This window comes from Musca vetustissima, unplaced genomic scaffold (genome assembly GCF_032173495.1).
Source record: "Musca vetustissima isolate MV318-11 ecotype Yass unplaced genomic scaffold, APGP_CSIRO_Mvet_v1 utg23446, whole genome shotgun sequence".
In the NCBI taxonomy this organism is placed as follows: Eukaryota; Metazoa; Arthropoda; class Insecta; order Diptera; family Muscidae; genus Musca; species Musca vetustissima.
Window position 1 is genome coordinate 32,797 of NW_026872546.1, and position 72,089 is coordinate 104,885.

Sequence of the window (72,089 nt, forward strand, 5' to 3'; positions counted from 1 at the left end):
CCTCGTCTATAACGTTCTTTTAAGACTTAGTCTTCACAGACTCTCCGATCGTCAGATTGTCAATAAGTATTACCTTTAGTTCGCCTATAGATATTCTCATTCTAAAACGATCTCAGGCCTTCTGATCGTGTAAATTTGTCTATAAAGACCCCTGACCCTCAGCTCGTTTATTGAGACTCCTATCTAATCCTCTCTAGAATAGCCCCTGCCTCCAGTTTGAGTATGTGTCTTCAGACTTGTGTAGTCTATAATGATCCCTGGCCTTCAGCACGTTTATTAAGAAGTTATCCTTCAATACATCTATAAAGACTTTTAATTCATCTATACCGGACTCCATTCTGCTCATCCATTGAGAGTACCTTCAACTGTTCTATATAAGATATCTTGCCTTCTGTTTACCCACAAAAACTTCTATTAATAATTAAGCGCTATATAAGACTAATTTCAGCTCGTCCCTAAAGAATACCAACCTAAACCTCGTCTATAACGTCCTCTTAGTCACTACAGACCCTCTGATCGTCAGTTTGTCAATAAGGTCTATCTTTATTTCGGCTATAGATATTCTAATTCTATCTATATACCCCTGGCCTTCGGATCGTGTAAATTTGTCTAAAAAAAACCCCTGACCCTTGGCCCGTTAATTGAAACTCCCTTCAACTCAATAATACTAAGTACTACCTCTGGCCTTCGGATCGTGTAAATTTGTCTATAAAGACCTGACCATTGGCTCGTTTATTGAGACTCCCTTCAACTCCTCTCTAGAATACTCCCTGCCCACAAAGAGTATGTGTCGGCATTCACCACGACTTTCAATTGAGACTGCCTTCAACTGTTTTATATAAAACACCTTGCCTTCTGTTTACCCACAAAAACTCTGTGCCATCAGATCGTCTATAAAAAATCCCTTCAGTTCGTCCATTCAATTCATCTATAGGGTCTCCCCTCAAAGCATACGCTTTTCTATAAAAAAATCCTTTAACTAATCTATATAGACTCCCCTAAGCTCGACCATAGACATACTCTACTCAAATCATCTGCAAATATCCACTTCAACAATTTCACAATGACTACCTTCAGCTCCTACATTAATTCTTTCCTCAGTCTTTATATAATTCCTCCTACTTCAATTCGTCTAAAAGAATCCTGCGGAGACTCCCTGACATTCAGCTTATCTATATAGGCTCCCTGATATGTAGCTATAAATATTCCTTTAGCTGGTCTATCTCCTGTTCTTCTACCTGTATTCAACGTGTCTATAAAGGCTCTATGTATTTAGTTACTCTAGAAAGTCCTAAATTAAATACGATGGTAGTTCGGAAAGTTTTTAGTTACCACAAAAAGTTCGGTATAAAAAAAAAGAAACATTTTAAGTGTTTTGGAAGCTTCCATATATGTTACTAACACATCCGCAATTTTTACAATGGAAAAATAGGAATGTGTGCTTTCATTGTAAAAAAATTGCGGATGCGTTTTTCGGAACACCTATTTCTATATGAAGGAGTTGCCAAATCGAAACAAAATTTAACATGTGTTCATAGCATAGATGGAAGTTTCCAAAATACTAAATTTATTTCTGTTTATTTTTTCTGTTTTCGATTTTTTTCAGAATCTAAAATCTTCATTTATCTTCGGGAAAAATCAAAAATTCAATTATTTAAAATAATTTCCCATAAAAGTTGTTAATTTTTCCGAACAACAATAACAAATGGTTTTTATGCTTTAATTAAAAATTGTACACATAAATAATATTATCAATACATAGAATAGAAGATTAATCATCATGTGGAGCTCATGGGTGGGCGTATCTGCCACTTGGCATCTGAATAGATCATTTGTAATGGAGCTAAGCATTCATTGATCATGTCACAAGAATTACAGAATAAAAATGTCAACATTGTTGTAAATATATCGAAATTGTACAAAATTGAAAATTATTTCGAAAAATAGAGAGAAGATCGGAATTAAAAAATTCGATTCTTGAGCCCTTTTTTGGTAGTGTATTCAAGGGAAATAGTTTTGACCTTTTATTCAGCCTGCAGACTAGCATTCAAAATTATGAAATTAAAATTCTATATTCGGAAATTTTGTAAAAACTTCTCGTCTATAAGGACTCCCTTTATTTCGCTTATAAAGATCCCTAAAGAATTATCTTTATCCTTACATGTGTAGGTCTACTTAATTTTTTTGTTGAGAAATAATCCTTTACATTATAAAATGTTCAATGTAAACACAACCCTCCATATGTTTCTAAGAATGTCTTCCTTTTTTGTTTGGGCATCTCACATCCCTACGACCAGATGTCATAACCCCTTGTGTGTGTGTCTGTTTACACAGCTTCAAACATATGAACTCCAGTGTATCGCATTCTCATAGGCCACCCTAACAGAAAAACTCATAAAAATATTTTTGTCTCCTCTCCACTCCTCATCTCCTCTTCAGAACAACAATAACACCATTCATCCAGACACTTAACATTGAAATTAATTGAGATTTTAATGTTTCAAAAGATATTCAATTTTTCACTTCATTGACGGAGGATTTTAAAGTCAGTCTTGAACATCGTTCCTCAATATGTTTGTTTGTTCGTTGTAATGTCAACATAATTCCCGATTTTAATTATTCTTTATTATTACTACACACAAGAGAAGACTCCATTGGGCGCCGTGACTTGTAGGAAATGGTTGGTGGCTGTGAAATCTTTGAGGAGTCCTTCCTTGTTTGACATTGGATCAATGTCATGTTCAATTTGAATAAATAGGACATTAAACATGCATAAATATTGAGATAAATTGTATTGAGATTTTTTTTAAATGTTTTTCATGTAGCGATTGACATTTATTTTCATAATAAATTTGAGTTATGTGAGAGTTGTTTTCGGTTTCATATTTCTGTAAAAATCTGAAAATTTTCTAATGGAATAACAAAATATATTTTATAGATGATCTGAAGGATCTATAATATATCTTATAGATCCTTCAGTTCATCTATAAAAATTCTATACGATCTGAAGTATATAACGAATCCCTGACCATAATGATTGTATTGCCTTGAACTCATCTATAAAGACTCATTGGACTTCAGCTCGTCATAAGAAACAGGCCTTTAGCTAATATAAAAATGTGTCCTTTTACAAAAACATATACAACTCCCATCTGCTCGTCGTCTGCTGCCACTACCTTACTCTTCAGTATGACTATAACTACTTTTTCACTCTTCAGGGAGATAACAAAATAAAACAAATTGTTACAGGCCCTTCAGCCCATCTATTAAAATTCCATATCTATATCGAATACCTGGCTCATGTGTTCGAAAGACACATTGACTTCAGCTCGTCATAAAGAGTTGGGGTTTGTATTTTTTGACTCCTTCAGCTAATTTAAAAATATATGCTTCACCTAACCTATAAAAACTCCCTTCAGCTCGATTATAAAATAATCACGTCTGCTGCCACACACTTACTCTTCTACATGACTATAACGACTTCCTGACTCTTCGAAGATGTAGACTTCCTGACTCTTCCGGGAGATAAAAAATGTCAGCCATTCTACTAGAATTCCATATCACATCAGTTCGACCATGACGATTATACTGTCTTCAGTGCATCTATAATAACTCATTGGATTTCAGCTCGTCATAAAGGTCGGAGGTTTGCATTTTTAGACTCCTTAAGGTATTTCAAAAATATTCCCTTATATAATCTGTAAAAACTCTCTTTTGCTTGCTTGTAAGATCATCCAGGGCTGCTGACCCCCAGTAGACGCACTGGCCCTTAAAGTGGACTATATAGGCTCCCTTTATCATCAATTCGATTATGAAGACTTTCGGACAATTCACATCGACTATGTGATTTACTGACTGTTTAGGGTGTATACAGTATCTTTGGCAGCCTGCCCAACATATACTGGTCCTGGCTCATCAGTTAGCATTCTCAGGTTTTCAGTTCTGGTATTCAATTTCTTGACCTACAGATCGGCTATACGCAATGGCTCTTCAGCATGTCTAAAATGGTGTCTTACCCTTCCTGCCATCCTGGCCTTCTACCAACATGGACACCAGATCTTCTATAAATAGTCTTGAGCCTTCAGCTCACCTATAAAGACCTTCAGCTATTCTATAAATTTAACCAGTTTCAGCTCGACTTCGGTTCGCCTTCATATATACCTGACTCGTCTATAAACACCTCCTTTTGAGACTTTCTTCAGTTTGTTTTATAGGGTTTCTTCATATCGTTTTAAAAACTCATAGGTCTGCCTTCTTATCAGCTCTATAGCTGATATCAGATTAAAGGTCAACCTTCCCTTTTTCAGACACTGTCCCTTCAACACTTCCAAAAAGGCTCAGTGGGCCATCAGCCTTGTCCCTACCCTCTGATTAGCCATAGAAGACTCCTTGTCCTTCTAATCGGCTAATAAGATTTCTCGGTATTCTTCTCGTTCCTTCAGCTCTATAAAGAATCCCAGGCCTTTATATCGGCTTTAGTGATCGTTCAGCACGACGAAGACTCCCTTTCACTCATCACATCCCTCAGGTCCTGTATAGAAGACATTCTTTACAAGATGCCCTCTCTCCCTTCAGTTCGTCTACAGAGACTCCTTTCAGCTCGAATATTTCCTACAGACCGTCTATAGATGACTCTCTGCTTCATTTCATCTATAAAGATGACTTCATTAACCCCATCAATTGATGGGATAGAAGTCTCTCTGTTTCATCTTGTCTATAAAGACGACTCCCTACAGATCGTCTATTATCATCCCGTAAATAGAAGACTTCTTTCAGATCGTTTATATAAAACTCACTGCTTCAGATTGTGAACTGAAGCACGGATTATTCTATCGATGATCTGAATGGAGCCTTCTTTAGACTATTTCATAGATGATCTGAAGGGAGTCTTTCAAAGACGAGCTGAAGGAAATCTTCTATAGATGAGCTGAAGCAGGGACTCTTCATAAGAAGATTTCCTTCAGCTCTTTGAAAAGACTCCCTTCAGATCATTTATGAAATAGTCTAAAGAAGGCTCCATTCAGATCATCGATAGAATAATCCGTGCTTCAGTTCGTTAATAGAGGGCTCCCTGCATCATCTCGTCTATAAAGACGACTCCTTTAGGAGATCGTCTCCCCTCATCTCGCCAATAGAAGACTTGCTTCAGATCGTCTATAGAAGACTCACTGATTTAGATTGCCTATGAAGAGTCTCTGTTTCAGCTCATCTATAGAAAAAGACTCCTTCCAGACTGCCTGCTTCAGTTCGTCTATAGAGACTCTTTACTACAGCTCTTCTATATAGTCTCCCTTCACCTCTTCTATGAAAAACTCCCTTCAGATATTCTATTAAAGCCTCGATTCAGCTCATCTACAAGGACACATCAGGTTGCCTATAGAGAATCCCCTCAGATACTCTATAGAGATTCCCATCAGTTTTCATATGGACGTCTAAAGAGACTAATACAGCTCTTCTTTTTGGTCTAAATGCAGTTCCAAAAAGTGATCCCCTCAATCTACGTTATTTTTGTAAATATTTGTTCTTCTGTGACGAGAAAATGTCATGGCAAGCTCATAAATATGTAAAAGAACAGTTGTGTCGCCAATGCATACGGGAAAACGCTAGCGGTAAAATAGGCACACAAGTTGTTTTTCACGCCTAAATGACGCCACAGAGTCCAACTAGCGGAATTTATGTTACTCTACTAAATACTGCAGCCGCAACTATGCGAAAATATCGAATATACTACAACAAAATATTCTTCTCACCTATGCACAAGTGATCAACATTTGGGGAGAGATTTAGGTGAGGGTGATTTTTGTTGTTATTATTTTTGTTCAGTTCGTTTATTTTATGATGGACAAATGTCAGATTTTTACACGAGTCCATGGAAAGCGAGAGGGGAAAATGTTCTTCTTAAAGCATCAATGGAACGTATGAGTGTTCGGTGATTGGACATCAAAAATAATCGTTTCATTTGTTGGAAATGCACAATGGGATATTGAGTTCTCCAAATGAACTTGGGAAAAATTTTAAGATTGAAAATTAATTAATTTACTTAATTCATTAATTATTATTAGCCTCAAGGGTATGGAACCAGCCTATGATGTTTTTAGATTTGTGAACAACTCTTTGTCTTTGTAGCGGCAAAGAATATAAACAAATTAGGTAAACCTTTTAATCCTTGTGTTTTTTGTGTAGATTTTGAACGGATAGGGTTTTCTATGGTCACGTGCTCAATATGTTTTTTTTTTAATATTTTATTTATCAATGGAAAAAATTATAGCATTGATTTTAACCCCAAAGAAATATCCAATGTCCAGTAAACAAAAATTGGAAAATAAACAAAAAATCGTCTGTTTCTTTCTGCCTTAGAAAGGTGATAGCCTCTACGCCCACAAAGCGGAAGGACAATATCAATGAAGGCTAAACAAAGTAAAATGTCTATATTTTCTGAATTTGTTTGTTAAAAACAAAAATGAAAACAAAACAAACAGCAACAACAACAATCGACAGCTGTCACTCTGTTAGGCGGATATAAAACAAATGACTCGTAAATCAATTAAGAATGCTCTCGCGCTAATGAGTGGGAGTATTAATGGGGAGAGATTGGGGAAGGTAATAATCAACATTTTTACTACTGCTGTAGGAAGAATATTTTTTGCTGGAATATATCAGGTGTTTTCCAATTCCATAGAATAATTTAATATTGAAATAATTCGCAAATGCTCTCGGGAATTTGGTAATTGTTGTCGAAAACAATTAATTCAATTAAATTAATGTTGCAAATTTTGAAACGTTCAATTAGATTAGAATTAGCAATTAAAGTCTTGAATAGTAATCCGATTCATTGTGTGAATAAAATGACCAATGATTTCAATCACTGCATTCATTTAAATAGCTTTTCATTTACTTTCATTACTAATTAAATCGTATTTGCTTTCAACTGTAAATTAAGGGAACCCCACCCATTCTCGATTTTAATTTTTCACGATTTTAAATGGGCTGGTAAATCAATACCAATGCTTGTTAAGGTTTGTAACTTTGCACATATATATTTGAAGATTTAAAAGAGAAGAAAAATAATTTACAAAAATTGTTGTTGTTGTTGTTTTTTGTGATCAAAGAAAAGTCCTAATTTTTGATGGCGGGCATGATAACTCCTCACTAAAACATCGGAATCCGAAAATTCCAACGGTGTTAGAAAGAGTACATGTCTGGCTCTCGTATGGACTAGGATTATTGACTTCGCTCTAAAATTAACCAAATGGCGGACCATTGAAAAAATATTTTTGGAAAATCTCAGATTTTTGACCAAAAACCAAGCTAAAAAATAAGGAAGATCTTCACCGATTGGCTTTATCCTAGTTCATACGATAGCTATACACTCACAGAGAAACGTGTAAAAATTTGGAATCGATTGGGTCATTAGTTTTTGAGTTATCGTGCCCGCCATTCACAAAAGAGAAAAATGCGTTTACAGTTTGAGAAGCCCTTTAGCCGTCACTTGATGCTGACACAAAAAATCGGCTATATCTTCAAGAGTTCTTAAGATTTTCTCTTGAAATTTTGTAGGGACATTCTTGAATTAGTGTAGATTCGAATTAAATCAAAAAATTTTTGACCCCGAGTATGGGGGGCCCCTTAAGTCATCTTTACCGACACTGTCTGAATCCTTAATTACAGAACTAGTAAGGAAAGGTCAAAAGTCGGACGGGGCCGACTATATGATACCCTTCAACACTTCGGGTACATACAGGAGATGCTCATTTGTAAAATATCCTATGCAATATTTCATGTAAATTGAACAGACATAGGCTCCTTTATTTGCACCAAAATATCGCGCAAATAGTACAGGATCTATGGTGCACCATTTATATAATGGAACTAATGTATATATGTGAGCTTTATTAAAATTTGAACCTATTGGCAAACATTGGCAGTATGGTGTTCCATTTGCGTAAAATCGGAAGAAACTATATATGGGAGCTATATCTAAATCTCAACCGATACCAACAAAACTACACATACATCAATTAGGATATAATTCAGTACTCTATACAAAATTTTATCTCCATCGGACAAATATTGGCTGTGTGGTGTTCCATTTATAAAAAATCGGACGAAACTATATATGGGAGATATATGTAAATCTGAACCGATTCCAACAACACTTCACGGACGTCAACCTGTAGTAATTTCAATACGGTATGCAAAATTTTGTTCTAATCGGACAAACGTTGACAGTATGGTGCTCTATTTTCATAAAATCGGACGAAACTATATATGGGAGCTATATCTAAATGTGAACCGATTCCAACAAAACTTCGTGTACATCAATCTGGACCTAATTCAGTACGCTGTGCAAAATTTTGTCTTAATCGGACAAACATTGGCAGTATGTTCCTCCGGACAAACATTGGCAGTATGGTCCTCCGGACAAACATTGGCAGTATGGTCCTCCATTTGTTAACACTCCCTGTGTCAGATTGACTAAAAATATGTCCTGCCTTCAGTCTGTTTAAACACTAGATCTTCTATAAGATTATGTGCTTCAGTGCACCTATAAAGGCTGTTTCAGCTCGTCAATACAGACACCCTGCCATTAGCAACTTTATAAAAACACCTCCTTCACCGACTTTCTTCATTCGGTTTTATAAGACCCTTCATATCGTCTAAAAAGAGCAGCTCCTCTATAACGACTCACTGATATCAGTTTAAAGGTCAAGCATCGCTTTTTTCAGACAGAAATGTGAAATTATATTTAGTTCAGCTATAGATACCCACTGTCCCTTCAATTCTTCTGAAAATACTCTCTACAATATTAACTCTTCTCCGCCTTCCTTCTGCTTGGATGTAAATATTTTCTAACATTCAGATCATTCCTTTAGCTCTAAAAATAATACCTGGACTTAAGGTACTCCCTTTGGCTCTTCGACGAAGATTCACAGGCCGTTGAGCTTGTCTATAAAGAAGATTAAAATCAGTTTGTCTTTGGAAGACCCTTCCAGTTCGACTATGAAAAATACTCACTTTAGCTTGTCTACATGGTCCTAAGAATCAAATATTCAGTCTGTTCGGTTCGTAGGGAAAATCTACGCAGAAACATCCAAACTCTACACCTAGTTTTACGACATACGTTAGTCCTGCACGGACCAGAGGTATCTTCAACTAAATCATTTCTCCAAATCTTATTCCCTCAGCTTGTATCACTGATAGAGATTTCCCAGAAGCATTCGTACTTTCAGCCAGCTCACAACATGGTGACCTGATTTTCATATCTAGATTCTAGCATTAACATTGGATCACTTTTTTCAATTAATTCCGAATAATTTTAACTCGCCTGCAAAAATGCTCTTGCTTCCAGGCAAAGGCTCTCTAGCTGTCGGTGTATCTATAAAGATCCCCTGGCTCATTGATATTCTACATAGACTCCTATAAAGTTATGCGGACTTCTTAGCTATTAGTATAAACTTCAGTTTTCTAAAAAAAGGATCCTGGACATAAGCTCCTTGTAAAGAGATTCGCCATCACCATAAGCTTCCTGTAAATAAATTTCAGTAGAGGCATCTGCAGGTCATGGGGAAATACGAGTACTTTAGTTTTTAAATAAATAAAAACAGTAAAACGAGTAGAATCGTCGGCGGGGACGACCATATGATGCCCTACACAACTATCGCTGAACACTAACGTTCTCTGGAGTAAAATTCCATGGCTGGTAAAGTTTGCATTCTCTCATGATTGTGGCCTTTATGGCGACCAGAAAAACAGACAAAAAATAAGTTTTTGGTCTATTTGATCTTCAAAATTCATACGAATCATCACCAAAAACTTTTGCCAGAAAGCATTAATATTCGGACATCTGATTCATCAAATCTTGTGTCTCTTTAGCATTGTTGGTCTTCTAAAATTAAATTAACTTTTTAAATATTCTAAAATACCTTTTATCGGTTTTCTATGGATAAGAGACCGTCTATAAATAAAGGACCATATAGAGAAAAAATAATAATTCCTATATTTCATATAGTATAGGAATTATTTTTTTTTCAGTGCGGATTTCTGCATTTTATTAATGCAATTCATAACACATTAAGTATTGGTTTCTTATCAGAAAGAGAGATTGTTCATTAGAACAATCATACACTAATTTAAATATTCGGTTACATTTGACATTTATATCGGAATAATTTGGAAAATGCATATGCGAATTGTACAACACCAACGAAGAGGTCGGTCGCTGTGTTTAAAAAAAGGAAATAGTTGAATGCATAACTAACCACAATTGAGTGAGTGGAGAGACTTCGGTTCTTAGCAAGAGAATCAGTCGTCAAACGGTTAGAAAACTAACAACTACCAAGTGAGGGGAGAGACGGAGGACGATACCGAAACAAACCACAGCCTTATTTTCTTCGGATGAATACATTTGTGTTCCTCAAAAGAGAGAGAAATTTCCCCAATTAAGGGTAAAGTATATCGAAGTAGGAAAATAGTTTTGATATTAATGAAAAGTTTACATTTTTGGAACAAGTAGGGACTTTCACATAATTATTAGAATTTTACTTGTATTCTAAGCGAGGTACATGTACCGCATGGAAAAAAATAAATTACTATGGATAAAATTATGAAAGTATTCATATATTTTTTTTATTTTTTTGTGTAGGATTCATTCATTATTGAACTTTAATATATCGCAGATATTTAAAAATACTTTCCTATAAAGATGGAAAATATTGTAATACACCTTCTGTAAGTAGATTGGAGATCATATACAATGTATGTACGATATTCGATAGAACGTATATTTTAAGGATTTTAAATAAGCCTCATGTGGATCACATTTTTTGAAAATCTAAAGTTACTATTAAGAAGAGATACTGTGGGGGTCTTCAGGGAAAAATTAGTAGGTTTTGACCTGGTCCATTTCTGGAGGTCTCAGATTTATACATAATAGTGTTTTTATGGCTTTTCTGCAGATGCTCATATATGTGCATTTCATCTCATGTTAAAAATATCTATAAACACCTTACAATTTATATTTCCTATGAAATCTTCCTGACCACCAAGAAGCACACGTTCTCTACAAAATGCCGTATTGTTTTCTAAGAACTCATACTACAAACCTTTTTTGCATTTTTGAAATCTATCAAAGACTTGTTAATTTGCCATGGTTATTTCAAAAATTAACCGTGTAACGAAACATTCAACATAATTGTATTTTATTTATTTAATTTATTCAACACCCTCTTAACTCTTTTAATGAAATTGAAAATAAAATGTGAAACAAATAAAATGGCAGTCGCACAAATCTCCAAACATCAAAGCGAAAATTCAGCCAGCCTGCATTCACGCATATCCAACCGAACCATGCTGTGGAGGATGGATGGTATGGACATAACGTGCATGGCATTTGTACGACATAGTTCGGTTCGTTTCATTCCGTTTTTCGCCAATTTGCATGGCGTATTGTTTTCATTAAAAATAATAAAAGCAAAAGTGTATGCACCTTTTATGTCCATTCGTTGAATTCTGTTTGGTGTTTCTTTTTGTTCCGTCCGTCCTCCTTCAACTCGTTACAACAGCAGCGGCTAATACCAATTCCATACACAATGCATGTCGAATTTCAGTTGGCTGGCATAATTTGTAAAGAAGATCTTTTGAAGATAGCCAAATATAAGCGACGACCACTAGTATTCGCGAATGACCGAATAGTCTCACCATAAGCCATCAGGCCACCAGTCAGTAGAATGCCACCACCACCACCATCATCATCAGATGTAGTATTTTTGCTGAATGGAATATTCATTGAAAAATAATGAGATTGCCTGCTTGCTAGCCAGCCTGGACCTGAACGTATGCAACGTTCGTTAGGCACGCAACACGGGTGGGCATTCGTCAACACTTCATTTCAGAATGACAACAAAAAAATACAATTGCAATTAAAGTGTGCCGAGTGCCATGAGAATATTCATAGATTGGGGGAGATGTCATAAATGTGTCACTTAAAATTTCGATGCAGGATAGGACAGGGTTTGAGAGAAGATAAAATAGAATCGGAGCACAAATTTCGGACTTTTTAAAATAGAATTTTTTCAAATATCCCTAGAGCAATAGGCGTGGATTTTTAAAATTGATTTTTTCAACGATCTGAAGAGCAATAGGCGTAGATTTTTTAAATAGATTTTTTTCAAAGATCCCTAGAGCAATAGGCGTGGATTTTTTAAATAGATTTTTTCAAAGATCCCTAGAACAATAGGCGTGGATTTTTTAAATAGATTTTTTCAACGACTATCAGAGCAATAGGCGTGGATTTTTTAAATAGATTTTTTCAACGACTATCAGAGCAATAGGCGTGGATTTTTTAAATAGATTTTTTCAAATATCCTTAGAGCAATAGGTGTGGATTTTTAAATAGATTTTTTTCAAATATCCCTGGAGCAATAGGCGTGGATTTTTTAAATAGATTTTTTCAAATATCCCTAGAGCAATAGGCGTGGATTTTTTAAATAGATTTTTTCAAATATCCCTAGAGCAATAGGCGTGGATTTTTTAAATAGATTTTTTCAAATATCCCTAGAGCAATAGGCGTGGATTTTTTAAATACATTTTTTCAAGGACTGTCTAGAGCAATAGGCGTGGATTTTTTAAATAGATTTTTTTTCAAATATCCCTAGAGCAATAGGCGTGGATTTTTTAAATAGATTTTTTCAAATATCCCTAGAGCAATAGGCGTGGATTTTTTAAATAGATTTTTTCAAATATCCCTAGAGCAATAGGCGTGGATTTTTTAAATAGATTTTTTCAAATATCCCTAGAGCAATAGGCGTGGATTTTTTAAATAGATTTTTTCAAATATCCCTAGAGCAATAGGCGTGGATTTTTTAAATAGATTTTTTCAAATATCCCTAGAGCAATAGGCGTGGATTTTTTAAATAGATTTTTTCAAATATCCCTAGAGCAATAGGCGTGGATTTTTTAAATAGATTTTTTCAAATATCCCTAGAGCAATAGGCGTGGATTTTTTAAATAGATTTTTTCAAATATCCCTAGAGCAATAGGCGTGGATTTTTTAAATAGATTTTTTTCAAATATCCCTAGAGCAATCAACGGGCGTGGATTTTTTAAATAGTTTTTTTTTCAAGAAACCGTAGAGCAATGGGCGTGGATTTTTTAAATAGTTTTTTTTTCAAAAAACCGTAGAGCAATGGGCGTGGATTTTTTAAATAGATTTTTTCAAATATCCCTAGAGCAATAGGCGTGGATTTTTTAAATAGATTTTTTTCAAGAAACCGTAGAGCAACGGGCGTGGATTTTTTAAATATTTTTTTTCAAGAAACGGTAGAGCAATGGGCGTCGATTTTTTAAATAGTTTTTTTTTTCAAAAAACCGTAGAGCACTAGGCGTGGATTTTTTAAATAGATTTTTTAAAGGATCCGTACAGCAATAGGCGTGGATTTTTTTAATAGATTTTTAAAGCATCCGTACAGCAATAGGCGTGGATTTTTTAATAGATTTTTTAAAGGATCCGTACAGCAATAGGCGTGGACTTTTTTAATAGATTTTTTAAAGGATCCGTACAGCAATAGGCGTGGATTTTTTTAATAGATTTTTAAAGCATCCGTACAGCAATAGGCGTGGATGTTTTTAATAGATTTTTTAAAGGATCCGTACAGCAAAAGGCGTGGTTTTTTTAAATAGATTTTTTAAAGGCGTGGATTTTTTAATAGATTTTTAAAAGGATCCGTACAGCAATAGGCGTGGATTTTTTAATAGATTTTTTAAAGGCGTGGATTTTTTAATAGATTTTTAAAAGGATCCGTACAGCAATAGGCGTGGATTTTTTAATAGATTTTTTAAAGGATCCGTACAGCAATAGGCGTGGATTTTTTAATAGATTTTTTAAAGGATCCGTACAGCAATAGGCGTGGATTTTTTAATAGATTTTTTAAAGGATCCGTACAGCAATAGGCGTGGATTTTTTAATAGATTTTTTAAAGGATCCATACAGCAATAGACGTGGAGTTCTTTAATAGATTTTTTAAAGGATCCGTACAGCAATAGGCGTGGATTTTTTTAATAGATTTTTAAAGCATTTTTAAATAGATTTTTTCAAGGATCCCTAGAACAATAGGCGTGGATTTTTTAAATAGATTTTTTCAACGATCTGAAGAGCAATAGGCGTGGATTTTTTAAATAGATTTTTTCAAATATCCCTAGAGCAATAGGCGTGGATTTTTTAAATAGATTTTTTCAAATATCCCTAGAGCAATAGGCGTGGGTTTTTTAAATAGATTTTTTCAAATATCCCTAGAGCAATAGGCGTGGATTTTTTAAATAGATTTTTTAAAAATATCCCTAGAGCAATAGGCGTGGATTTTTTAAATAGATTTTTTCAAATATCCCTAGAGCAATAGGTGTGGATTTTTAAATAGATTTTTTTCAAATATCCCTGGAGCAATAGGCGTGGATTTTTTAAATAGATTTTTTCAAATATCCCTAGAGCACTAGGCGTGGATTTTTTAAATAGATTTTTTCAAATATCCCTAGAGAAATAGGCGTGGATTTTTTAAATAGATTTTTTCAAATATCCCTAGAGCACTAGGCGTGGATTTTTTAAATAGATTTTTTCAAATATCCCTAGAGAAATAGGCGTGGATTTTTTAAATAGATTTTTTCAAATATCCCTAGAGCACTAGGCGTGGATTTTTTAAATAGATTTTTTCAAATATCCCTAGAGAAATAGGCGTGGATTTTTTAAATAGATTTTTTAAAGGATTTTTCACGGATTTTTCAAGGACCAACCGAGCCCTAGGCGTGGATTTTTTAAATAGATTTTTTAAAGGATCCGTACAGCAATAGGCGTGGATTTTTTAATAGATTTTTTAAAGGATCCGTACAGCAATAGGCGTGGATTTTTTTAATAGATTTTTAAAGCATCCGTACAGCAATAGGCGTGGATTTTTTAATAGATTTTTTAAAGGATCCGTACAGCAATAGGCGTGGATTTTTTAATAGATTTTTTAAAGGATCCGTACAGCAATAGGCGTGGATTTTTTAATAGATTTTTTAAAGGATCCGTACAGCAATAGGCGTGGATTTTTTAATAGATTTTTTTACAGCAATAGGCGTGGATTTTTTTTAAAAGGATCCGTACAGCAATAGGCGTGGATTTTTTAATAGATTTTTTAAAGGATCCGTACAGCAATAGGCGTGGATTTTTTAATAGATTTTTTAAAGGATCCGTACAGCAATAGGCGTGGATTTTTTAATAGATTTTTTAAAGGATCCGTACAGCAATAGGCGTGGATTTTTTTAATAGATTTTTTAAAGGATCCGTACAGCAATAGGCGTGGATTTTTTTAATAGATTTTTTAAAGGATCCGTACAGCAATAGGCGTGGATTTTTTAATAGATTTTTTAAAGGATCCGTACAGCAATAGGCGTGGATTTTTTTAATAGATTTTTTAAAGGATCCGTACAGCAATAGGCGTGGATTTTTTAATAGATTTTTTAAAGGATCCGTACAGCAATAGGCGTGGATTTTTTTAATAGATTTTTTAAAGATTTTTTAAAGGATCCGTACAGCAATAGGCGTGGATTTTTTAATAGATTTTTTAAAGGATCCGTACAGCAATAGGCAGCAATAGGCGTGGATTTTTTAATAGATTTTTTAAAGGATCCGTACAGCAATAGGCGTGGAGTTCTTTAATAGATTTTTTAAAGGATCCGTACAGCAATAGGCGTGGATTTTTTAATAGATTTTTTAAAGGATCCGTACAGCAATAGGCGTGGATTTTTTTAATAGATTTTTTAAAGGATCCGTACAGCAATAGGCGTGGATTTTTTAATAGATTTTTTAAAGGATCCGTACAGCAATAGGCGTGGAGTTCTTTAATAGATTTTTTAAAGGATCCGTACAGCAATAGGCGTGGGTTTTTTAATAGATTTTTTAAAGGATCCGTACAGCAATAGGCGTGTTCTTTAATAGATTGTGGAGTTCTTTAATAGATTTTTTAAAGGATCCGTACAGCAATAGGCGTGGATTTTTTAATAGATTTTTTAAAGGATCCGTACAGCAATAGGCGTGGATTTTTTAATAGATTTTTTAAAGGATCCGTACAGCAATAGGCGTGGATTTTTTTTACAGCAATAGAGATTTTTTTTTAATAGATTTTTTAAAGGATCCGTACAGCAATAGGCGTGGATTTTTTAATAGATTTTTTAAAGGATCCGTACAGCAATAGGCGTGGATTTTTTAATAGATTTTTTAAAGGATCCGTACAGCAATAGGCGTGGATTTTTTTAATAGATTTTTTAAAGGATCCGTACAGCAATAGGCGTGGATTTTTTTAATAGATTTTTTAAAGGATCCGTACAGCAATAGGCGTGGATTTTTTTAATAGATTTTTTAAAGGATCCGTACAGCAATAGGCGTGGATTTTTTTAATAGATTTTTTAAAGGATCCGTACAGCAATAGGCGTGGATTTTTTTAATAGATTTTTTAAAGGATCCGTACAGCAATAGGCGTGGATTTTTTTAATAGATTTTTAAAGCATCCGTACAGCAATAGGCGTGGATTTTTTAATAGATTTTTCAAATGATCCGTACAGCAATAGGCGTGGATTTTTTAAAGGATCCGTACAGCAATAGGCGTGGATTTTTTTAATAGATTTTTAAAGCATCCGTACAGCAATAGGCGTGGATTTTTTTAATAGATTTTTTAAAGGATCCGTACAGCAATAGGCGTGGATTTTTTTAATAGATTTTTAAAAGGATCCGTACAGCAATAGGCGTGGATTTTTTAATAGATTTTTTAAAGGATCCGTACAGCAATAGGCGTGGATTTTTTTAATAGATTTTTAAAAGGATCCGTACAGCAATAGGCGTGGATTTTTTAATAGATTTTTTAAAGGATTCGTACAGCAATAGGCGTGGATTTTTTTAATAGATTTTTAAAAGGATCCGTACAGCAATAGGCGTGGATTTTTTAATAGAATTTTTAAAGGATCCGTACAGCAATAGGCGTGGATTTTTTAATAGATTTTTTAAAGGATCCGTACAGCAATAGGCGTGGATTTTTTAATAGATTTTTTAAAGGATCCGTACAGCAATAGGCGTGGAGTTCTTTAATAGATTTTTTAAAGGATCCGTACAGCAATAGGCGTGGAGTTCTTTAAAAGATTTTTTAAAGGATCCGTACAGCAATAGGCGTGGATTTTTTTAATAGATTTTTTAAAGGATCCGTACAGCAATAGGCGTGGATTTTTTAAATAGATTTTTTAAAGGATCCGTACAGCAATAGGCGTGGATTTTTTAATAGATTTTTTAAAGGATCCGTACAGCAATAGGCGTGGATTTTTTTAATAGATTTTTTAAAGGATCCGTACAGCAATAGGCGTGGAGTTTTTTAATAAATTTTTAAAAGGATCCGTACAGCAATAGGCGTGGATTTTTTTAATAGATTTTTAAAAGGATCCGTGCAGCAATAGGCGTGGAGTTTTTTAATAGATTTTTTAAAGGATCCGTACAGCAATAGGCGTGGATTTTTTTTAATAGATTTTTAAAAGTATCCGTACAGCAATAGGCGTGGATTTTTTAATAGATTTTTTAAAGGATCCGTACAGCAATAGGCGTGGATTTTTTTAATAGATTTTTAAAAGAATCCGTACAGCAATAGGCGTGGATTTTTTAATAGATTTTTTAAAGGATCCGTACAGCAATAGGCGTGGAGTTCTTTAATAGATTTTTTAAAGGATCCGTACAGCAATAGGCGTGGATTTTTTAATAGATTTTTTAAAGGATCCGTACAGCAATAGGCGTGGATTGTTTTAATCGATTTTTTAAAGGATCCGTACAGCAATAGGCGTGGATGTTTTTAATAGATTTTTTAAAGGATCCGTACAGCAAAAGGCGTGGACTTTTTAAATAGATTTTTTAAAGGATCCGTACAGCAATAGGCGTGGAGTTCTTTAATAGATTTTTTAAAGGATCCGTACAGCAATAGGCGTGGATTGTTTTAATCGATTTTTTAAAGGATCCGTACAGCAATAGGCGTGGATGTTTTTAATAGATTTTTTAAAGGATCCGTACAGCAAAAGGCGTGGACTTTTTAAATAGATTTTTTAAAGGATCCGTACAGCAATAGGCGTGGAGTTCTTTAATAGATTTTTTAAAGGATCCGTACAGCAATAGGCGTGGATTTTTTTAATAGATTTTTTAAAGGATCCGTACAGCAATAGGCGTGGAGTTCTTTAATAGATTTTTTAAAGGATCCGTACAGCAATAGGCGTGGTTTTTTTAATAGATTTTTTAAAGAATCCGTACAGCAATAGGCGTGGTTTTTTTAATAGATTTTTTAAAGAATCCGTACAGCAATAGGCGTGGTTTTTTTAATAGATTTTTTAAAGAATCCGTACAGCAATAGGCTTGGTTTTTTTAATAGATTTTTTAAAGAATCCGTACAGCAATAGGCGTGGATTTTTTAATCGATTTTTTAAAGGATCCGTACAGCAATAGGCGTGGATGTTTTTAATAGATTTTTTAAAGGATCCGTACAGCAATAGGCGTGGTTTTTTTTAATAGATTTTTTAAAGGATCCGTACAGCAATAGGCGTGGATTTTTTAATAGATTTTTTAAAGGATCCGTACAGCAATTGGCGTGGATTTTTTTAAATAGATTTAAAAAAACAATACCATCGAATACCAAATATGATTTCTTTCCACCTCCCTCCAAGACCAAGTTGACGAAGACACATCAATCAATTAAGAAAAACTAAAAGAAAGGAATAATCAAAGTCTTCAAAAATATTCATTATTATTTGTATCTGTCAGTTTATCCACAAACAAGAATAAGTTTGATCGATTTATGAGGCCAATGAGATTTGTGAGTCAATTAACATGTTGGTTTGAAGCAGCCATTAATAATTGTCTAATTAATTAAATATGAAAACAAACAGAGGAATCTGTTTTGCTTCAATTTGTATGTAGCCATTTAAATAGTTTCACTGCGGAGCAATATGATTCATAGAAACAGCAAAAAATAAACCCTTCATATTCAATTTTATTAATTGAATAATCTCATAGATCAATGCGGGTAGTCCGTCGTTAGTCATGAGTTCAAATCAATCAAATCAAATTTTGAACGGAAGCCACAAAAGGGTGGCTGTGAATTGAAACTTAATCCAATATTAATTTTTTTTTTTTTTTTTTTTTTAATACGATTTTAAGTAACAAAATGTAATCTAAGAATCTGCTGCTGGTGTATATTTTTGTCCAAGAAAAAATAGTAATAAATTGTTTTATAATGAGGTGGAGAAAAAGTGAAGTTATGCACATAATCCTTAAAATATTGGTGGTTGAGGATTTCTCCCTCAAACCCCTATATTTTTACTAAGGCAAATCAACGGTTGGTATGTCCAACAAAAATAGTGTTGCTGTGTGCTAGGCATATGAATGTGTGATCTATTTTTAGCTGTCAACAAACTGCCACCTTTAAGGGCATAGTGTCAACGAAAGTGTAAGCGTGTGTGTGTGACTATTTCACGATGCAAAGGATCAATATTTGTTTAGGTGTTCGGGTAGTTTTGTTCATAAATTAAAAGTGAAAAATGTTCGGTAGATAAATCCACATACATCTGTCTATTGCCATGTGTCTCTTCGTTGCCGTGTCTCCACTGTTGTCCACCTGTCTAGCTGATTAATTTAATAGGGTATAATTATCCTAAAATTGAGACCAACAATAAATTAGTTATAAAAGTTTGCAGGACATTGATTTATTATAAATATTTTCTAGGACCATAAAATATCGTGGATTTTTTATAAATATTTTCTTCAAGGACAACCGATGCTATAAGGATTTAGGACAATAATTTCCAATTGGAAATCTTATTGTGTTGATATTTACTCATATATGTCTTCACATTATGTTAAATCAGATTCATCCCCTTTTAAAATAATGAATCTGCCGCAATAACATCGTAAGCGTTGGCTTCTCTGTAACAGCGAAGCTACGACAGCAAATTATGTTGAGGTTTTTTGTTATTTTTATGTATAGAAACATAGAAGTGTTTAGTTCAAAATGTTGCTATACATTGACTTCGGCAACATGAAAAATATCAAAAACATATTTAACGTATCATTAAAAATTGCTCTATGGTTTCTTGAAAAAAAAAACTATTTAAAAAATCCACGTCCATTGCTCTACGGTTTCTTGAAAAAAAAAATATTTAAAAAATCCACGCCCATTGCTCTACGGTTTCTTGAAAAAAAAACTACAGTATAAACTTGATAATCCGAACCTCGACAATCCGGATTATTCGGTAATCCGGACTGCATTTCACAACCCATTGCGTATCCTATAATCCGGATTGATTGACCTATTTGACTCAAAAATCCGGATTGTAAAGATACGTTACTTTTTATTTTAATAAAAAAATCGTTGCAAATTTAATTGAAAATGGTACCTATTATATTCAAAGTTCATATTTATACCCTACACAACTATGTTGTCAGGGTATTATAGCTTTGTGCAGCCCCAAATGTTTGTAACGCCGCGAAATATTGGTCCTAGACCCACCTTTAAGTATACCGATCATCATATCTCGACTAGCTGAGTCGATCTAGACATGTGTGTCCGTCCGTCCGTCTGTCCATTATAATTTGTAAACACGATACAGGCCACAGTTATGGACCAATCTTCACGAAATTTTGCATGTAGGATGGGTTCTGGCCAATGAAGACCCCTATTGTTTTTGGAAAAGATCGGTTAACATTTAGGGGATGAAATGGACCAAATACTAAATTTTTGTCGGTTTTTCTGGTCGCTCCAGAGGCCGCAATTATGGCCCAAACACCGCGAATTTTTGCATGGAGAAGGGGATCGGGCCAGAGAATAAGCATGCCTGTTTTCATAAAGATCGGTCAATATTTAGCGGGTCAAATGGACCCTGACTTTTGTGTGAAAAATGACAAAATTTGTATGCTATGGCATATATATTTACTCCTGGAGGATGTAGACCCCAGGAGTTGATAGCATATCCAAGAGGAGTGGTTGGCCTTTAAATTGATACCAAATATAGTGATGTATCTGCTCAGATGTGAGAGTTACAGTCAAATATTTACAGGTGCTTACGTATTCAGATATTATTTAGTAACACATTACTACATTAGAGGGAGAAATATCGCGCTGATGGCTTTGAAATTTTTCATGAAGTTCCAGTTATGGTCAAGAACAATGCCTACAATTTTCGGTGATGATCAGATTAAAATTTTGGGATGAAATAGACCGAAAACATAATTATACCCTACACAACTATGTTGTCAGGGTATTATAGCTTTGTGCAGCACCAAAAGTTTGTAACGTCCTAGACTGGTCCTAGACCCACCTTTAAGTATACCGATCGTCATATCTCGACTAGCTGAGTCGATCTAGACATGTGTGTCCGTCCGTCCGTCTGTCCATTATAATTTGTAAACACGATACAGGCCACAGTTATGGACCAATCTTCACGAAATTTTACATGTAGGATGGGTTCTGGCCTATGAAGACCCCTATTGTTTTTGAAAAGGATTAATTAACATTTAGGGGATGAAATGGACCAAAAACTTTATTTTTGTCGGTTTTTCTGGTCGCTCCAGAGGCCGCAATTATGGCCCAAACACAGCGAATTATTGCATGGAGAAGGGGATCGGGCCAAAGAATAAGCATGCCTGTTTTGATAAAGATCAGTCAATAGTTAGCGGGTCAAATGGACCCTGACTTTTGTGTGAAAAATGACAAAATTTGTATTATATAGCGTATATATTTACCCATGAAGACCAAAGACCCTAAAAGTTGATAGCATATCCAAGAGGAGTGGTTGACCTTTAAATTGATACCAATTATATGGTCGTATGTACTCAGATGTGGGAGTTACACTTAAATATTTACAGGTGCTTACGTACTGAGATATTACTTAGTAACCCATTACCACACTGGAGGGCGGAAATGTAAAGCAGACCGCTATGAATTGATCCATGAGGTTCCAGTAGTGGTCAAGGACAACGACTATAATTTTCGGTGATGATCAGATAATAATTTTGGGATGAAGTGGACCGAAAACTTATTTCTTCGAGTCGATCTATAGGCCACAATTATAAACCGAACATCACAACACAACCCACGGTCAAGGGAATCAGGACAAGTAATTAGAAAGACTGTACTGAATATTAGTAATATTCGGAAAATATGTCAGTGTAAGTAAGAGTGCTGTTGACCTCTAATCGGACAAGAGGATGCAACTATCACGAAATGTTTCCAGGCTCGAAATAAATATCCGCAGAAAGTTAGATTTCCGGGATAGTTGTGTAGGGTATCGTATGGTCGGCCCCGTCCGACTATACTGCTCCGCTCACTGGTTTTGAAATGAATAAATTTCATTTCATTTCATTCAAAATAATTAAATTATCACCAAATTAATATAAATTTAAACCAATTAATAAAACTCGATAATCCGGAAATCTCGGTAATCCGGATTGGGGTCTGCAATCAATTATCCGGATTAGCGAGTTTTTACTGTATTTAAAAAATCCAAGCCCATTGCTCTACGGTTTCTTGAAAAAAAACTATTTAAAAAATCCAAGCCCATTGCTCTACAGTTTCTTGAATAAAATCTATTTAAAAAATCCACGCCTATTGCTGTGGGGTCCTTGAAAAAATCTATTTAATCTATTTCTTAAAAAAAATCTATTTAAAAAATCCACACCTATTGCTGTGGGGTCCTTGAAAAAAATCTATTTAATTTATTTCTTGAAAAAAAAATCTATTTAAAAAATCCACGACCATTGCTCTATGGTTTCTTGAAAAAAATCTATTTAAAAAATCCACGTCCATTGCTCTACGGTTTCTTGAAAAAAATATATTTAAAAAAATCAAAGCCCATTGCTCTACGGTTTCTTAAAAAAAAAATTAAAAAATCCACGCCTAATGCTCTACAGTTTCTTGAAAAAAATCTATTTAAAAATCCACGCCTGGAGCTTAGTAGGAGGTAGAAAAAAATCTATTTAAAAATCCACGCCTGGAGCTTAGTAGGAGGTAGAAAAAAATCTATTTAAAAATCCACGCCTATTGCTGTGATAGTGGCTTGAAAAAATATTTAAAAAATCCACGCCTATTCCTATGACAGTGGCTTGAAAAAAAATATATTTAAAAAATCCACGCCCATTGCTCTACGGTTTTTTGAAAAAAAAAACTATTTAAAAAATCCACGCCCGTTGCTCTAGGGTTCTTTGAAAAAAAAAACTATTTAAAAAATCCACGCCCGTTGCTCTACGGTTTCTTGAAAAAAATCTATTTAAAAAATCCACGCCTATTGCTCTAGGGATATTTGAAAAAATCTATTTAAAAAATCCACGCCTATTGCTCTAGGGATATTTGAAAAAATCTATTTAAAAAATCCACGCCTATTGCTCTAGGGATATTTGAAAAAAATCTATTTAAAAAATCCACGCCTATTGCTCTAGGGATATTTGAAAAAATCTATTTAAAAAATCCACGCCTATTGCTCTAGGGATCCTTGAAAAAATCTATTTATAAAATCCACGCCTTTTGCTCTAGGGATCCTTGAAAAAATCTATTTAAAAAATCCACGCCTATTGCTCTAGGGATATTTGAAAAAATCTATTTAAAAAATCCACGCCTATTGCTCTAGGGATCCTTGAAAAAATCTATTTAAAAATCCACGCCTATTGCTCTAGGGATATTTGAAAAAATCTATTTAAAAAATCCAGGCCTTTTGCTCTAGGGATCCTTGAAAAAATCTATTTAAAAATCCACGCCTATTGCTCTAGGGATATTTGAAAAAATCTATTTAAAAAATCCACGCCTATTGCTCTAGGGATATTTGAAAAAATCTATTTAAAAAATCCAGGCCTATTGCTGTAGGGATCCTTGAAAAATCTATTTAAAAAATCCACGCCTATTGCTGTAGGGATCCTTGAAAAAATCTATTTAAAAAATCCACGCCTATTGCTCTAGGGATCCTTGAAAAAATCTATTTAAAAAATCCAAGCCTTTTGCTCTAGGGATCCTTGAAACAATCTATTTAAAAAATCCACGCCTAGAGGTCTACGGATCCTTGAAAAAATCTTTTAAACAACCCTCATGCAACATGTCTTGCCTTCCACACAAATGTTACCTTGCAACATACACACGAACAAGTTGTAGGTAATTTTTAACAACTGATAAATGTAACATCCAGCTCAATACGACTTCGCCAGCGAAGCTCCTACTACTACTACACTTTGTATTACCCATTTTGGAATAGACACTTGTACAACAAGCTACATGTTGTGGGTTACATGGCACACGATATGGAACTCTTGAAATGGCAAACTGGATACTCTATTCATTATCGTTCGTACTCTTTTGACCTATGGATGTGTTGTGATTTTTTTCGAAGCATTATTTTACACCATCATGACCATATGCGACTATTTCAAGATTATATTGTTACGATAGTGACAAATTTTCTTGTTAATTCGTGTGGTGTTGTGTCGTGCCGCATTGTTATGACCATAATTATGGCCAAAAATAAATCTAAAGTGCAATTGTGATACTTTTTTGATGTTTAATTAACACTTAATTAATGTCCTAGTTTTCAGTGTGGGGGAGTTCAAAAAATGACTATTGATTTTAATATTGATAATCAATGGCACAGTGGGATGATAGTCGCTGAGAAAATATTTTTTAGTGATCCTTGAAAATATATTTTTTGAAAAATCAACGTCTTGTGGTCTTTAGAAAAATTATTTTTTTTAATTCACTCCTTTTATTTATCACTTTACTTACTTAGCTGGCTTGTTGCAGAACGATTGTTCCATAAGCCAGATTTCCAAGCGCGTCGGTCTTGTGAGCATCTCCTCCAATTTCAAAGACCACGTTCCAAGATGTTGTTTCTACTTGGTCTTTCCGGGAACCATCAGTAGGATCGCTTTTGTATGCGTTTTGAGCTGGGGCATTCTCATTCATTCGCACAACATGACCTAGCCATCGTAATCGCTGCAGCTCAATACGACTGACTATGTCGATGTCCGCGTATAAATTGTAAAGCTCGTGGTTCATTCGACGCCGCCATTCACTGTCGACGCAGATCGGCCCGTAGATCTTTCGGAGAATTTTTCTTTCAAACACCTTAAGAGCTGCCTCATCTGCTTGCGCAAGTACCCATGCTTCAGATCCATATAACAGCACGGGTAGTATCAGCGTCTTGTAAAGTGTGAGTTTGGTATGGCGCGAGGTGGCCTTGTTTCTATACAGCTTACTTAGACAATAGTAGCATCTGTTGGCCAATACAATCCTTCAAACCTGATGTCTTTCGTTCTATTTATGGCGGTACCAGGGTATATAAAATCTTTAACTACCTCGAAGCTATAGTTATCAAGTTCCACAGTTGGTCAGAGTCTACTGGACGTCTTGCACGTTGATACCATCAGCTTGGTCTTCCCGCCATTTACTGCCAGATGTTCGACCCATTATATCGATACCATCAGCGTATGCGAGTAACATGTGTTGTTTGGTGTACAGAGTGCCATTTCTGTTCACCTTCGCGTCTCGTATGATCTTTTCCAGCAGGATGTTAAAAAGGTCACACGACAAAGTGTCACCTTGTCTGACTCCTCGTTCGGTATTAAAAGGGCTCCGAGAGGTACTTTCCGACTTTAACTGCAGACATTGTACCAATTAAAGTTATGCTGCATAGCCGTATTAATTTTGCAGGAATGCCAAACGCTTTATAAACCTCTGAACGGATAAGGCTGTCGAATGCGGCTTTATAGTCGACAAATAGGTGGTATGTGTCAATGTTTTTTTCGTGGGTCTTTACCAGGATTTGGCGCAGACTGAATATCTGGTCAATGGTGGATTTGTCAGGTCTGAAGTCGCATTGTTATGGTCCAATGATGATGTCATTGGCCATTGACTTTAATCGTTCACACAGCACACGGGATAGCACTTTATATGCGATGGAAAGAAGGCTAATTCCTCTATAGTTGGCACATATCGTATTGTCTCCATTTTTGTGCACGGGACACAGGATGCAGAGGTTCCAATCATTGGGCATGCATTCCTCTAGCCAAATTGTGTGCATGCTCCTTACCAGCTTGTAACCCATCGGCACCTGCTGCTTTATTATTTTTCAGCCGATTAATTGATTTTATGACCTCTTATTGGCTAGGTGGTATACACTCTATATCATCATCTCTTATTGGTTCTGGGGTATCATCTTCACCGACACTATTTGATGCCAGAAGCTTTTCAAAATCCTCCTTCCATATCCTCAACACACTGTCACCAGGTTTCTTTCTTCATCTCTACAAGAGGATGTGCCTGCACAAAAACCTTCGGTTTTGTGTTCTGATTCCTGTACATCTCGATTTGCTCAATCTTAGGTTTTTCTTGTTCTTTCTTCTCTTTTCCTTATCTCCCGATAATTCTCCATCACATTACGTGTTGCTACGCTGCGTTTTTCACATCAGTAGCATGACGACACTCCTGACCGCACTACTGGTTTTCTTGGTGGTGGTTTTTGGTATCCAAAAATTGGTGGTCAATTATTTGCCATTGTGCTTCTATAATATTATCGGGACAAGAAGTGCTTTCGTCAAGCAGGTGGGTAAGTTGAGCAGAGTAGGCCTCGGCTACCTGTTGTGTTTGCAGCTTTTCGACATCGAGTTTCCGTGATGTGTTAAACCGCACCTTTGCTGCAACATTAAGACGAGTGTGAACCTTGGCTGCTACAAGGTAGTGGTCCGAATCGATATTCGCTCCTCGGATCGATAGAACGTCTAATACACTGGATGAATGCCTTCCGTCTATCACAACATGATCAATTTGATTTCTCGTTGCTTGATCAGAAGAAATCCAGGTGGACTTGTGTATATCGAGATTCTTGAATCTGGTACTTCTAGCTACCATGTTTTTGCTGCCGCGAAGTCAATCAACCTCATGCCGTCGTCGGATGTTTCTTCATGGAGGTTGAATTTTCCGATTTTTGCATTAAAATCTCCTAGCAGAATTTTAATGTCATGGCCAAGGCAGCGATCATATGCTGGCTCTAGGCGCTCACAAAATATATCTTTGGTCTGCTCATCTTTGTTTTCGGTCTTAGCATGGGCGCAAATATGACTGATGTAGAAGAACTTCGCTTTTATGCGGATTATAGCAATTCGTTCATCTACTGGAGTGAATCTGAAGACGAGGTCTTTTATTCTCCTGTTATTCATAAATCCGCAGACAAATTCACGTCTCGTTTCATGGCATGACAAGGCGTAATCATCTGATTTATTACGCCAGTCTCTTTCCATCGCATTTCCTGTAAGGCAATAATATCGGCATTGTACTTCTTGAGTACATCCGCCAAAGCGAACACTGTTCCTGTTCTGTACAAGTGCTCATTCGCAGATCGTGGCAGATCGTACGTTTGCGGGGTCGTCAACACTGGGGGGATTAGGTTTTCTTTTTCTTAGCTTTTTCATAGTTCTTATGGGTGAACTCGCGGTCCATATTAGCTCACTATTTCAACGGGTGATGAAAATAGCTAACCCAGGTGACACCTCGGGGAGGTCAGTGTCCACAATTGAGATGAAAGAGGGACCAAGATAAGCCTGGACTTCGCCATGTTAAAGCCAATCAGAGCCGTTGCTTGGTATCGTTCATCCCCTACGCCACCTTTGTCGTTGAAAAAATGTTTTTAAAAAATTAAAATTTTTGAAAAAATCCACGTCTATATTTTATCTTTTATTGCCCCACTGTGCATCCTTTACTGCAGGATAGTATAAAATACGAGATATTCACCAAATTAACAATCAAAAAAGTCCGAATACTCCTCTGTTGGCCATGAATTTCATCAAATATTTAAAACGAAATTTAATTGAACAATATAACAATTTCACGGTGATCACATCAATACCTGGCTATAAATTCACCACAACATCCGGACCCCGAGTCCAGCAAGTAATTTGGCATTTCATCCTAATTATGTCCTTTTACATTGTGCTCATAATCAGCTATGGATTCTATGATCAATATCAAAATAAAGCAATTCTCACAGTATTCGATACATTGGATCAGGGTATGAAGTTACCATTTCCGGCAGTTTATTTGTGCCTCGGCTATCCTTTGGATCCCATAAGAATTCGAAAGGCCAAATATGAAGTGTGAGTTACGGATTCTTTATAAAAATAATCAAAATATTGAAAAAATAATTTCTAGTTTAAAATTGGAAAATGTGACCATACCCTTTGATGAACTCGAAGAGGAGTTGCAATCCGCAGTGCGATTTCAACGTTCCACACGTAATGACCAAAACTGGAGCGGTCTCTTAAGAGGAAATTTGAATTTCAGCATTTTGAATAAATATGTACCAAGCGTAAGTTATGGGCTTTTATTTTATTGATATTTTATTAATATTTTTAATTTTGAATAATTCGTGTATAGCTTTATTACCAAGTGGACGACATTTTAAAGTACTGCAGTGTAATGGGTAAAGCACTGCCATGCCGCAATGTTATCAAGCCTTTGTTTACAGGACCGGGTCTTTGTTTTGTCTACAATAGTATTTATACGAGGGAAAACTTTTTACGGTAAGTATAACATATTCGAAAAAATATTGATTAATGCTTTCAGTTTGTGGCGTATAGAAAAACGTATTAGATGATCAAGATAAAATCTATTTCGGAAATTATATGAATATTCTATCTGATTTTTTTTTATTATTTTTAGAAATCCAAATCGTATTAAATACCGAATGTATAGAGAAATGGATGAGGATTGGTCCATACAATTTAACATCACAAATATACCAACCAGTATGTTGGTAAGTTTCATTACTTATATATACCCTCCGTCACAGGTTGTGCACATACCCCATATTTATTCTTAGACCATAGTAGAATCTGTTGGCCAATACTATCCTTCTCCGAATTTCCAAACTGATGTCATTAGTTTTATTTATGGCGGTACCAAGGTAAATAAAATCTTTAACTACCTCGAAGCTGTAGTTCTCAAGTTCCACAGTTGGTCCGAGTTTATAGGACGTCTTGCGTGTTGATACCATCAACTTGGTCTTCTCGCCATTTACTGCCAGGCCCACTTTGGCAGACTCATTCTCATGTTGTTTAAAGGTGACTGTTACCGCTCCAATATTTGACCAATCATATCGATGTCATCGGCGTACGGAAGTAACATATGCTGATTGGTGTAGAGAGTGCCATTTCTGTTCCCCCTAGCGTCACGTATGACCTTTTCCAGCAGGATTTTAAATAGGTCACAAGACAAAGGTCACAAAGGCTCTGATGGGTCCTTTCCGACTTTAACTGCTGGCCATGTGCCAGTTAAAGTTATCTTGCATAGCCGTATTAATTTTGCAGGAATACCGAACATAGACAAGGCTTTAAACACCTCTGAACGGATAGGGCTGTCAAATGCGGCTTTATAGTCAACGAATAGGTGGAATGTGTCGATGTGTTTTTCGTGGGTCTTTTCCAGGATTTGGCGCAGTGTGAAAATCTTGTCAGTGGTGGATTTGCCAGGTCTGAAGCCGCATTGGTATGGTCCAATAATGTCATTGACCATTGGCTTCAGTCGTTCACACAGCACACTGGATAACACTTTATATGCTATGGGAAGAAGACTAATTCCTCTATGGTTGGCACATATCGCCTTGTCTTCTTTTGTTGTGCACGGGACACAAGATGCTGAGGTTCCAATCATTGGGCATGCATTCCTCTAGCCAAATTGTATTTATTAGCTGGTACATGCTCCTGACCACCAGTCCTGCTGCTTTATTGTTCTTCAACCGATTAATTGCTATTCTGACCTCATCTTGGCTAGGTGGTATACATTCTATACCGTCATCTCTTATTGGTTCTGGGGTATCTTCTCCACCGCCACTACTTGATACCAGAAGCTTTTCAAAATGTTCCTTCCAGATCCTCAACACGCTGTCTGTATTTGTTACCAGTTTTCCTTCTCCATCTCTACAGGAAGTTGTGCCCATGTGTTTTACTCGTTGGTGAAATTTCCGGACTTCGTTCTGACTCTTGTACATTTCGATTTGCTCACCCTCGCGTTTTTCTCGTTCTCTCTTCTTTTTCTGAAAATACGTTTCTCCTCTCTCCTTTTCTCCCGATAATTCTCCATTGCACTGCGTGTTGCTACTGCCTGCAGGGTTGCCTTATACGCTGTGTTTTTCACATCAGTAGCATTACGACACTCCTGATCGTACCATGGGTTTCTTTGCCATTGTGCTTCTATACTATTGTCGGGACAAGAAGTGCTTTCGTCAAGCAGTGGGTAAGTTGAGCGGAGTAGGCCTCTGCTACCTGTTGTGTTTGCAGCTTTTCGACGTCGAGTTTCCGAGTGTGAACCTTGGCTGCTACAAGGTAGTGGTACGAATCGATATTCGCTCCTCGGATCGATCGAACGTCTAAAACACTTGATGAATGCCATCCGTCTATCACAACATGGTCAATTTGATTTCTCGTTGATCAGGGGAAATCCAAGTGGCCTTGTGTATATCGAGATGCTTGAACCTGGTGCTGCTAACTACCATGTTTTTTGCTGCGGCGAAGTCAATTAACCTCATGCCGTTGTCGGATGTTTCTTCATGGAGGCTGAATTTTCCGACGGTGGGACCAAAAATATTTTCCTTTCCGATTTTTGCATTAAAATCTCCTAGCAGAATTTTAATACCGTGCGTAATCGTATGATTTACTTACTCCTGTCCCTTTCCATCGCATTTCGTGTAAGGCAATAATATCGGCTTTGTATTTCTTGAGTTCATTCCCCAATTCATAGTAGGTTGGGTTTTCCGAGAGTGGGCAACTAACCCGACGCATCAACCCATTTTTATAGTTTTTATGGGTGAACTCAAGGCAAATATTAGCTCACTATTTCATCGGGTGATGAAAATAGCTACCCGGGGAGGTCAGTGTCCATAATTGAGATGAAAGAGGTACCAAGATAAGCCAATCAGAGCTGTTGCTTGGTATCTACCATCTCCTACGCCACCCTATATAAAAGTTTTTTCATAGCAGAGAGTATAAAAAGTTTCGCCCGACATTTTATAGCCTTTTTATACCCTCCACCATAGCATGGAGGGTATATTAATTTTGTCATTCCGTTTGTAACTCATCGAAATATTCATTTCCGACCCTATAAAGTATATATATTCTTGATCAGGGTAAAATTCTAAGACGATCTAGCCATGTCCGTCCGTCCCTCTGTGGTAATCACGCTATCTTCTGAAGGAATTGAGATAGGGTGCTGAAATTTTGCATAGGGTTATCTTTTGTCTGCAGGCAGTCCAAGTTCGAAGATGGGATATATCGGTCCACGTTTGCCTAAAGCTCCCATATAAGGGTACCAGCCAAATTTCGGTATTTTGGGGGTTTTGATCGTATTTTTCCGCCGAATTAGCTGTAATTTAGTATTTTGAGTTCTTAATAGGTACCAAACCTCTCAACAAAAAATTATGAATATAGGTCAATTTTTTCGGTTAGCCCCCATATAATAAAGGTCCATATTTTCTGGTAGCCCCCATATAACATTACCTCCTAATTTTCAGTATTTTGAGGGTTTTGGTCGTATTTTTTCACCGAATTGGCTGTAATTTATTATTTTGAATTCTTTATAGGTACCAAATCTCTCTACAAAAAATTATGTATATAAGTCCAATTTTCGGGTAGTCCCCATATAAGGGTACCCCCCAAATTTCGGTATTTTGGGGTTCTTGAGTGCGTTTTTCAGCCGAATCCGCTGAAATTTGGTACATTGGATTCTTATTGGATACTAAATGTCTCCACAAAAAATTATAAATAGAGGTCCACTTTTTCTGGTAGCCCCCATATAACGGTACCTCCCAATTTTCAGTATTTTGGGGGTTTTGATCGTATTTTTCCTACGAATTAGCTGTAATTTAGTATTGTGAGTTCTTAATAGGTACCAAACCTCTACACAAAAAATTATGAATATAGGTCCATTTTTTCGGTTAGCCCCCATATATAGGGTACCCCCAATTTTCGGTATTTTGGGGTTCTTGAGCGCGTTTTTCAACCGAATTTGCTGCAATTTGGTATTTTGTAGTCGTATATGGTAGCAAATATCTCTACCAAAAATTATTAATATTCGCCCCCTTTTTGGGGTTGTCCTCATATAACCCCCTTTAAATAGTTATCTGGTTTGTTCCGCGTTTTGAGATTGGTTCTAAGACTCTGTTGTAATCATTTCACCTACGGAGGATAGCGAGATAAATAATTAGAACTTAAGGTTCGATATTGAACTATAGCCGCATTTAGACCTAGTCCCTGTGTGGAGGTTTCAGAAGGAGTGGACAGATATTCCCCATCTTCGAATTGTTTACATAATCCGTTCTTAGACATGTCGGTATAGGTCCACTTTTTTGTATGTTCCCTATATTTTCAATTCTAGTACCTGTCAGTATATCTATGGTGGAGGGTATCCAAAGTTCGACCCGGCCGAACTTAACGCTTTTTCACTTGTTTACTTGTTACCTCATTATGAATATTTTATTTTCAGATTTTCTTAAGAGATCCACGAGAATTATTATCAATGACAGATTTCCCCAATTACGTATGGAATCCGAGGAAAAATATTTCAAAATATACCTATATGATACAGAATTATTATGCCGAACCAAGAGTAAGGAACCTCAAACAATGGTATGAACAAAAATATTACTGTTTTTCAAAATATAATGACAACATCCCAATTCTAGGAAACGTAATTGTATTTATCAAGACGAAATGTTTCCCTATGATAAACTTCAGCAGGAATTCAAGACGAAATTTTATGAATATGGTGTGTGTTTGAACTATTGTCAAATAATGGAATATTATAAATATTGTAAATGCCTCACACATAATGCTATTTATATAGTACCCAGTAAGTTTATTGGAGATTTTTTTAAATAAATAAAAAAATACAATTTAAAAATTAAAAAAAAATATATATATTTAAAAATATTGAATATATTTTTTCCATTGTAGATATGACAAAACACCTAAAAATGTGTTCTTTGGCGGATATATTTTGCATAGAACAACACTATACGATGGTGAGAAAAACTAATTGTCGGGCTTGTCTGCGCAATTGTAATTACACCCAATATGTTTCCAGACCAATAATACAAGTGCCGTAAGTGACACAACTGACATTTCAAACAACGATTTTTATTTAAAAGAATTTTCTTTTCGTTAAATATTACAGCAGGAATTTAAAATCCGCACGACAGGCACAACAACTTTCCTCAGCGAATGAAGTATTTCCATTAACACTAGATTTACAATATTGGCCGGTATTACAATTTCGTACATTAATCATTTTTACTACTACCGAATATTTGGGTAAGGGGTCCAACCAAAATTTTTTTATTATTTCCACATAAATTATTTCATTTCAGTATCTATAATGGGCCTGGCTGGATTATTTATTGGCATCAGCTATCTAACAGCATTTGAGGCGTTTTATGGTCTATTTGTAAGGTTTGGATTTTCATATTTCGTTAATTGGGTAAGAAGGTATTTTTTTTTTAAATTAAGGTTATTTTTTTTAAATTGAATCATTTTTTTCAGCATGATTTGAAAAGGAAATTCGAAGATCAAGAGGCAAAGGATCGCAATCAGTTGCCACCATGTATTGATTTGTCTTTGAAATTGAGGAAAAATAAATAAAGCAAACGCCTGAAAGTATGCTATGATAAAGTAACGACTGGTTAACCCTTAAATCACAATGGCAGTCCGTATTTATTTATTAAAAGATATGAAATGTTTATGAAATTAAAAAGTAGATAATCAACATTTTTTCAACTTGAATAAACATGAAATTGAATTGCTTATTTGTTTTTAAAAATCCAGGCCTATTGATGGTCATTGAAAAAAAATATATTTTTAAAACACCAAAGTCTATTGGTGGTCGTTGAAAAAAATATATTTTTAAACCAGTAAGGAAAATAGTAAAGTCGGACTGGGCCGAATAAATGATAACCTTCACCACTTTGGATATATTGTACATATGTATGTACCCTTACAATTGCATGTCAATGTCCCCTAGAAGAAACATACTAATGCCTTTCCGCAGCCTATGCTAAATTTAATTTCATTCGGGCATATTTAGAGTCGTCTGCGTACCACGGCCAAATTTATGGAAAACGGTGCATAACTAAATTAATACAAGATATTCGGTACTTTGCACTGTTAAAAATTTACATCTGCATCATTCAAGTCTCAATTTGATACGTTGTGCAAAATTTCGTGTTAATCTAACAAACATTAGGAGTTTGGTGCTCCATTTATGTAAAATCGGACGAAAATATATGAGGGATATGAACCGATTTTCACGAATCTTAACACTCCTTGTTCTAGACTTAATCCAGTACATTATGCCAAATTTCGTGCACATCGAAGGTTATATGGGGACTTTGTTTCACCATTTATATAAAATCGGACGAAAATATATGGGAGCTATAATTAAATCTGAACCGGTTTTCACGAATCTTAGCACACATTATTCTAGACTCAATTCAGTACGCTATGCCAAAATTGGGAATAAATCGAAGGATATATAGGAACTTTGGTCCACCATTTACCTAAAATCGGACGAAAATATATATGAAATCTATATCTCATTCTAAGCAGATTTTCACGAAATTTAACACACATCGTTCTAGACTTAATTCATTCCAAATTTCGTGCAAATCGAAAGATATATAGGGACTTTGGTACACCATTCACATTAATTCGGACGAAAATATATATGGAAGCTATATCTAAATCTGGACCGTTCTTCAGGGAACTTAACACACACCATTCCAGACCTAATTCATTACGCTATTCCAAATTTCGTGCAAATCGCAATATAAATAGGGACTTTGGCACACCATTTACCTAAAATCGGACGAAAATATATATGGGAGCTATTTCTAAATCTGAACCGATTTTCAGGAAACTTAACACACATCATTCTAGACCTTATTCATTACGCTGTGCAAAAGTTCGTGCAAATCAAAAGATATATAGGGACTTTGGTGGGCAATTTACTTTAAATCGGACGAACATATATATGGGAGCTATATTTAAATCTAGATCGATTTTCAGGAAACTTAACACACATCCTTATACACCTAATTCAGTACGCTGTGCCAAATTTCGTGCAAATCGAAAGATATATAGGGACTTTGGTACACCATTTACATTAAATCGGACGAAAATATATCGGAGCTATATCTAAATCTTAACCGCTTTTCCAAATTTCAATAGGGTTCGTCTTTGGGCCAAATAAGTGACCAATTTAACATGGACAGACAGACGGAGTGAATCTAGGGTATAAAAATTAAAAAAAAAATCCACGCCTATTAACAGCCTTTAAAAAATCCACGCCTATTAACAGCCTTTAAAAAATCCACGCCTATTAACAGCCTTTAAAAAATCCACGCCTATTAACAGCCTTTAAAAAATCCACGCCTATTAACAGCCTTTAAAAAATCCACGCCTATTAACAGCCTTTAAAAAATCCACGCCTATTAACAGCCTTTAAAAAATCCACGCCTATTAACAGCCTTTAAAAAATCCACGCCTATTAACAGCCTTTAAAAAATCCACGCCTATTAACAGCCTTTAAAAAATCCACGCCTATTAACAGCCTTTAAAAAATCCACGCCTATTAACAGCCTTTAAAAAATCCACGCCTATTAACAGCCTTTAAAAAATCCACGCCTATTAACAGCCTTTAAAAAATCCACGCCTATTAACAGCCTTTAAAAAATCCACGCCTATTAACAGCCTTTAAAAAATCCACGCCTATTAACAGCCTTTAAAAAATCCACGCCTATTAACAGCCTTTAAAAAATCCACGCCTATTAACAGCCTTTAAAAAATCCACGCCTATTAACAGCCTTTAAAAAATCCACGCCTATTAACAGCCTTTAAAAAAACGCCTATTAACAGCCTTTAAAAAATCCACGCCTATTAACAGCCTTTAAAAAATCCACGCCTATTAACAGCCTTTAAAAAATCCACGCCTATTAACAGCCTTTAAAAAACAGCCTATTAACAGCCTTTAAAAAATCCACGCCTATTAACAGCCTTTAAAAAATCCACGCCTATTAACAGCCTTTAAAAAATCCACGCCTATTAACAGCCTTTAAAAAATCCACGCCTATTAACAGCCTTTAAAAAATCCACGCCTATTAACAGCCTTTAAAAAATCCACGCCTATTAACAGCCTTTAAAAAATCCACGCCTATTAACAGCCTTTAAAAAATCCACGCCTATTAACAGCCTTTAAAAAATCCACGCCTATTAACAGCCTTTAAAAAATCCACGCCTATTAACAGCCTTTAAAAAATCCACGCCTATTAACAGCCTTTAAAAAATCCACGCCTATTAACAGCCTTTAAAAAATCCACGCCTATTAACAGCCTTTAAAAAATCCACGCCTATTAACAGCCTTTAAAAAATCCACGCCTATTAACAGCCTTTAAAAAATCCACGCCTATTAACAGCCTTTAAAAAATCCACGCCTATTAACAGCCTTTAAAAAATCCACGCCTATTAACAGCCTTTAAAAAATCCACGCCTATTAACAGCCTTTAAAAAATCCACGCCTATTAACAGCCTTTAAAAAATCCACGCCTATTAACAGCCTTTAAAAAATCCACGCCTATTAACAGCCTTTAAAAAATCCACGCCTATTAACAGCCTTTAAAAAATCCACGCCTATTAACAGCCTTTAAAAAATCCACGCCTATTAACAGCCTTTAAAAAATCCACGCCTATTAACAGCCTTTAAAAAATCCACGCCTATTAACAGCCTTTAAAAAATCCACGCCTATTAACAGCCTTTAAAAAATCCACGCCTATTAACAGCCTTTAAAAAATCCACGCCTATTAACAGCCTTTAAAAAATCCACGCCTATTAACAGCCTTTAAAAAATCCACGCCTATTAACAGCCTTTAAAAAATCCACGCCTATTAACAGCCTTTAAAAAATCCACGCCTATTAACAGCCTTTAAAAAATCCACGCCTATTAACAGCCTTTAAAAAATCCACGCCTATTAACAGCCTTTAAAAAATCCACGCCTATTAACAGCCTTTAAAAAATCCACGCCTATTAACAGCCTTTAAAAAATCCACGCCTATTAACAGCCTTTAAAAAATCCACGCCTATTAACAGCCTTTAAAAAATCCACGCCTATTAACAGCCTTTAAAAAATCCACGCCTATTAACAGCCTTTAAAAAATCCACGCCTATTAACAGCCTTTAAAAAATCCACGCCTATTAACAGCCTTTAAAAAATCCACGCCTATTAACAGCCTTTAAGAAATCCACGCCTAATAACAGCCATTAAAAAATTCACGCCTGTTAACAGCATTTGAAAAATATTTTTAACAAATCCCCGCCTTAAAAAAAGATTTTCAGGCGCGACGGTTTTTTGCGCAGTTTCTCCAATTTGAAAGACCATTTTCGGCAATGTTGCCTACGACTTGATCTTCAACTTCCATCGTATTCTTGGCCTTCCCCTTCTGCGTGAACCATAAGCTGGTTCGCTTTATATGCCTTCTGGGCTGGGGCATTTTCATCCATTCTCACAACTTGACCTAACCAACGTAGTCGCTGCAGCTCAATATGTCTGCCAGTGTCGATGTCCGAGAATATCTGGTACAACTCATGGTTCATTCGACGGCGATATTCATCGTCAACTCAGATCGGCCCATAGATCTTTCGGAGAATTGTTCTTTCAAATACTTCAAGAGGTGCCTCATCTGCTTGCGCAAGTACCCATGCTTCAGATCCATATAACAGCGTGGGTAGTATCAGCGTCTTGTAGAGTGTGAGGTTGGCGGGAGGTGGCCTTGCTTTTAAGTTGTTTGCTCAGACCATAGTGGCATCGGTGGGCCATCATTATCCTTCTCCGAATTTCAAATCTGATGTCATTCGTTTTATTTATGGCGGTACCAAAGTATATAAAATCCTTGACTACCTCGAAGCAGTAGTTCTCAAGTTCCAAAGTTGGTCCGAGTCTACTGGACGTCTTGCGCGTTGATACCATCAGCTTGGTCTTCTCGCCGTTTACTGCCAGACCCACTTTGGCAGACACCTTTTCAATTTGTTTAAAGGTGGCTGTTACCGCTCGCAATGTTCGACCCATTATATCGATGTCATCGGCATAGGCGAGTAACATGTGTTGTTTAGTATACAGAGTGTCATTTCTGTTCACTTTTGCCTATCGTATGACCTTTTTCAGCAGGATTTTAAATAGGTCACACGACAAACTATCACCTTGTCTGAATCCTCGTTCGGTATTAGAGGGCTCCGAGAGGTTCATTCCGACTTAAATTGCTGATATTGTACCAGTTAAAGTTATCCTGCATAGCCGCATTAATTTTGCAGGAATGCCAAACGCAGGCATGGCTTCATACACTTCTGAATGGATAGGGCTGTCGAATGCGGCTTTATAGTCGACGAATAGGTGGAATGTGTCGTGGGTTTTTCCAGGATTTGGCGCAGAGTGAAAATCTGATCAATGGTGGATTTGCCAGGTCTGAAGCCACATGGGTATGGTCCAATAAAGTCATTGACCATTGGCTTTAGAAGTTCACACAGTAGCCTGGATAGCACTTTATATGCGATGAGAAGGAGACTTATTCCTCAGTAGTTGGCACATATCGCCTTGTCTCCTTTTTTGTGCACGGCACACAGGATGCTAAGGTTCCAATAATTGGGTATGCATTCTTCTAGCCAAATTATACTAATTAGGCGGTGCATGCTCCTGACCAGCATCTGACCACCAGTCTTGAATAGTTCTTCTTGTAACCTGCTGCTTTATTATTCTTCAGCCGATTGATTGCTATTCTGACTTCATCTTGGCTAGGAGGTATACACTCTATACCGTCATCTATTATTGGTTATGGGGTATCCTCTTCACCGCTACTATTTAATACCAGAAGTTTTTCAAAATGTTCCTTCCAGATCCTCAGCACGCTGTCTGTATCTGTCACCAGGTTTCCTTCTTTATCTCTTCGGTTTGGTGTTTTACCCGTGGTCGAATTTTTGAACTTCATTCTGACTCCTGTATGTCTCGATTTGCTCACGCTCACGTTTTTCTTGATCTTTCTTCTTCGTTCTGAAAATACGTTTCTCCTCTCTTCATTTTCTTCCGATAGTTCTCCATCGCATGACGTGTTGCTACTGTCCGCAGCGTTGCCCTATACGCTGCGTTTTTCATATCAGTAGTATTACGACACTCCTGAACGTTCCACGGATTTCTTGCTGGTGGTCTTTGGTACCCAAGTGTTGCTTTTGTTGCAGTTTGTAGGGAGTGGGCAATTCTCTGCCATTGTGCTTCTATATTATTGTCGGGACAAGGGGTGCTTTCGTCAAGCAGTTGGGTAAGTTGAGCTGTTTTTAAAAAATATATTTTTAAAAATCCCCGCTTATTGATGGTTCTTGAAAAAATAATATTAAAAAATTCATGCCTATTAATGGTCTTCGAAAAAAATATACTTAAAAGCCCCATTTTTTGGAAATTTACAAGGTGGCATATAACTGGAGGCTGTCTAATATAATAATATTGATGAATCATGCTTGATATTACATATGACGTATAAAGTAAATATACCCTACAGTATTTTATCAGTTATATTATTTTCTTAATCATTTTACAATAAAAATGTAATTAGATCCACTCCAAAAATAAATACAGATCGAAAAAATCACCCATATCAAGATCGTTATCATAGCAAGTGATACCAATTAAATTAGAACGATGTCGACTACTTTAGATTTTCAATTAAAAACCAATAGATGGCCACAATGGGCACGAAATTAAGATAAGGAAATTTCTCGCCAAACAAAAATTTCGAATATAATAATACACTTATAAACAATCGAAAATTACATTTGATACGAAATCGAGAGAGTCAGTGGAACAAAGTAGCGGAATATTTTTGGGATAAATAAATAGATTTTTTTTTTTTTAAATGGAACTGCAAGGATTTCTGAAATGTCTGATTTTCATCTACTCACTTTTGATAACACACGCTTTGACACCTCAATGGGATTCACGTATTATCAATGGCACCGAAGTGACTTGGAATAATACCCGATATCAAGTGTCGATTCGTATGAAGGTTCTGGATAGAGTATTCTTTGGAATTGGTCATGTGTGTGGTGGTAGTTTAATAGGAGGTAAGTGCGATTTTTATACCCTTCACCACACTGTGGTACAGGGTATTATGTCTTTGTGCATATGTTGTAACAGGCAAAAGGAATCGAGATAGACCCATGGTTCCTTTTGAGAATATGCGATGAAATCCGATTTGGATGAAATTTGGCACAGCTCACTTATTTGGCCCAAGGACGAACCCTATTGAAATTGGGAAAAATCGGTCCAGATTTAGATATAGCTCCCATATATATTTTCGTCCGATTTAAGGTAAATGGCGTACCAATGTCCCTATGTATCTTTCGATTTGCACGAAATTTGGTATAGCCTACTGAATTGGGTCTAGAATGATGTGTGCTAAGTTTCGACCGATTTTAGGTAAATGGTGCACAAAAGTCCCTGCAAATCTTTTAATTGTAAGAATTTTGGCATAGCGTACTAAATTAAGTCTAGAATGATGTGTACACCTCCTATATATTTTTTCGTCCGGTTTTAAGTAAATTGTGCACTAAAGATCCACAGCTTGGCCGATTGACACAACGTACTGAAGTTAATTTAAACTAATCTCTGGCAGGTTTGCTTGAAATCGATAGTGTCCATATAACATTTCGACTTATTTATGTTAATTGTACACCAAATAATCAATGGGTGTCTGAAAATATATCAGTGTAATTAAGAGCTGTTGATCTCTAATCGGCCAAGAGGGTGCAAATATTACGAAATATTGCCCAGGCTCGGAATAAAAATCCGCAGAAAGTTAGAGCCCCGAGGTAGTTGTGTAGGGTATCGTATTGTCGGCCCGTACGACTATACTGCTCCGCTCACTGGACCGACTATACTGCTCCGCTCACTGGTTTTTAATTAATTTTAATTAATTTTTTAAAATTTTAATTAATTTCAACGATCATAACTTTTCATTATTTTGTTTTATTTTTCAGTGACAATCAGCAAAAATTCCATTCACCTCAGGACTATTCCATTGTAATGGGTAATTTGGATCGTACAAAGAAAGATGGTAATACATTACAATTATCAGTCAAGGATATAATTGTGGGACCCAATTTTGATCCCGAAACATTCGAAGATGATATTACAATTATGATTTTAAACCAAACCGTACCCAGTAATTACCGAGGAGCATCACTAATTGAATTGAATGAAAATGCAAATTTAACGGCGGGTACCAAGTGTACCGTCAGTGGATGGGGTCTAACAGAGAAGGTAAGGAAAGGCTTATCCATAAATAAACTATATAATAATACATTCATTCCCCTCTTATTCAGGGCTATTATGCTCAAACTCTACGTTTAGTCGAAGTGCCCCTTATCAGCCATTCCGTGTGCTCCGAACATTATGGAGACGAAAGTCTAACTGCAGGTATGTTATGTGCCGGTTATATGTCTGGAGGACGTGACGCCTGTTCTGCTGACTCAGGTGGCCCTTTGGTTTGCGATGACACACTTGTGGGTATTGTTTCGTTTGGTGTTGGTTGTGCCAAGCCTGGCTTTCCGGGCGTATATACCAATGTTGCCTACTACATTGATTGGATACGTAATAAAACTGGTTCCAAATTACAACATGTCGATGATTTATCTCCAATTAATGCATATTTTAATTATACAATTATACCGTATGCCAAAAATTCCACAGGTGGTTCAAATTCCACACATGGTACGAATTCATCGACAACGATTTTCGAACGAAATGTAATTTATGTAATTTTGGTATTTTTAAGTATTGTTTCTAAATTAATTTAACAATAAATATAAATTAATAAATTTTATTTCAAAAATTCTAGAAGGCAAGGATTGATTTAAAAATACATTTTTGAAAGTCCTATTTATTTTAAATCTATTTAAAAATATGTTTCAGAAGCCAAAGAGGCGTGGATTTATTTAAATAGCCAAACAGGCGAGGATTTTTTTAAATATTTTCAAGGGCCAAACAAGGCTTGGGAGGGGTGGCGTACGGGATGATAGATACCAAGCAACGGCTCTGATTGGCTTTAACATGGCGAAGTCCAGGCATATCTTGGTCCCTCTTTCATCTCAATTGTGGACACTGACCTCCCCCACGTGCCACCTGGGGTAGCTATTTTCATAACCCGCTGAAATAGTGAGCTAATATGTGCCTTGAGTTCACCCATAAAAACTATAAAAAAATGGGTTGAGGCGTCGGGTTAGTTGCCCACTCTCGGAAAACCCAACCTACTATGAAAAGAAAACCAAACCCCCTTAATGTTGACTACCCCGCAAACTTATAAAGGACCACGATCTGCGAATCTGCACTTAGAATGCGCGAACGTTGAACAGAACAGGCGCAGTGTTCCCTTTGGCGGAGGTACTCAAGAAGTACAAAGCCTATATTATTGCCTTACAGGAAATGCGATGGAAAGCTTAAGAAAATCAGACGATTGCGCACTGTATTATAGCTGCCATGAAACGAGACATGAATTTGGCTGTGGATTTATGGTTAACAGGAGACTAAAAGACCTCGTCTCCAGATTCACTCCAGTTGATGAGCGAATTGCTATAATCCGTATAAAAGCGAAGTTCTTCTACATCAGTCTCATTTGCGCCCATGCTCCGACCGAAGATAAAGATGAACAGACCAAAAACATATTTTACGAACGCCTAGAAACAGCATATGACCTTTGCCCTGGCCATGACATAAAAATTCTACTTGGAGATTTTAATGCAGAAGGGAAAATATCTTTGAAGAAACATCAGACAACGGCATAAGGTTGATTGACTTCGCAGCAGCAAAAACATGGTAGTTAGCAGCACCAGATTCAAGCATCTCGATATACACAAGGCCACTTGGATTTCTTCCGATCGAACAACGAGAAATCAAATCGATCATGTTGTGATAGACGGAAGGCATTCGTCCAGTGTTTTAGACGTCCGATCGATCCGGGGGAGCGAATATCGATTCGGACCATTACCTTACCTTACCTTACCAGCAAAGGTGCGATCTAATGTAACACGGAAATTTAACGTCGAAAACCTGCAAACACAACAGATAGAAGAAGCCTTCTCCGCTCAACTAACCTAACTGCTTGACGAAAACACTCCTTGTCCCGATAATAATATAGAAGCCCAATGGCAGAGAATTGCTTCCTACAAACTGCAGCAAAAGCAACACTTGGGTACCAAAGACCACCATTATGAAATCCGTGGTACGATCAGGAGTGTCGTAATGCTACTGATATGAAAAACGCAGCGTATAGGGCAACCCTGCGGACAGTAGCAACACGTAATTTGATGGATAACTATCGGGAAGGATGGATAACAAACCGAAGGCTTTGGTGCAGGCACATCCTCCTGTAGATATAAAGAAGGAAGCCCTGTTGCAGATACAGACAGCATGCTGTGGATCTGGAAGGAGCATTTTGAAAAACTTGTGGTATCAAATAGCAGCGGTGAAGAGGATACCCCAGAACCAAGAAGAGATGACGGTATAGAATGTATACCACCTAGCCAAGATGAAGTCAGAATAGCAATCAATCGGCTGAAGAATAATAAAGCAACAGGTGACGATGGGTTACAAGCCGAACTATTCAAGACTGGTGGTCAAATGCTGGTAAGGAGCATTCACCAGCTGATTAGTACAATTTGGCTAGAATAATGCATGTCCAATGATTGGAACCTCAGCATCCTGTGTCCCGTGCACAAAAAAGGAGATAAGACGATATGTGCCAACTATAGAGGAATAAGTCTCCTTCCCATCGCATATAAAGTGCTATCCAGCGTGTTGTGTGAACGACTGCATCCAATGGTCAATGACATTATTGGACCATACCAATGCGGCTTCAGACCTTACAAATCCACCGGCAGTACAAAATGAAAAAATTCGCTGTTGCAAACATAAATTTACTGTGAAAAAAAATTCATTTCGGGGGGCCCGGGCTCCGCCGATGACATCGGCGTAATGGGTCGAACATTGAGAGCGATAACAGCCACCTTTGAACAAATTGAGAAGGAGTCCACCAAAGTGGGTCTGGCAGTAATCGGCGAGAAGACCAAGCTGATGGTATCAGCGCGCAAGATGTCCGGTAGACTCGGACCAACTGTGGAACTTGAAAACTACAGCTTCGAGGTAGTCAAAGATTGTATATATCTTGGTACCGTCATAAATAAAACGAATGACATCAGTTTTGAAATTCGGAGAAGGATAGTGATGACCAACCGATGCTACTATGGTCTGAGCAAACAACTCAAAAGCAAGGCTACCTCCCGCCAGGCCAAACTCACACTCTACAAGATGCTGATACTACCCGTGCTGTTATATGGATCTGAAGTATGGGTACTTGCGCAAGCAGATGAGTGGAGTGTTTGAGAGAAAAATTCTCCGAAAGATCTATGGACCATGAGTTTTATCAGCTATTCTCGGACATCGACATTATTAGACGTATTGAGCTGCAGCGACTACGTTGGCTAGGTCATGTTGTGAGAATGGATGAAGATGCCCCCGCCCAGAAGGCAAAGCGAACCAGCTGATTGTTCACGCAGAAGAGGAAGGTCATGAATAAGATGGAAAGATCAAGTGGAAGACAACATTGCCGAAGATGGTCTTACAAATAGAAAAAAAACTGCGCAAAAGACCGACACGCCTGGAAATGTTTTTTAAGCTCGGCTTATGGAACGAAAGTCCTGTCACAGGCCAGCTAAGTAAGTAAAGAAGGCTTGAGTTTTTTTAATATTTTTTCAACGGCCAAACAAGGCGTGGATTTTTTTAAAAATATTTTTTCAAGTTCCAAAGAAGGCGTGGATTTTTTAACAACATTTTTTCAAGTTCCAAAGAAGGCGTGGATTTTTTAACAACATTTTTCAATGGCTAAACAGGCCTATTTTTTAATATTTTTTAACATTTTTTATAATCGCTAAACAGGCCTATTTTTTAATATTTTTTAACATTTTTTATAATCGCTAAACAGGCCTATTTTTTAATATTTTTTAACATTTTTTATAATGGCTAAACAGGCTTGGATTTTTTAATATAGGATTGGATTTTTTTTAATTTTCCAGGGTTCCGTAAACATGGATTTTTTAATATTTTTTTTTTTCAAAAAAGTAATAAAACAACAATTGGTTTTAAATATGTCTACATACTTTTTATTTACAATTAGTTTATGAAAAACTATAAAACAGTCTTTCCGATTTTTTGTACTCTATAGTTATTAATAAATAAATGGTGTCACTTAAAACTATTTAACATTTTAAAAAATTATAACGAGATCTACAACTTTTAGTTTACAACTAAAATATTTCAAAACTTAAAATATTTAATACGCTTCAAAGCTAACCATGTGAGCGCCAAGAAACCCAACATACCCCAAATTGCACTATTTTTATGATGGCCATCACCGATCACTTCCCGTATCCATTTGCCGTGATATGCAACATCAGTAAAAATGGCCGGATTCTTAAGTCCATTGTTGATGCTCATCAACCCTATTAATTTATTATCCAAAAATAGGGGAGAACCAACATCATGTTGCATTGTCGATTCCATGGTGCGCATACACAACATGCCAGGACCATAGACGGGACCATACTGCTTCAAACATTCTTCATTTTCTATTCGACTGGCATCCAAAAACATCAACGGATTTAAAAATAAACCCTCTTGTGTTTCTAACCAGGTGGTAACCTTAAATTTCATATCAGCTTTGCTGCTATACCAATTAGTGTTGTATGTTTGCAAAGTAATCGGTTTGATGTTTGCATTCATTTCAGGTACATCATTTTCTAACATTAGTATGGCCAAATTGTCACGTAGCTTTATGGCATCAAAGCCAGGCGATTGATAATTGTGAGTCACACTATAGATTAAAGTTTGCTCGTGCTTTTGATAGCGTGATACAGAGCCCAAGACAACTTTCAGTTCGGAGGGATGATAAGGTTTATTGGCATCATAACTGCAAAATAGAAGAAGAAAGAAGGGAAATTATTGAATTTGTGATAATGAAATTGCATTCGAAATTGTCTGTATTGCTAGGGGAGATATATGGGAAATGATTGCGAATTGATAAAGAAGAAGATCTACGGTTTGAAAAGTGTTAATAAAAAAATTCACACGAACGAAACTAAACCCAAATCCATATGGAAACCTTGAAAAATATTTTGAAATAAACCCAAATCCATATGGAAACCTTGAAAAATATTTTGAAATAAATCCACGCCTATGGAAACCTTGAAAAATATTTTGAAATAAATCCACGCCTATGGAAACCTTGAAAAATATTTTGAAATAAATCCACGCCTATGGAAACCTTGAAAAATATTTTGAAATAAATCCACGCCTATGGAAACCTTGAAAAATATTTTGAAATAAATCCACGCCTATGGAAACCTTGAAAAATATTTTGAAATAAATCCACGCCTATGGAAACCTTGAAAAATATTTTGAAATAAATCCACGCCTATGGAAACCTTGAAAAATATTTTGAAATAAATCCACGCCTATGGAAACCTTGAAAAATATTTTGAAATAAATCCACGCCTATGGAAACCTTGAAAAATATTTTGAAATAAATCCACGCCTATGGAAACCTTGAAAAATATTTTGAAATAAATCCACGCCTATGGAAACCTTGAAAAATATTTTGAAATAAATCCACGCCTATGGAAACCTTGAAAAATATTTTGAAATAAATCCACGCCTATGGAAACCTTGAAAAATATTTTGAAATAAATCCACGCCTATGGAAACCTTGAAAAATATTTTGAAATAAATCCACGCCTATGGAAACCTTGAAAAATATTTTGAAATAAATCCACGCCTATGGAAACCTTGAAAAATATTTTGAAATAAATCCACGCCTATGGAAACCTTGAAAAATATTTTGAAATAAATCCACGCCTATGGAAACCTTGAAAAATATTTTGAAATAAATCCACGCCTATGGAAACCTTGAAAAATATTTTGAAATAAATCCACGCCTATGGAAACCTTGAAAAATATTTTGAAATAGATCCACGCCTATGGAAACCTTGAAAAATATTTTGAAATAAATCCACGCCTATGGAAACCTTGAAAAATATTTTGAAATAAATCCACGCCTATGGAAACCTTGAAAAATATTTTGAAATAAATCCACGCCTATGGAAACCTTGAAAAATATTTTGAAATAAATCCACGCCTATGGAAACCTTGAAAAATATTTTGAAATAAATCCACGCCTATGGAAACCTTGAAAAATATTTTGAAATAAATCCACGCCTATGGAAACCTTGAAAAATATTTTGAAATAAATCCACGCCTATGGAAACCTTGAAAAATATTTTGAAATAAATCCACGCCTATGGAAACCTTGAGAAATATTTTGAAATAAATCCACGCCTATGGAAACCTTGAAAAATATTTTGAAATAAATCCACGCCTATGGAAACCTTGAAAAATATTTTGAAATAAATCCACGCCTATGGAAACCTTGAAAAATATTTTGAAATAAATCCACGCCTATGGAAACCTTGAAAAATATTTTGAAATAAATCCACGCCTATGGAAACCTTGAAAAATATTTTGAAATAAATCCACGCCTATGGAAACCTTGAAAAATATTTTGAAATAAATCCACGCCTATGGAAACCTTGAAAAATATTTTGAAATAAATCCACGCCTATGGAAACCTTGAAAAATATTTTGAAATAAATCCACGCCTATGGAAACCTTGAAAAATATTTTGAAATAAATCCACGCCTATGGAAACCTTGAAAAATATTTTGAAATAAATCCACGCCTATGGAAACCTTGAAAAATATTTTGAAATAAATCCACGCCTATGGAAACCTTGAAAAATATTTTGAAATAAATCCACGCCTATGGAAACCTTGAAAAATATTTTGAAATAAATCCACGCCTATGGAAACCTTGAAAAATATTTTGAAATAAATCCACGCCTATGGAAACCTTGAAAAATATTTTGAAATAAATCCACGCCTATGGAAACCTTGAAAAATATTTTGAAATAAATCCACGCCTATGGAAACCTTGAAAAATATTTTGAAATAAATCCACGCCTATGGAAACCTTGAAAAATATTTTGAAATAAATCCACGCCTATGGAAACCTTGAAAAATATTTTGAAATAAATCCACGCCTATGGAAACCTTGAAAAATATTTTGAAATAAATCCACGCCTATGGAAACCTTGAAAAATATTTTGAAATAAATCCACGCCTATGGAAACCTTGAAAAATATTTTGAAATAAATCCACGCCTATGGAAACCTTGAAAAATATTTTGAAATAAATCCACGCCTATGGAAACCTTGAAAAATATTTTGAAATAAATCCACGCCTATGGAAACCTTGAAAAATATTTTGAAATAAATCCACGCCTATGGAAACCTTGAAAAATATTTTGAAATAAATCCACGCCTATGGAAACCTTGAAAAATATTTTGAAATAAATCCACGCCTATGGAAACCTTGAAAAATATTTTGAAATAAATCCACGCCTATGGAAACCTTGAAAAATATTTTGAAATAAATCCACGCCTATGGAAACCTTGAAAAATATTTTGAAATAAATCCACGCCTATGGAAACCTTGAAAATATATAAAAATAAATCTACGCCTCTTTGGGTCTTAAAAATATGTTTTACGAAATCCACTATATGTGACCATTAAAACACACATTTTTAAAAAATCCATACCTTGAAAAAATATTTTTAAAAAAATCGAATAATATAATTATTTTTTTTTTTTTTTTTTAATTCAATCCTTAAAAAAATCTTTTTAAAAAAATCCAAGCCTTAAAAAAAATCTTTTTAAAAAAATCCACGCCTTGAAAAATTATTTTTAAAAAAATCCACGCCTTGGCCCTTGATTTTTTTTAAATCCACGCCTCGAAAATATATTTAAAACCAGAAAGGAAAGTAGTTAAGTCAGACGGGCCGACTATATGATACCCTTCACCACTTTGGGTATATTCAACAGATGAATCCTAACAGGCGTCGCATCTTTGAAGGACCATTAACATGAAAATGTATCCATACACATGCCATTCTGTAACCTATAGTATATTTTTCATTTGGTCAGATGGGACAAATTTATGTAAGCCCATTTAAAGCAAATATCAATCCGGGTGTCCGATTGGATAAATATGAGTAGTTTGGTGCACCCTTTACTAAAAATCGGAAAATATATATAAAAGCTATATGGAAATCAAAACCCATTTAATCGGAACTTGTCACAGGTTAAGTTATACTAATTTAAATATATTTTGTGCAAAATCGAAGCTATATCTAAATCTGAACCGATTCCTACAAAATTCACGAAACTTAACACACATCATTCTTGACCTGTGGTGCACCATTTACATTAAATCGGTCGAAAATATATATGGGAGCTATATCTAAATCTGGACCGAATTTCAGAAAACTTAACACACATCATTCTAGACCCAATTCATTACTCTATACCAAATTTCGTGCAAATCGAAAGATATATAGGGACTTTGGTACACCATTTACATTAAATTGGACGAAAATATATATGGGAGCTATATCTAAATCTGGGCTGATTTTCAGGAAACCTTGCACACATCATTCTAGACTTAATTCATTACGCTATGCCAAATTTCGCGCAAATCGAAAGATATATAGAGACATTGGTACACCATTTATATATGTGGCCTATATCTAAATCTGGACCGATTTTCAAGAAACTTAACACACATCATTCTAGACCTAATTCAGTACACTATACCAGATTTCGTGCAAATCGAAAGATATATAGGGACTTTGGTGCACCATTTACATTAAATCGGACGAAAATATATATATGGGAGCTATATCTAAATCTGAACCGATTTTTTCCTTGAAAAAAAATATTTTAAAATAAGTAGGCTTAGCTCTTGAAAAATTATTTTTAAAAAAATCAAGGCATTATTGGCCATTGAAAAAAAAAACTAAAAATATCTTATAGCAGATTTTTTTTAATTTAACGAAATAAACTAAAATTTATTGCATACTTTTAGGTCTTGTACTTACTTGTATACACAACTAGCTGCTGTCAAAACCACCGATGGTGCTATCAATGCCCCCGAACAAATATGTCCCGCACCATAACGTCCATCTTTTTCCTTGAGTCTAATAGAGGCGTGATATTTACTGCTATCCAAGGTGGCTACAGTGGCATTATGATCGGCACGATAATATAAAATACGATTTTCATATGTATCCAATTGTGTGTCACCTGCAAAAGAAGAACGCAAAAATTATTTTTTTTTTGTATAATTTGACTAACAAATTTCATTTATATTTCTAATTTTTTTTTATACATGTATATGTATGTATGTCTTCTTTGTTTATATATTTTTATTATTTTTTAATTATTTACGCTGATAAGAAGTTCAACAATTTCATGACAATTTTTTTAAACAACATAGAAGTACCCCCAGCAAAGCAAGAGCCTACTACATACCTTACGCACACCGCTTGATATACGTATACATACATACACACCTTCGTATCTATCTATATACCAAAAATAAATAAAATGCAACGAGCAAAACAAAAATCATACGATATTTATTCTCAAGTACATTTTGCTGTACTTTCCGAATTTCAATTGTTTTTTAAAAATAAAAATGTGATTTATACCAAAAATTGGACCTGGCAACGGATAAGTCTTCAATACAGTATCAATAATAATAATATGATTGTGTTTTTGTTCTTTTGTTTTGCTCGCTACGTTTACCCCGCTAGGTTAAGGCCATACTTTCTTGCTGTGCTTCTTGTTACCAACTTTGTTAGTTTACCCCTCACAAAATCGCGATAAGCAGCCGTTTATGGAAATTTTTTATCTTTTGAAGTGACCGATTTAGAGAGTGAGCGTATGCGTGACCGAAGATTAGAATTAGTAACGTCATTTGGAATTATAGAATATTTCCAAAATTTTTGTTACCAACTTATCATCATATTTTGAATACCAAATTTTTTATTATAATATAGTCAGCATTAAAGAATTTATCTGTGGTTATTGGATGATTAGATTTGTTCACTCAAAACAATAACAGCTACTTGTATTCACTGGGTGAACGTGACTTGAAAATCATAAATATATATTTTTGGAATGCATTATTTGAATATACTAGAAAATCAGCGATCACCCGATTAGAGGCAATGCACTCGTAATTGTCAAAATAAATATTTTATTTTTGAAGACCAGTATGAAATGATCAGAAACAGGAATTTGTAAGGGTACACCTGGTGGTGGGATTGTGAAATAAAATTTGAATGGGCTTAAAATAATGCGAGATATCAATCTTATAGAAATAATGAATACCTATTAAAAATCCAATTCTATGGGCAATAGAAAGTCATAGAGTTCTATTTTCTAAAAATATTAAAAATTCCACGTCTTGAAAAAAAATCTTTTAAAAACATTAAAAACGCCACTTTTCCAGCCCTATTCGAAAGTAATCAATGATGTCGTTTTTAATATTTTAAAACAACAACAACAAAATTCTACATTTTTAAAATTATTAAAAAAAAAAAGAGAAATAAACCAGTAAGGAAAGTAGTAAAGTCGGACTGTATTCTTACAATTGAATGTCAATGTTCCCTCGAAGGAACATACTCATGTCTTTTTGCAACTTCTTTTTGAAGAATATATATGGACTTTGGTGCATTATTTATCTAAAATCGGACGAAAATATATATGGGAGCTATATCTAAATCTTAACCGATTTTCCCGAAACGTAGCACACATCATTCTAGGCTTAAATCAGTACGCTGTGCCAAATTTCGTGCAAATCGAAAGACATTTAGGGATTTACAATTTATCTAAAATCGGACGAAAATATATATGGGAGCTATATCTAAATCCGAACCGATTTTCACGAAATTTAACACACATTGTTCTAGACTTAATTCAGTACGCTATACCAAATTTCGTGCAAATCGAAGAATATATAGGGACTTTGATGGACTATTTACCTAAAATCGGACGAAAATATAGGAGATTTATCTAAACCTAACCGATTTTCACGAAATTTTACACAGATCGTTCTAGACTTAATTCAGTACGACGAATTAAATTTCGTGCAAATCGAAGGATATATAGGGACTTTGGTGCCCCATTTCCCTTAAATCGGACGAAAATATATATGGGAGCTCTATCTAAATCTGAACCAATTTGCACGAAATTTAACACACATCGTTCTAGCCTTAATTCGGTACGCTTTTTCGTGCAAATCGAACTATATAGAGGGACTTTGGGGCACTATTTACCTAAAATCGGACGAAAATATATATGGGAGCTATATCTAAATCTGAACCGATTTCCACGATACTTAGCACACATCACTCTAGACTTTATTCCGTACGGTGTGCCAAATTTCGTGCAAATCGAGAGATATATAGGGACTTTGTTGCACCATTTACATAAAATCGGACAAAACTATATATGAGAGTTATATCTAATTCTGAACCGATTTTCACGAAATTTTACACACATCGTTCTAGACTGAATTCAGTACATTATGCCGAATTTCGTGCAAATCGAATGATATATAGGGACTTTGGTACCCCATTTACCTTAAATCGGACGAAAATATATATCGAAGCTATATCTAAATCTGACCCGATTTTCTAGAAACTTGACACACATCATTCTAGTCTCAATTCAGTACCCTATGCTAAATTTCGTGCAAATCGAAAGATATTTTAGGACTTTGTTGCACCATCGACTTTCTTTACAATTTAACATGGACAGGCGGACGGACGGATGGACATGCATAAATCGACTTAAAAAGTGATTCTATGCATATTCTCAAAAGGAACCATGTGCAAAATTTTTATAAAAATCCACGCCTGAAAAAAATATTTTAAAAAATCCACCTCTAAAAATCTTAAAAAAAAACACTTCTATGGAAGCCTCAAAAATTCTTTAAAAATCCATGCCTATGGACCACACCATCCGATCAATCAAATTTATTGTACAATCCTAAGAGCACCCTAATGGTGGGTCGGGTATGGTATTTTTCGCTAGTATGGTTAGGAGGTCCTTGAAATAAATATACAAAGCTTTTTGAACCGTAATTTTGTTGTTTCCGATAATTATTATCTTAGGCTCGACTTCTTTGAACATGGACTATGAACTTTGAATAATAAATACTCCTTAGAACAAAGATAATAACATCCAGATATAGAATTACGATAAGATAACCGATTGCAATGGAAAACCAAAGGCCACACATTATTGTTATACCTTACACAACTATGTTGTCAGGGTGCAGCCCCAAAAGTTTGTAACGCCGCGAAATATTGATCCTAGACCCACCTTTAAGTATACCGATCGTCATATCTCGACTAGCTGAATCGATCTAGACATGTGTGTCCATCCGTCTGTCCATTATAATTTGTAAACACGATACAAGCCACAGTTATGGACCAATTTTCACGAAATTGTGCATGTGGGATGGGTTCTGGCTAATGAAGACCCCTATTGTTTTTGGTAAAGATCGGTTAGTATTTGTCTGATTTTCTGCTCGCTCCACAGGTCACAATTATGGTCCTAACATCGCGAGTTTTCACATGGAGAAGGGGGTCGGGCCGAAGAATAAGCATGACTGTTTTAATAAAGATCGGTCAATATTTTGCGGGTCAAATGGCCCTAACTTTTGTGTGAAAAATTACAAAATTTGTATTCTATAGCGTATATATTTACTCCTGACGGACATAGTATATCCAAGAGGAGTGGCTGGCCTTTAAATTGATACCAATTATATGACGTATGTACTCGGATGTGGGAGTTACACGTAAATATTTATAGGTGCGTACGTATTCCTATATTATTTAGTATCCCATTACCACACTAGAGGAAGGAAATATAGCGCTGATCGCTTTGAAATTTTCCATGAGGACAACGCCTATAATTTTCGGTGATGATCAGATAATAATATTGGGACGAAGTAGACTGAAAACTTAATTTTTTGTGTTTTGTAGAGTCGATCTATAGGCCACAATTGCTGAACGGAATATTAGTAATATTTCTTGATTTCTAGTCGGTTAAGAGGGTGGAAATATCGCAAAATATTGTCCATGCTCAGAATATAAAACCACAGAAAGTTAGATTTTCGTGGAAGTTTTGTAGGGTATCATATGGTCGGCCCCGTCCGACTATACTGCTCCGTTCACTGGTAGGAATATATAAAGGATTCTGGACTGATATTCGAATTTACAACTGCACAATAAAGGATTGCTGAACGGAATATTAGTAATATTTCTTGATTTCTAGTCGGTTAAGAGGGTGGAAATATCGCAAAATATTGTCCATGCTCAGAATATAAAACCACAGAAAGTTAGATTTTCGTGGAAGTTTTGTAGGGTATCATATGGTCGGCCCCGTCCGACTATACTGCTCCGTTCACTGGTAGGAATATATAAAGGATTCTGGACTGATATTCGAATTTACAACTGGTCATAAAATTAAAGAAAAACATAAATTTCACTGTTTTAAAATTTACGGAAATTGGGACTTTATCCTGAGAAATTGTAACATGTTAAATATTCGTCCATATTATTATGTGAACTGTACGAAAGGATTTTAGGTCCTTGACATTAAAACAAAAATATTTTCAATGGAAGGCAGAAGTCTTTGAATTTGGACTTTGAACTGAAGAATTTTTTATGAAAAAACGCCCCCACTTTAATATACAATCCTTAGAACAAAGAGAATACCATCCATATATAGACCTGAGATAAGATAACTAATACCAATGCAGGCACAATTATCACTGATTATTTTTGGAAAATATTAAGGACTAGAGACGGATATTTAAATGTGTTAAAAAATAAAAAGGAAGCAATACATTTGGTTATTAGATCTAAAATCATTAAAAATTAAATTTATAAATGTATACATTCAATTTTTTAATCCTTAAAATCTTTTGTATGCTTTTAATAAAATAGCCTGTTAATCAAAATCACTAAATTCAAAACTTTTCTCATTTGGATTACAAAAATCATGCTAACAGAGTTCAAAGGTTATGTTCAAAACAAATAACCTTATCACATGTAGACATTGAAGGCCAGCCATATATAAACAGGGTCCACAAATATTTTTTATTATATTTAATTTATTACAGGTAGCCATCGTTGGACTTCTATAGATCTTTTTTTATTTTACAAACTTTGCAATGAGTAATTTTAATCTCTCCATCTTCGATATATTACACATAAAATAATATTGTTGCAGTTTTTTCACTCTAAATTTTCACTTTTCCCATATCACTTACTTGGTTGCATTTCACTGCACAACAAAAGGATAATGGCCAATTTAAAAAATTTCTTCATATCTTCGTGGGTATACATTTTAGCCAATTTTTATTTTATTATTGATTATTTTGAAATTTTAATAATTTTTATTTTTTAATTATTTTTTTCACAAACTTCACTTGTCTACCATCAGATTCAAAAAGGATCACCACACTACCACCGGAGCCCGTTTGCCAGCACGCTCTATTTACAAATAAATGTTGCAAATTTTATTAATACCCAAGAAAGCTTCGATGGATTTAGGAGGAATAGTATCAACGATACCTAGCTTTTGTTTTTATTCTTGTTGTATTTCTTCATTTTGCTTTTTTTCTTTTTCGTTTGTTTGTTTGTTTTGCTAATAAATTCTCGATACTTTCGCATTGATAAGAAATAAACAAAAAATCGTAGAAAACCTAACACAATCACAGCAACAACAAAAACAACACCATGAAGCTAAAGAAAGCCTAACACAATCACAACAACAGCAACAAAAATACAAGAAAGCCTAACACAAACACAACAACAAAAAATACTACAGAAGCGATAAAAGTCGTCTTTATTTCTGCCGTGAGAATTTTGAAAACTGGAATTATCAATGAATTTAAGATTAGGTTGTATGTAAATATGTGTATGTGTGTATAACAAGATCACGACCTTGCTGAATGATATTAAAAGAAATTAATATTTTCGGATTTTAATATTTATAAAATGAAATTATAGAAGATATGATTATGTTACAAAAAGATATGGATACAGTGGACCCTGAATAAAACGATCTAAATGAGAAAAACTAAGATCTTCAGATCACCTATTGGAGGAGGGTTCTATCGATGAAATATATATGGTAATATATCGATGGAAAGTATATAAAATTAGAAGACCTTGTACAGGAAATAAATATTCTTTTTTGGACCTCTCCGGATCTAAATATATTTATATGCCCATTTGACCGACAGGCAGACAGATGGGTGTCTGCCTGTCGAAATCACGTCAGAGCTCATGTTATTGAATTTGTTACAAATGCATTGTTAGTACTCCTGGGATGTTTGAAATTGAGTGTAGGATTGGATCGGTCTATAATTTAGTGAGGTTCCCACACAACGATACCACTCCATTTTCAGCATTTTGTAAAGACTTAGCCACCAAAATGACTGCAAATTTGACACTGTGGGTTGCTAGGGGGTAAATTACACTTTCCGATAAATTAAAATTTAAATAGGTCCATCTTTTGACTTGGCATTTTTACAAGTGTTTAGCTAAGAGGGGCTCCGCGATTGGCAGAGCGTACGTCGAATGCTTCGAGCAGTGGACCGTAGGCGTGGGGGTGTAACAAGAGAACCGTGAAAGTAAATAAAGAAAAATACAGAGGTGTTTTAGTTTTAGTATTCAATGTTTATTGGTTATGATGGTTTGGCAAAGATATACATGTGTGAAATGATATGCAGTGTTGTCTGTCCAAATGACAGTTTGATACTCTTTGCTTACATTTTAGGTACATTTTTTGCTTATAGGAAATAAATATTCATAGGAAACTCCATAAAAAATATATTTATTCTTGATCTGAGTAAAATTCTATATCTACATAGGCATCGCCGTCTGTCTATAGATATTACGATAAAAATCCCAATATTTATTATAGAGCTTTGTACTCCCATTGAGAATAGGATATATCGATTCATTTTGGGTATAGTCCTTATATAACGCAACCGGCCCAATTTTCGGTATTTTGAAGATTTTAGCCAACTTTTTTAACCGAAGTGGCTGTAATTTTGGACTATTGATTGATAAAAAAAAAACTTCTTCCAGACCCCTTTTTAACAGAATGGACTGTAATTTGGCTCCTTAGTTTGTTGGAGGCTGAAAACATTTTTCCCAGAAAAGTTTGATTATAGGTCCAGTGTTCGGTATTTTAGAGGATCAAATAACTATTGTGGAGGACATTTTTAATGAAATTTAATATTTTTACATTTTACCTATGTAAGGGTCCCGACTGAGCTAATGTATTAGGTTGGGGAAAAATAAATCCATTAGGCCGGTCGTGGAAAATGTCGATAAAGTCGGAGAAATGATCGAAGTTGAACGGCATGTTAGCAGTCGTAACATCGTCCAGGAGCTAAAAATCGACCATAAAACTGTTTTACACCATTCACAAAAAGAAGCTCGATGTTTGGATGCCGCACCAATTAACAGAAAAATAGAATGGATTGAATTTCCATTTGCAAAGCCTTGGCCAAACGGAATGAGATAGATCCATTTCATAAACGGAAAGTGACTGGAGATGCGAAATGGATCATGGTGAAATAGCGGTGAAGCACCTTAAACGGTGGCCAAACCAGAACTAACGGCCAGGATGGTTCTGCTATGCATTTGGTGGGACTGGAAGGGGATTATTTATTATGAGTTGCATCCATATGGCCAAACGCTAAATTAAGATCTCTACTGTCAACAACTAACCTGTTTGCAGATAGCAATTGACCAGAAACGGCCAGAATTGGCCAACAGGAGAGCTTGGTTGGGAAGTTTTCTTGCATTCCAAAATTACTTTAATGATAAAAAATTGGTATTAGGGAGGATAAAATCTTTTGCAAATAGAGAACAGTACTTCTATGAGAGAGGTATTTTGAAGTTACCTTTAAAATTGCAACAAATCATACGACAAAACGGTACATATTTGGCCCCAAGCCGAAAACCCGAGGCATGTTAAAATATGTTTTTACATAAAAATAATGGATTTTTTTCCTTAACCTAATATTTTGAAGACGCTTCCCATCGTGTATTCATCCGCATTGGCTGTAATTTTCATTCCAGGTTCTAAGATTCTAACGTCTTCTCAAGAAATCTTCATTATAGGCATCTGTTTCGAACTGACCCCTAATAAAAATTCGACCAATTTTATGGTATTCTAACCACATTTTCCAAAAGATATTGGTATAAGTAGGTATTTCCGGATTCAGAAGGTTTAAAACACGCTTTGCAAAAATTGTTAATGATGTTCTTTTTTAACAACGTCCCCATGTAAGGTTTTCGACCGATTTAAGATATGTCTAACTATTTTAGATACTTCTTATGTTGGGTTTATCGTGGGTCCCCATATGAAGGTTCCTCCAATTTGAAGTAATTTTGATTGTTCTAACCGAATTTTCTAACCGATTTTGTTGTAGGTAAGAATTTCGAGGATCAAAAAATCTTATCAATGTTTTAAAAATCCTTCTCATGTTGGAGGATTTAAACAGTTTTTACTTGTCTATACCTTCAAAGGTTCAGCTCTGCTATGGGATCTCATCTTTTAAATATTCGTTGTTAAACGACTACAGAAACTTCCTCTAGCTCTCTCTGTTCCTGGCCTCCTGCTTAATGGTCAAAGAGCGTGGAAGACTCCATTCAGTTTGTCTATGAAAGACGACCTTCAATTGGTCCATAAAAGCTCCCTTCAGCTCGTCTAAGAAAGAGTCCCTTCAGCTCGTCTAAGAAAGACTCCCTTCAGCTCGACTATAAGGAATCTCCTCAGCGTTTCTATACGTTTAGCTCGTTTGTGAAAGACTCCCTTCAGATCGTCTAAAAATGTTCCTACAACTTGTCAATAAAGGAGTGCTCTTCAACTCGTCTTCAAAGAATCTTTCAGCTCATTTCTAAAGTCTCCCTTCAGCACGCCTAAGGATACTCCCTTCATCTCGTCTAAGCATACTCCCTTCATCACGTCTATAAATACTCCATTTAGTTCATCTATGCAGACTTCCCTAAACTCGTCTAAAAAGACTTCCTTATCTCGTATATTAACACGTCTGTAAAGGGTACCTTTATCTATGGCATTACATAGTCTATAGATGCCCTCTTTAGGTCGTCTATGAATAATACAATTTTAAGGTCCAGACAGGTCCAGCGATTTATCAAGGCAAAATTCCCATAAAAAAGTCCCAATTTGATAAGGTTTAGTGGAGATTTCGCCCCGGCAGAACTTAACTTGTATATATATATATATGGTTAACGTGTATGCTCATATAGGAGATATCATATTAGGCATTCAATTATATTTGTGTATTACTGTAGCAAAACTCGTCACGCTACATTGTGCGTTTTTTATGGCACATTTACATAACAAATTAATTTAATTGCTAAAGCATGGCTAAATTTTGATGAAATGAATTAATTTATTTAAAATATATAATAAAAAATGTAAATAACATTCAACACATGTTGTTGTATCGACACGTTGTGAAACGTTTACTGAACCTGTACTGTATAGCTAAAGTTCACGTGCTCACAAAACCCCCATTATTTGGTATCCAATTGTTGTGGGCATTCCGATAACAAAATGTGACGTCAATAAAATATTTAAACACAAAAATTTCCCCACGATATAGTACGAGTATGATATTTTAGATTATAATTGGTCACTATTTCCTATAACTAGTTTGGTTCTTGTTCTTGTCTTTAATTTGTGATATTCTTGCAGTTATTGGAAAGTTTCACCGATAATAAAGGCGTGACAGGTGGGTGTCTGAAATACGAAATATTTAGAATATTTTAAAAAATTAATACAAAAAGATATAAAAAGATCACAGTTATTACATTTCAGCTTTTCTCAAATAGTTTCCAATTCATGTAAAAATAGTTTTTAATTAAATAATTTAAATTATTTCGCATTGTTTGAGGGCAATCTGTTCCTTCCAATTTGAACACCCGCTGTATTAAAGATTGTTGTGCTATTTTTAATGTCTTTATTATAAATGTCTAGACTTGAAGTCTGATAATCAATTGACCACTTTATATTCGCAATACGAATAACACACATGAGCATTTTTGAAACATACAAATTTGAAAAAAAAAAGAATTCGGAATGAAAAAAACAATAAGGGCTAAAGGTCTTCTTGGACAACAATAAACACAAAAATAACAATACTAACAAAAATTTTATAGAACCGAAAATGGGCTGCGCAGTTATTTTATAAAAATATTGAAGGATACAAATAAGTACAAATTTCGTTAAGTTCGGCAGGGCCAAACATTTTATACTCCACTATGAGGTGCAGATTTTTAATACTTTAAATCGGCCTGGACTATGCCAAAGAAAAGAAAAGGTAAAACTTCAGTCAGTTTGAAAAATTAAGCTTTGCATGGGGGCTATGTAGAAACTTGGAAAATGTTCAGTAAAGTAATTGTTGACCCTCTTCATAACTTAAATTTATTTCACTTCGGATAGAAATGCAACAACAAAAATAAATAAAGTGCCTGGATGTATGTATGGATGGTATACCCAAAGATCGGGCTATATTAATAACATTTGGTAGGTAAAAAACAATAAGGGAAGTTCAAAAGTCGGACGGGGCCAACTATATGATACCCTTCACCACTTTGGATACATAAAAGAGATAGTCATATGTACTTTATGCTGTAGATAGAACAGACATAGCATCGTTGGAGGACCATTGAAATACATTCGAACGAAATTAAATATGTGATCACATGATATTTGAACTGATTTAAATCAACCCATACAGATTCTGAAATCTATGAAAAAATGCAATTTTATTTCGATTGGATAAACGTTTATTATTTGGTTCATAATTTGCATGAACTCAGATGAAAGTCCGACTGAGCCCCTACATATCCTTACAATATCGAAATCTGAACCGATTTTCCCGACATTTACCGCACATCATTCTAGACTCAATTCAGTACGCTATGCCGAATTTCGTGAAAATCGAAGGATATATAGGGACTTTGGTGCACTATTTACCCTAAATCGGAGGAAAATATATATGGGAGCTATATCGAAATCTGAATCGATTTTCACGAAACCTAACACACATCATTCTAAACTTAATTCAGCACGCTATGCCAAATTTGGTGCAAATCGAACGATATATAGGGACTTTGGTGCACCATTTACATAAAATCGGACGAATATATATATGGGAGCTATATCGAAATCTGAACCGATTTTCCTTAAACTTACCACACAACATTCTAGACTCAATTCAGAACGCTATGCCAAATTTCATGCAAATCGAAGGATATATAGGGACTTTGGTGCACCATTCACATAAAATCGAATGAAAATATATATGGGAGCTATATCTAAATCTGAACTGATTTTTCCCAATTTCAAATTTCATCCAATTCGAATCAAAAATTCGACCTGTACTTTGTTTACAATTTAGCGTGGACAGACCGGTGGATGGGTTGAATACCACCAATCGGGTGGGTCACTGCCTAGAAACCGAATATGATTTTTTATTAATATTCCCCAAAAAGTTTCCTAATTCAAGAATATGAAAAATATTTTAATAATATTATCGGATTTTGATCAGTATAAAATCTATGTCGATTTGGACATATCCGTCACGCTGGATGTTGACAGGTCGTATTAAAATGATTTATGTGTGTGAGTATTTCCTAATTAATTAATAACAAAAAAACTGTATCACTCGCAGTCTATATTACTTCGAATAGACCCTCGACCTAGTTGTGAGGAAGTAACCTTCACTTGTTAAAATGTCCCTTTGCACTCATTCACTATGCAATTATTATCAAAATTATTCGGAATTTTTTAACACAAAATATTGAGATTTATTAGATTATTATTTTAGTGGAACCAGTTCAAACCGGTTAAAAATCTATATGCGCCGCACGCGATATTCATTATATGAAAATAATATGATAAGCAGTATTGGTAATACTCCAAAATAACATTTAACGCAAATAACCAACAACTTTTGGTAGCAGCACTACTTAACTCATTGATTTTGATAAGAATTTGGGAAAGACCGCAATATAAAATTTTTCAAAAAAAAAGCTTCAAATTTATAAATGAGATAAAAGCTTTAACAATTCAGAAATTAAAAAAAGTATAAAAGCTTATGAAATTACAGGAATTTATTTTAAAAGCTTTTACACAAACTTTTAAAAGTAACGGTTAATTAAAAATAATCACCGACTGTGAAAACAATTCGATAGAAGAATAACCGATCGCGATTTGTGCAATTTGTGAAATATAACCGACCTTGTTATAATATTTAAGTAATATTTTTCTACAGAAAAAAAATATCAGACCAAGGGTCTGTGGATTTTTTTCTATAGAAAAATATCAGATCAAGTGTCTGTGGATCATTTAGAATTTTGTGGAATTTTTTTTTTACTATAGAAAAAATATGAGACCCAGTGTCTTCGGATCTTTTTATAAAAAAAATATCTGACCAGACACCAAAAAATAACAGACCTAAGGTCCTTAAATTGTTTCTATAAAAATATCAGACCTAGGGTGTGTGATTTTTTTCTATAGAAAAATATCAAAACTGGGGTCTGATCAAACCAAGGGTATGTGTATTTTTTTTTAAATTTTATTAATTAAAAAAAAAACCGGATTTGCCAGGGCCTACCAGTGTTTTTAAAAAATCCACGCCTTCATTAGGGCTCCAAAAAGTATGTTAAAATTTCACCCTTCTTGTAGGTCCTTAGATAAGGTCTCCAAAAAATATGTTTCATATATTTATTTAAAAACAAAAAAATTAAAAAAATATTGTATTAATTGTGTCAAAAATAAAACTCAGGAACCCGATTCATTAATATATATTTTTAAAAATATTATTATATTTATTTATTTAAAACATTTTAAATATCACATTAAGTGTAACCAAAATAGCTGCTAATAACATCGAACCATTATTTATCGAAATTGATCCGTTGCCGGCGAATTTTGGCAATGTGCCATTATTTTCTGTTACCTTTTGTAGAATCCAATCCTTATAGTAAGCTACATCGGTATAGACACCAGGCTTCAAAGGTTGAGCACAGCCACTACCCCATGAGGTAATACCAGCCTGAACATTCTTACAAACCAATGGACCACCTGAATCACCCTGACAGGCATCACGTTCACCTTCTAAATAACCTGCACACATCATACCGGGTTTGATCAATTCCGCATAGGCTGATTCTTTGCGGCAAACATTTGGTGGAATATAGGGGACATCGAGGGTCATTAAAACATCAGATGAGTAGCCCTTTCATGAAAAAAATAACAATTATAGGAAATGTGTATTGTAAGTATTTTTTTTCGGACACACCTCTTCGGTTACACCCCAGCCAGTAACTTGACACACAGTACCATTTTTCAATTCTCCATCGTTGAGTACAATTGGTTTCACGGTGGTGTGATTGGCGGGAACAGTACCATTTAATATTACCACAACAATATCATCTTCGTACGAGGAGAAGTTAAATACTTGTCTATATTTTTCGACTTTTTTTATATCGAACCTTAAGGTGTTTTCGTTCTGTTCAAAACGATCCAAATTTCCCATGACCACAATAAAGTCTTCATCAGGCAAATAGCTACCATTGAAAGCTACTTGACTGAAAATATAAAAAGAAAATAATTAGAAAAATTAGGTTCTGAAAAAAATTGGCAGAGCACTGGACTGACATTTTTTTCTGTTGAAAAAAATCGTCAGATCACAGGACTTTTGCTTTTTCCATAGAGAAAAAAATCAAAAGACCACAGTACTGCTGTTATTATCTATAGAGAAACATTTGGCGGACCGCAGGACTGCTGTTTTTTGTAGAAAACAATTTCACAGTCCACAAGTTCGATATTTTTTTAGAAAAAAAAATCCAACGACCACAGTTCCAAAATTTTTTCTATAGAAAAATATCCACAGGTGAGTTTTTTTTATAAAAAAAATTGCCACCGACACCAAGGCATTGATTTTTTCTATGGAAAATTTTAACTGACCGGTAATTTTTTCTATAGAAAAATATTCACAGAATCCAGGTCGGTTGTTTTTATCTATAGAAAAATTCCAGGTCAGTGATTTTTTTTTATAAAAAATCCACAGACCCCAGTTCGGTGATTTTTTTCTATAGCAAAAAATTCCACCTACCACATGGCGCTGACCTTTTCTATGGAAAAATTTTACAGAATCCAGGTCTGTTGTTTTTTTTTTCTATATACCCCAGGTCGGTCATTTTTTTTCTATAGAAAAAAATTTCACAGACCCCATTTAGGTGATTTTTTGTATAGAAAATATCCAAAGAATACAGCTTTGTGATTTTTTTTATAGAAAAAAAATCTACAGATCCCAAGTCGGCGATGTTTTTCCTATAGAAAAAAATTGCACAGATCCTAGTTCGGTGATTTTTTATAAAATAATTCCACAGGCCCAAAGACCAATATTTTTCTGTAAAAAAAATTCCAAAAAATTTCACAGACCCCAGGTCGGTGACTTTTTTCTATATTCCACAGACCCCAGGTCGGTGACTTTTTTCTATAGAAAAAATTCCACAGACCCCAGGTCGGTGATTTTTTTCTATAGAAAAAATTCCACAGACCCCAGGTCGATGACTTTTTTCTATAGAAAAAATTCCACAGACCCCAGGTCGGTGACTTTTTTCTATAGAAAAAATTCCACAGACTAAAGGTCGGTCATTTTTTTCTACAAAAAAAAAATCCACAGATCCCAGTTCGGTGATTTTTTCTATAAAAAAAATCCACAGACAAAAAGTCTGATTTTTTTATACAAAAATTTCACAGACCCAGTTTTGATATTTTTATATCACGCGCCCATTTCCTGGTTTCAATTCGAAACTTACTCTGTGAAACAATGTCCGGCACACAGCACCACATTTTCGGAAATCAAAGAACCACCACAAATATGTCCGGTACCAAAGAAGTAACCATCATTTAGACGACGTCTAATAGAAACTTGATGTTTAGTATTTGCCAAAGTCGCCACAGTTCCATTGATAATACGGGGATCTTGTGGCCTACCAATTCCGAAGATATCCGATGGCGGGGCACATACTGAAATTTGACGATTTGTTATTTTCCTTTATATTTCCTTCCGACATCCCCTCTACTCACATGAATTTCCAACCAGAAAAACCAAAGTAACCACGAAGAGAGTCCACGTTAATGCCATGATGTCCAAAAATAGAATATATTTGGGTTCTTCTTCGTTCTGACTACCTTAACCGTGAATGGCTAAAATCAGAATGATCGACGATAAACGTTGGCCAATTGTTGGTCAATATCAATTTTGAGTCCCTAAAAGAAGTGATAATTTATTGCCTAAAATTGTTTTCATAGAATAAAATAAAAAAGTAACATTAAATGCACGATCGGAGATTATCAGTGACGGGAAATTGACACCCAACCATAATTTTGTTGTTGTCTTTTGTTTTTTTTTTTTAATATTTAATCTAATCGGAATAACGTATTTCTGATTTGAAAATTCTTTTTTGTGTGTGCAGTACGTAACATAGCTCTGTTGGATTTCTGGGTATCTCGATGGGGTTTGTTTTTATTGCCTCTGGGGTGTTTTCCTGATTTTTTATTTTTAGGTTGTAGTTTGGATTTCCCATTGTCGTCGTATTTCCCACTTTGCGGGACTGATAAATTCTAGTAAAAGTTGATTCATTTGATAAAAGATCAATGTCAAAATTATAGTGAATAGGCAGAATTGTAAGATTCAGAACCAAATGTCAGGAGGTAAAGATGTACTGATATAGATGAGGACAAATTTCGGATTCGAAGAATTACAGGCCTGCTTTAAATTAATCCGATATAAAAAATAAAGTCCGTGGTTATAGAAAAAATTTCAGACCAAGGGTATTTTAATTTTTTTCTATCGTTTTTGTCTACAGACCCCAGGTCTGATATTTCCTTCTATAGAAACAAATCCACAGACCCCAGGTCTGAATTTTTTTCTATGTCTTTTTTTCTATATCTCTTTTTCTATATCTATTTTTTCTATATCTTGAGATTTCTTGAGAAATAATTAAAATATTTAGCTTTTGAGTCCATTGATTTATTTTCAATAGAAAAAATAACCACCTGTGATCTTTGAGAATAGAAAAAATCTTCCACTTGTGATCCTCAGCACTCCTTCAACAGAAAATAAGGAAAGTTCAAAAGGCGGACGGGGCCGACAATATGATACACTTCACCACTATGGGTACATGCAAGACATGTTAGTATCTACAATATCCTGTATATATAGAAATTTCGGGACCTAATTCAGTACTCTGTGCAAAATTTTGTCTCAATCGGATAAATATTGGCAGTATGGAGCTTCATTTACATAAAATGGGACGAAACTATATATAGCAGCTATGTCTAAATCTGAACCGATTCCAACAAAATTTCACATACATCAGTCGGGACCTAATTCAGTACTCTGTGCACAATTTTGCTTTAGTCGGACCACTATTGGGAGTTTGGTGCACTATTTACATTAAATCGGACGAAACTATAAATCGAAGCTATATCTAAATCTGAACCGATTTCAACAAAACTTGGCATATAACTATATATACCTAATTCAATACTCTGTGCAAAATTTTGTCTCAATCGGATCACTATTGGGAGTTTGGTGCGTCAATAAGTTGAAATCGACGAACTCGCCGTACTAAATTACAGTCAATTCGGTCGAAAAATACGATCAGAACCCCCAAAATACCAAAAATTTGGGGGTACCGTTATATGGGGACTGCCGGTAAAACTGGAACTATATTTATAATTTTTAGTGGAGTAATTTGGTACCCAATAAGAACCCAAGGTACAAAATTTCAGAGAACTCAGTTATAAAACGAGCTCAAGAACCCCAAAATACCGAAAATTGGGGATACCCTTATATGTGGACTATCCGAAAAAATTAACTTATATTTATAATTTTTTGTAGGGAGATTTGCTACCCAAAAAGAACTCAAAGTACCAAATTTCAGCGAATTCGGTCGAAAAATGCGATCAAAACCCCCAAAATACCGAAAATTGGGGGTACCCTTATATGGGGACTATCCGAAAAAATGGACCTATATTTATAATTTTTTAGATTTGCTACCCAATAAGAACTCAAAGTACCAAATTTCAGCGAATTCAGTTAAAAAAGGCGCTAAATAACCTCAAAATACCGAAAATTGGGGGAGCTATGCCTAAACGTGGACCGATTTCCTCCAATTTCAATAGGGTTCGTCCTTGGGCCAATTAAGTGACCTGTGCCAAATTTCATCCAAATCGGATCATAAATGCGACCTGTACTTTGTTAACAAAAATACATGGACGGACAGACAGACGGGCATGCATAAATCGACTCAGAAAGTGATTCTATGCATATTCTCAAAAGGAACCATGGGTCTATCTCGATTATTTTTGCCTGTTACAAACATATGCATAAAGACATAATACCCTGTACCACAGTGTGGTGAAGGGTATAAAGATCAATGAAGCCAGGAAGGACATTTTATACATTTCCCTAGGGAAAATAAATAAAAATCAACGACATGGGGTCGTTGTTGGTTCGTTGACGCAAGTTCTGGGGTCGTTGAGAACTTTTTCTATAGAAAAGTGTCAACGTCCTGATGTCTTTGCGTATTTTTTTTTTCTATAGAAAAAAGTCCTGGGGTCATTGATAATTTTTTTTCTATAGAAAAAAGTTAAAGTCCTTGTGTCGTTGAGAACTGTTTCAATAGAAGCAGTCTCCCAATTGTCATTATTTAGAACTTTTTCTATAGAAAAAGTATCCGTCCTGTAGTTCTTGAAAATTTTTTCTATAGAAAACAAATTTAAAAAAATCTGATTCCAAATATTAAATCCATCTTTTTTATTTAAAACATTTTAAATATCACATTACATGTCACCACAATAGCAGCCAACAACATGGAACCATTATTTATCGACATTGATCCGTTGCCGGCGAATTTTGGCAATGTGCCATTATTTTCTGCTATCTTTTGAAAAATCCAATCCTTATAGAAGGCAACATCAGTATAGACACCAGGCTTCAATGGTAGAGCACAACCGCTACCCCAAGAGGTAATACCGGCCTGACGATTATTACAAACCAATGGACCACCAGAATCACCCTGACAGGCATCACGTTCACCTTCTAAATAACCAGCACACATCATACCGGGTCTGATCAATTCCAAATAAGCCGATTCTTTGCGGCACACATTTGGTGGAATATAGGGGACATCGACAGTCATTAAGACATCCGAATTGTAGCCCTAAATCGATTAAAAATACAGTTATAAGAAATTCACATTGCACGTAATTTTTCGGACTTACCTCTTCCGTTACACCCCAGCCAGTAACTTGACACACAGTACCATTTTTCAATTCTCCATCGTTGAGTACAATTGGTTTCACGGTGGGATGGTCAGCGGGAACTGTGCCATTCAATATGATCACAACAATGTCATCTTCGTACGTGGAGAAGTTAAATACTTGTCTATGTTTTTCGATTTTTTTAATATCGAACTTTAAGGTGTTGTTGTTCTGTTCAAATCGATCCAAATTTCCCATGGTCACAAAGAACTCGTCATCAGGCAAATAGCTACCATCGAAGGCTACTTGACTAAAAAAAATATAAAAAAACAATAAGAAACCAGTAAGGAAAGTAGTAAAGTCGGACGGGACCGACTATATGATACCCTTCACCACTTTGGTATATACAACAGATGAATCCTAATAGACGTCGCATTTTAAAGGACCAGTAAAATGAAATTGGATCCATGCATGTCATTCTGCAACCGATACTAAATGTTCCATTTGGTCAGATATAGAAGCTATATCTAAATCTAAACCGCTTTCAGGAAACTTAACACATCATTCTAGACATCATTCAGTACGCTGTGCCAAAATTTCGTGCAAATTGAAAGATATATGGGAGCTATATCTTACTATCGATTTTCAGGAAACTTAACACACATCATCCTATACCTAATTCATTACGCTGTGCCAAATTTCGTGCAGATCGAAAGATATATAGGGACTTTGGCGCACCATTTACATGAAATCGGACGAAACTATATATGGGAGCTATATCTAAATCTATACCTATTTTTTCAAAACTTGGCAGACATCATTCTAGGCTCAATTTAGTACCTTATGCCAAATTTCGTGCAAATCGAAAGATATATAGGGACTTTGGTGCACAATTTACATGAAATCGGACGAAACTATATATGGGAGCTATATCTAAATCTGGACCGATTTTTACGAAACTTGGCAGACATCACTCTAGGCTCAATTCAGTACATTATACCAAATTTCGTGCAAATCGAAAGATATATAGGGACTTTGGTGCACCATTTACATGAAATCGGAAGAAACTATATATGGGAGCTATATCTAAATCTGGACCGATTTTAACGAAATTTTGCAGACATCACTCTGGGCCCAGTTCAGTATGTTATACCAAATTTCGTGCAAATCGAATGATATATAGGGACTTTGGTACACCATTTACCATAAATCAGATGAAAATATATATAATAGGGTTCGTCCTTGGGCCAAACAAATGAGCTGTGCCAAATTTCATCCAATTCGGATCATAAATGCGACCTGTACTTTGCTCACAAAAATACATGGACAGACAGACGGACAGACGGACGGACATGCTTAAATCGACTTAAAAAGTGATTCTATGCATATTCTCAAAAGGAACCATGGGTCTATCTCGTTTCCTTTTGCCTGTTACAAACATATGCACAAAGACATAATACCCTGTACCACAGTGTGGTGAAGGGTATAAAAATGAGGATTGGAAAATATTCCGCAGACCACAGGACTGTAGAAAAAAGTCCGTCGACCTTCGGTGATTTTTTCTATAGAAAATCTTTCACAGACCCCAAGTCGGTGACTTTTTTCTTTAGAAAAAATTCCACAGACCCCGTCTCGGTGATGTTTTTTCTATAGAAAAAAAATCCACAGACTCCAGGTCAATGATTTTTTTATGGAAAAAATTCCACAGACCCCAGGTCGATAATTATACCCTACACAACTATGTTGTCAGGGTATTATAGCTTTGTGCAGCTCCAAAAGTTTGTAACGCCGCGAAATATTGATCCTAGACCCACTTTCAAGTATACCGACCCTCATATTTCGACTAGCTGAGTCAATCTAGACATGTGTGTCCGTCCGTCCGGCTGTCCATTATAATTTTTAAACACGATACAGACCACAGTTATGGACCAATCTTCGAGAAATTTTTTATGTAGGATGGGTTCTGGCCAAGGAAGACCCCTATTATTTTTGGAAAAGATCGGCTAATATTTAGGGGATGAAATGGACCAAAAACTTTATTTCTGTCGGTTTTTCTGGTCCCTCCAGAGGCCGAATTTTTGCATGGAGAAGGGAATTGCGCCAAAGAATAAGCATGCTTGTTTTGATAAAAATCTGTCAATATTAGCGGGTCAAATGGACTCTGACTTTTGTGTGAAAATTTACAAAATTTGTATTATATGGTGTATATATTTACTCCTGAAGGATATAGACCCAATAAGTTGATAGTGTATCGAAGCGGAGTGGTTGACCTTTAAATTGATACCAATTATATTGTCGTACGTACTCGGATGTGGAAGTTACACTTAAATATTTGCAGGTATTCATATATTATTTAGTAACTCATTACCACACTAGAGGGCGGAAATATAGCGCTGATCGCTTTGTAATTTTCCACGAGATTCCCGTTATGGTCAACGACAACGCCTATAATTTTCTGTGATGATCAGATAATAATGTTGGGATGAAGTGGACTAAAAACTTAACTTTTTATTTTTTTGCTTTCGAGTCGATCTATAGGCCACAATTGAAAGCCCAACATCACAACATAACCCACGGTAAACAGAATCTGGACAAGTACACCCCTCGTCTACTGAATATTAAAAATATTTGTTGACATCTTGTCAGTCAATAGGGTGCAAATATCGTGAAATATTGCCCAAGCTCAGAATATATAGAACCACAGAAAGATAGATTTTCGTAGAAGTTCTGTAGGGTATCATATGGTCGGCCCCGTCCGACTATACTGCTCCGCTCACTGTTTTTTTCTTAGAAACAATTTTCACAGACGAGTGATTTTTTCACTAGAAAAATATTCCACATTTTTTATTTGAAACTTACTCTGTGAAACAATGTCCGGCACACAGGACAACATTTTCGGATATCAAGGAACCACCACAAATGTGACCCATACCAAAGTAGTAGTCATCATTAATACGACGTCTAATTGAAACTTGATGTTTTGTATTTGCCAAGGTGGCCTCGGTTCCATTGATAATACGGGGATCTTGTAGCCTACCAATTCCGAAGATATCCGATCGCGGGGCACATACTGAAATTTTGGCAATCCATTTTTATTTCCACTTTCCTTTATATCTTGTTACACCTTTTCTCATTACTCACATGATTGTCCAATCAGAAACGCCAAAGTAACCACAAAGACAGTCCACCTTAGTGCCATGACGTTAAAAAATAGATTCAATTTGGGGGCTCTTCTTCGTTCTGACTACCTTAACCGCGAATGGCTAAAATCCAAATGATCGTCGATAAACGTTGGAAAATTGTCGGTCAATATCAAGTCTATGACCTAAAGATAAAAAATAAAAATAAATAAAACAACTTTAGCTGCATGGCCAGAGATTATCAGTGACGGAAAATTGACACCCATCCTTGATTTTGTTGTTGTTATTTTTGTTTAAATATTTAATCTAATCAGAATAACATATTTCTGATTTGAAAATTTGTAGGAGTGTACAGTAACATAGGGTTCAGTAACATAACATAGGGTCCACTTTTGTAGGGTGGTTTGGGTCTTCCATTGTCGTTATATTTCC

The 72,089-nt window shown here is 35.3% G+C and overlaps 3 protein-coding genes across 3 annotated transcripts in view; 1 reads left to right on the top strand and 2 right to left on the bottom strand.

The window, feature by feature from the left end:
* The first annotated feature begins 40,013 nt into the window (after window positions 1-40,013).
* Window positions 40,014-42,010, top strand: LOC133328473 (trypsin-1-like). The gene is made up of 4 exons (XM_061537073.1): window positions 40,014-40,225; window positions 41,137-41,419; window positions 41,482-41,869; window positions 41,997-42,010. Exons 1-4 carry the CDS (start codon window positions 40,014-40,016, stop codon window positions 42,008-42,010), a joined length of 897 nt encoding a protein of 298 aa, XP_061393057.1.
* Window positions 42,011-45,466: 3,456 nt separating this feature from the next.
* LOC133328585 (chymotrypsin-2-like) lies at window positions 45,467-55,548 on the bottom strand. The gene is made up of 3 exons (XM_061537170.1): window positions 55,451-55,548; window positions 50,199-50,403; window positions 45,467-46,118 (listed from the first exon to the last, which is right to left on the bottom strand). The coding sequence occupies exons 1-3, from the start codon at window positions 55,524-55,526 to the stop codon at window positions 45,467-45,469; spliced, it is 933 nt and encodes a 310-aa protein (XP_061393154.1). The 5' UTR covers window positions 55,527-55,548.
* A 7,525-nt stretch (window positions 55,549-63,073) lies between these two features.
* LOC133328701 (transmembrane protease serine 9-like) overlaps window positions 63,074-72,089 on the bottom strand; it is a 20,166-nt gene continuing 11,150 nt past the window's right edge. Inside the window, exons 5-10 of the mRNA XM_061537279.1 lie at window positions 71,377-71,587; window positions 68,539-68,701; window positions 68,102-68,477; window positions 65,064-65,274; window positions 63,539-63,827; window positions 63,074-63,475 (exon numbers count right to left, since the gene is read on the bottom strand). Of these exons, the coding sequence (XP_061393263.1) occupies window positions 63,074-63,475; window positions 63,539-63,827; window positions 65,064-65,274; window positions 68,102-68,477; window positions 68,539-68,701; window positions 71,377-71,587 (1,652 nt within the window). The remainder of the gene's footprint in view (window positions 63,476-63,538; window positions 63,828-65,063; window positions 65,275-68,101; window positions 68,478-68,538; window positions 68,702-71,376; window positions 71,588-72,089) is intronic.

Coding starts and splice junctions, on each gene's coding strand:
- LOC133328585 (XM_061537170.1), bottom strand. CDS start 55,526: ATGTATACCCACGAAGATATGAAGAAATTTTTTAAATTGGCCATTATC. Junction 50,404..55,450: donor GTGCAGTGAAATGCAACCAA/GTAAGTGATATG, acceptor CTTCTTTTGCAG/GTGACACACAATTGGATACA. Junction 46,119..50,198: donor GCAGCTAGTTGTGTATACAA/GTAAGTACAAGA, acceptor TCTATTTTGCAG/TTATGATGCCAATAAACCTT.
- LOC133328473 (XM_061537073.1), top strand. CDS start 40,014: ATGGAACTGCAAGGATTTCTGAAATGTCTGATTTTCATCTACTCACTT. Junction 40,226..41,136: donor GGTAGTTTAATAGGAGGTAA/GTGCGATTTTTA, acceptor TTTATTTTTCAG/TGACAATCAGCAAAAATTCC. Junction 41,420..41,481: donor GATGGGGTCTAACAGAGAAG/GTAAGGAAAGGC, acceptor CCTCTTATTCAG/GGCTATTATGCTCAAACTCT.